At 32.0% G+C, this 72089-nt stretch overlaps 2 protein-coding genes and 1 long non-coding RNA gene across 4 annotated transcripts; all 3 read left to right on the forward strand.

The window, feature by feature from the left end:
* The first annotated feature begins 19493 nt into the window (after positions 1 to 19493).
* On the forward strand, positions 19494 to 21599 carry LOC139886067 (D-amino-acid transaminase, chloroplastic-like). Its single transcript, XM_071869809.1, has 5 exons — positions 19494 to 19666; positions 19770 to 19825; positions 19971 to 20146; positions 20570 to 21243; positions 21339 to 21599. Exons 1-5 carry the CDS (start codon positions 19651 to 19653, stop codon positions 21434 to 21436), a joined length of 1020 nt encoding a protein of 339 aa, XP_071725910.1. The 5' UTR covers positions 19494 to 19650; the 3' UTR covers positions 21437 to 21599.
* Positions 21600 to 42598: 20999 nt separating this feature from the next.
* On the forward strand, positions 42599 to 45118 carry LOC139886068 (uncharacterized). 2 transcript variants are annotated; one of them, XR_011772252.1, is made up of 3 exons: positions 42599 to 43008; positions 43092 to 44344; positions 44452 to 45118. It is a non-coding gene; the product is annotated as an uncharacterized lncRNA (long non-coding RNA). The 2 variants fall into 2 exon arrangements; XR_011772251.1 differs by having other exon boundaries at positions 42600 to 42982.
* A 1885-nt stretch (positions 45119 to 47003) lies between these two features.
* Positions 47004 to 51338, forward strand: LOC139886069 (uncharacterized). The gene is made up of 7 exons (XM_071869811.1): positions 47004 to 47112; positions 47323 to 47390; positions 47859 to 48392; positions 48468 to 48673; positions 48763 to 48852; positions 48947 to 49102; positions 50894 to 51338. Exons 3-7 carry the CDS (start codon positions 47885 to 47887, stop codon positions 51032 to 51034), a joined length of 1101 nt encoding a protein of 366 aa, XP_071725912.1. The 5' UTR covers positions 47004 to 47112; positions 47323 to 47390; positions 47859 to 47884; the 3' UTR covers positions 51035 to 51338.
* Positions 51339 to 72089: the final 20751 nt, after the last annotated feature.

Below are 72089 nucleotides of genomic sequence, written 5' to 3' on the forward strand. Positions count from 1 at the left end.
ATGGACACAAGTGATCAAAAATAAATTCTATGTTGAGTTGTACCATGGCATATCTCTTTATACTTGGTAGCTAATATTTACATGAGGAATGTAAACGCGAATCCTGTTGATAGATCTATCGGGCCTGACAACCCCAACCGGGCTGGACGACCAGTTTTCAACGGTTGCACGGTACTTCGTTTCTGTATACTACACTTGGTACGGTGTAGTGATTATTTAAGAATATGCTGCGATGATTTAAATGTTAAGTATGGTTACCAAGTGCTCAACTACTTTTACATACACTTGCGAGTGTATTATGTTTAAATATATGAAATCTTGTGGTCCATAGTTATTACGCTGCTAGCATCAAACCTATATATCTCACCAACTTTATGTTGACGTTTTAAAGCATGTTATTCTCAGGTACAAATTAAGTATTCCGCTGTGCATTTGCTCATGTTAAGGACATTACTTGGAGTCGATCATCGCAATGGGACCAAATTTTGATGACTTCGTCCAGAAGGATTAGGACGGGTTGTTAAAGTTGGTATCAGAGCAGTGGTCTTAGCGAACCAGGTCTTGCATTAGTGTGTCTGACTAGTAGCTGTTAGGATACATTAATGAGTCTGGACTTTGACCGTGTCTACATGTCAAAAGTTTTGCTTATCATTTCTAGTCGGAAATCATCTGCTTATCGTCCTTAGGGAATTGCATGCTTATCATTCTTAAGTCTAGACACGTCTTACTGCATTTAGTGCATCGATAGTGTATGGACAAAATTCATATCTTAGCGCATATGTAGACTTGCCTGACATATGCCGTAGGTTCCTCTGTAGTCTACGAAATCTTTAGTATTATATATATAGATATTCTATATAGCTAGAATATCATCTGATATCCGTAGATCATCCCACATCGAAGATCCTTTCCATCCACCAAATTGTCCTCTTGGCGATGAACCTGAAGCACTTACCGGCGAACCTGTTTGAGAAACCGTTTCCTCCCTCATCTCCAGAGTATCTCGTTACGACTATATACTATCTCATATTCTAAATCTTATCTATCTGATCGTCCGCACCACCGATCATCCCGGTATAAGAGAAGAAGTTAACGAACACCGCGCTCGCGTGACGGCTTTGGAGAATATGGTGCGAAGGTTACAAACACCAGCAGCATAATCCGTACCACCATCATCAACGCCGACAGTACCCTTATCACCCTCAACCACAACCGCGTCATGAACCTCAACATCACAAACTGTACCTCAGATATCAACCTCACACGCTTCAATATCACCATCTGTACTTCGAGTATGATCTTCGTTCTACATATCATTCTACATCGATTATCTTCGCTTTACGTATCGTTCTACCTCATTTATCTTCGTTCGACATGGCGATTATGTAATCTCTAATGTTTTAGAGATTATGTAATCTAGTATTAGCAATAAATCAAATGAGTTTAACATCTTATTGACTCATTAAATCCATGATTACATCTGGAAAAAATATATATGCAAGTATATTTTCATAAAGATTGTAATTAAAAATTCTTTAGTTAATGATGAAAATATTTTAACGGGTAGGTAGTACCCGAGGAATATTTAGATTTTACATTAATAAGTTATACTGTACATTCTTCGAATCTGATTCAACGGTCATTTGCTACCCTACCGATATACGTATCCGTTCACCGCAGAACAACCATTTTCATTCAAATTTCATATTTTGATTTTGATCTATCAAAATCCAACAAGTGGCATAATGAAGAAAACATTGGACAAAATAAAAAGTGTTAGAAACAAAAAATTAATTATAAAGAAATTTTGTTAAGAATCCACGCTAACTGTTCCTAGCTAACTGTTCCCAGCTAACTGTTAATTCCGTATTACATTTTATCGCAAGTTAATTATCGCAATTTTATTTCTGTTATTTACTTTTACGCACTTTAAATCGGGACACATGTACACAATACGTCGGATTAATTCTGAGACAATACGTTGTACATGGGTCATGATATATATTTATTTATTTTACGCACTATAAATAACGGGACACGTATGCAAGGTTTTGACTTATCATATCGACCTATCTATATATATATTTCGGAACAACCATAGACACTCTATATGTGAAGGTGGGAGTTGGCTATACAGGGTTGGAGTTGATTCCAAAATATATATATGGTTTGAGTTGTGATCAACACTGAGACCGGTACACGGGTTACGATACGTATTAATTAATTCGAATATTATATATTAAATTATATATGAATATATTGGACTATTGGACTATTGGACTATTGGACTGCTAACTTTGGACAATTAAAATGAATTAAAATATTGATTATAACATATGAAACTAAATAATTCTTCAAGTTTGCCACTTGATTTCATCTTAAACCTTATTTGTACCTCGACAGTTACAATTCGCGTTCAAATCTTTTCATGATTCTTGAAAACACCTCGACCGAGAAGTTGAACCAACCGCACTTCATCTACGGAAGAAAAGATTTATGCACCTGAAAAACTCTCAAACACAAATTCATAGTTTAACACGTACCCGTGTTGAATCCATTGCCATTTATTAGCAAAAACAACCTTACGGTTCCTTTTCAAAGTAGTAAATTTTGTCACAGCTTCAACAGAACAACTTCGACCTTTCATTCGAATAAAGCCTTAATATAACTTTGATATATACGATTGGCTTTCCTCATTGTTGTCGGGGAACCTTTCATATTCTATCATGTTATCATCAGCGTTTAATCATCTAAAAATACAATTCTCCTGAAACCACCTCGGTTTGATAACTGATGACTCAGATCCGTTAACTTTAAAAATGCTGACGAAGCAGCTTGCTGAAGATAGTCTTAATGGCCAAAAGTTGATAATGGAGTATTGGAAATGCTCAATAGAAAAATTTAGTACTGAAAAGCGAATTATGCGAAACTATGAAGGAAGCCGTGAACAAATCACAAAGAATAAGTTTGACTTCAAAGAATCCAAATGATTCAGTGCCTGCTGAAACCGTTAGAAAGAACCCTACTCCTTATTCTAAACCTTTCCAGATGATATTCTTCATCATCATCTTATCTTAGATATTATAAGATATCTTCATATCTTCCGTTATACATATTCTCCATATTTCTGGAGATATTTTCACAACTATTCCTATCTGCGATCATTTATCTCTCCGTAATATCTGCGTTACAACATAAAAGAAACTGTGTTAGATTCTAAATTCTGAAACCTTCAAGTTTAAAATATGAATGTTTTGAAGTAGTGTTGGGAACTGATGCATGAATTAGTATAATATAATGACACTTGATCAACGTCATTATATTACTGTGAGTCATGTTGAGTTTCTAATGGAATGTGATGATTCACAGTACCATCATCATGTGCCATGTTACACGACTCTTACATTCTATTCAAATTCTAAAAATATCAAGAAAAATATTCTCTTGATGATTCGGTCTTTTTCAGGATATTCTGACAAATCAAAATCGTGCCATTACCATTTCTATCTTAGAGCATTAGCTATGTTCATTCCAAATCTCATACCTACGAATTCCGGACCATTACTCGCTTGACTCGAAATCGGGAAGAGAAGACGAAAGCATGAAGCTCCGAAAAATAATAAAGGATATAAAACCCAACAACCACCCAGAAGTTATAAACCGTATATATCGATGCAGATAACTATATAAATACACGGGAGAACTAGAAACACTATAAACCCAAGAGTATAGTAAAAGTAAATACATTCTTCCGGCGGTAGATGAAAGAGAAGAATAACATATGTGAAAATTAAGAGTATATCAAGGATCAGAATGGGATGGAGCATATTGGCGAATGTATTAAAGTAGTAATTAAGGAGAAAAAGTAGAAGATGTGAGTTGTGGAAAATAAGGAAACGGAGGGGTGGATTTATAGTGAAATATCCGACAAAGAAATCGAAACAGATTGCCACATTAAATCAAAGAAGATCCTGATCGCCGAAGAAACCAAATCTTATTACGTAAGATTTTCTTTAAATCCCTTAAATCCCGAAAGTCAATAGTATCTACGTCATCAGTTGAAACGAATATATTTATTTACTCATTTCACTCTTTTGTGATAGCTTCATTCGTGCGCTTCACATGATCGAATCGTTTTATCTATATCTCTCAATAATGATAAAACTCCATTATTACCTCATATACGTCATGAAAACATCCTTATTGTTATCCATGATGACCTCTGTTAAATTTCGGGGACGAAATTTCTTTAACGGGTAGGTACTGTAATGACCCGGAAATTCCGACCAAATTTGAACTATAATCTTTATATTATCCGACACGATAAGCAAAAATCTATAATATTGAGTCTAGAAAGTTTGAAATTTATATTCAGTTAATCAGTTACCCTTTGACCATGCCTGATGATTCACGAATATTATTTGTAAATAGACATGTATATATGTGAGTATATATAATATTCTCAATTAATAAATTTATACTTTAATCAATTAGAATTAAAACTGTAAAATAACAAATAAAATAAGTAAGTTATTATTAAAATGATTATAGATACATAATGTCGTATTGAATCTATATAGATATATATATATATGTAAAGATTTCTATTAATAACTATTATATTGTAACATTTATAAAAGTTATAAAGGTTAAATATTCAATATATAATATAAATAAGATATAATTAATAAAATGTAGTGTTAAAATATTAAATTTAAATGTAAGTTAAAATATAGTTAATATATTATTATTAGTATCATTAAAAGTATAACATAAAATTTATTATATGTAATTCGTTATATTAATTATTAATATCCTTATTATTATTATTATTATTATTTTTAATTAATAGTGTTAACATATTATTATTATCAATATCATTATCAGTAATTATTACTATTATTATTATTATTATTATTATTATTATTATTATTATTATTATGAATATTACTTATTAACATCAATTATAAAATTTAGGAATTTCATTGATAAAAAAAAACTAAGTAATTTAGTCTAAAAATATTTTTAACATAATATTATATCTAATGTAATTATAAATTAATAATATTAATTATGATTTATAAATACACATAAATTATATAAATCAAACTCAATTTGTATCTGTTTCTTTCACACTGTTTAACTCGTGATGCAAGACTCCAAAAATTCGACCCTACAATCAGAAATTTACTTCCGTATATAGATATCAAATGTGTTGAATGAAAGGAGATATTTTTTTTTCTTTTCTTTTCTTGCGATACCTCTGTTCTAACTATTATCATTCAAGAACTCGAATTTAAAGGGTATTTCAAAAACTAAAAACGTATATGTGTTAAGAATCCTCCATTAAAACTGTATGTAAAATCTGGAATTCCAATTCGTCTTCTTGATTGAAAATTTTTGAGTCAAGGTTTTGGGTTTCTAAAAGTCAACTAAGGTTCTATAATCAAATTCGTGTCTTCTGTTGTGTTTTCGCTCAAATTGATGACTCCAATAGATTTTATGAGTAATTGGAAACTTATCTTGTGTTGTAACCTTTTTACAAAATGTTTTTAAAATCAAAGTTCAATATATATTTTTTAAAGGAAACCGCGACCTGCAACAGAGGGGATATTCGTATAATTTGGTGGTTTAAATCCCTATTGGTCACTTCTGTATTAGGATTAAATACTAAAACTTAATCAGTGATTCGTTGCTAATATATTTTGACCTCTGATCAATTTAATTTGTTGAAGAAGAAGAAGATGAACTAGAACAGAAAATGAATTTGAGTTATATATATATCGGTTCTATAATAATTCAGAAAAAGGGCAACAGCCCAACTGGTATTGTGTGTTTCGGGTTAAACGAGGGGTCGGGGGTTCGAGTCCCGTTCGCAGCTATTCTTTTTACTCAAGGATTTTAAGGGGTATACTTTATTATTTTATTTCTAATATTATTATTATTATTATTATTATTATTATTATTATTATTATTATTATTATTATTATTATTATTATTAATATTTGCTAGTATTAAGTATTACTATTATTATTACAAGTAACATTTTAAATAAGATTATCAAAGTTTTCATTTTAAACTATCCCTTTTACCAAAAATTAACATTTTTATTAAAGTTATTATTATTATTATTATTATTATTATTATTATTATTATTATTATTATTATTATTATTATTATTATCATTATTATTAACATTAGTAGTATCATTATTATCATTATCACATTTTTTTTAATATTATCATTATTAATAAAAATATTATTATTATTAGTAAATCATTATTTTCAAGATCATCATTTTAACAAATAAATGTTTTGTACATTAAATATACTTATTCCATATACTAGAATTTTATTAAGATTTCATATAATTATATATCAAAAATATTAACATTTACTATATAAATACTTACATATAACAAACTAATGTTATTTCTTAAAAATATTACTAATCGTATATATACATAAATATAGATATATTAACATAACTAAATGTATAGATACTGACCATTTTAAATATATATACAAAGTAAATATATGATATATAATATACTATAAATATATGTTTAAATGGAATTTAGTATAAATTATATATAACTACAACTATATAAATAAATGAAATTATGTAAACTCTATCATGTTTTAATAGATATATAATTGATATAGGTTTGTGAATCCGAGGCCAACCTTATACTTGATCAATGATGTTATATGTATTTTTACTACAAAATACAGTATGGTGAGTATATAGTCCCTTTTGAACTTTAAATATTTTGGGATGAGAATACATGCATTTTATGATTTACGTTATGGACACAAGTGATCAAAAATAAATTCTATGTTGAGTTGTACCATGGCATATCTCTTTATACTTGGTAGCTAATATTTACATGAGGAATGTAAACGCGAATCCTGTTGATAGATCTATCGGGCCTGACAACCCCAACCGGGCTGGACGACCAGTTTTCAACGGTTGCACGGTACTTCGTTTCTGTATACTACACTTGGTACGGTGTAGTGATTATTTAAGAATATGCTGCGATGATTTAAATGTTAAGTATGGTTACCAAGTGCTCAACTACTTTTACATACACTTGCGAGTGTATTATGTTTAAATATATGAAATCTTGTGGTCCATAGTTATTATGCTGCTAGCATCAAACCTATATATCTCACCAACTTTATGTTGACGTTTTAAAGCATGTTATTCTCAGGTACGAATTAAGTCTTCCGCTGTGCATTTGCTCATGTTAAGGACATTACTTGGAGTCGATCATCGCAATGGGACCAAATGTATGATTGTGAGTGTTTAGTGAAAGGAATGTTAAAGGGTTTGTGCTGATGTGGCGCTGATGTGGAGGAGAGAAGTTCAGTGAAAGAATAGAACGATTGTGTGTGGCCTAAGGATGGACGAAGACGTGTGTGAAGTGGGACCATGTCTAGTAGATATTAAATGAAGTCTTCCAATTTAGAAAATATATTGGAGTGTTTTAGTCATAGACACCAAAGTAAACTAGTAAGAGTATGTTTACTTACCACTTAGTGGTTTGTTTCTTTACAGCTCTTAATTCACAAAGTAAGTTTGTTGTTTTTTTATTACTTAATTAGCTACTTAATTTGAAAATTGGTCTATTTTCAGGAGACATGGAATTAGACACCCCTCCAGAATAAGAGACATATGAACACAGAGACAAATGTAGAAAAGATTAAACATTCCCTTAGACCCCTTAACATCCGCCAGATTAATACAAACAAGCTCCATTAGACCTAAATATACATAAACAATGAATATAATGCATGTTAATGACACTATCATGAGAAGTGGTATCAAAATCTATCATATCCTACCCTATTATCCTATTAATATTATTAGTATTAATATTTAATTTAATATTAATATTACATTAATATTATTATTATTATTATTATTATTATTAATAAGAAATACAAAAACAAAAAAACACGCTAGAAGTCATCGATGTGGGTTTATGATGCCATAAGACCATGGTTTTCACGACGTTTCTGGCCCTGCTCACCGTGATCGGTCGCCACAAAGGCCCTACAAACGCCACGAGTGGAGCTTTAATGGGCGTTTATTTAGCGGCGTTTGTCTTCAAAAAAACTTTGAAAATTGAAGTGTAGCAGGTGAGGTGGCGCGATGTGGTTGGTCAAAAAAAGAAGCCATTGGAGATTAGCATCCAGAAGAAAAAAAAATAATTTAATTAATTTATTTAACTATTTTTCATCTATCTATATATATCAACATATTCATTTACAAACTCACAAACTCATCTTCATCTTCTTTATTTTCCTCTCCAAGATTATCTTTTTTTCTCAAATGACAAATCCTAACAATAACCCACACTCAAATCGTAATGATAATTATAACCATTATTTCGATTTACCAAATTCGTTTACCGATTTACTGTATTATGGTGGATCTTCTTCCATCCCGAACACTTATGGTGGTTCTTCTACATCTTTACCAAACCCATATGGTGCATCTTCTTCCAACCCGAACGCTACACCATATCCAAACTTTCAAAATTACTATCCGCATCAACAATTGACCATGGAGCAACAACAACAATTGATACAACAACAAGCACTTCAACTACAATGCTTTAACTTACAACATCATCTTTTACAAACGGGTCAACAAAATTTGTAAAATTCGGGTCAGACACAAATGCAACCGGAAAGGCAATCGCAATCACAATCACAACCGCCATCCCAAGTACCCGACACGCTTGCTAGAAAGAAACGAAGCCACAAAAAAATCGGTGGTATGATCTGTTATATGTTTATTTATTTATATATATATATGTTGTTGGTATATATGTTTTGTTATATAGATTATTTATATTTATATATATTTAAGGCATATTGATATTTATTTTTATATATATTACTGTATCACTTACATAGATTTGTATATATAGATTATTTATATATATTTAAGGTATACAGATATTTATATTTAGATATGTTATCATTTAATATGTTTATGTTTATTTTTTTTTATATATGTACGTTAGATTTATATTTAATTATTATTTATATATATGTAAGTGATATAGATATGTATGTATTGCGTGCGTGTGTGTGTGTGTGTATATATATATATATATATATATATATATATATATATATATATATATAAATATGTATGTATTAAATATATATTTTATTAATGTATATGATATGTTTTGTATAGGTTCATTGAAAAAGGAAATATACAAAAAAAAAAAAAAAAAAAAAAAGGATGTGGGATCCCGAAGAGGAAGAGCGGCTAGCACAATGTTGGATTGACTCGTCTGAAGAATAAAGAAAAGGAAATTCACAGAAGTTGTCGACATCGTGCGATACGATGTACAATAAGTTTAACAACAACAAACATGGGTGATTTCGGGGAGATAATCAATTGTCATCAAAATGACGTCGTATAAGTAAGATTTGCAAGGAATTTAATGACGTGTACGAGGAAACGCAACGCAATTGGGGTAGTGGTCGGAATGATCGTGACACGATGAAAACCGCGTTGCTTAATTATAAAAGAAAAACGTTTAAAGATTTTACGATGACACGCAATTGGGATGTTTTGAAAAAGCATCCAAGTGGTATGCACCATCACCGGTCGGGGGAGATGACGATGATGCCGATGATGAAGGTTTTGATGATAGTTTTTTTAATGACCCGTCCTAATCCATCTGGACGAATACATTACATTTGGTTACATCGTGAGGTACTTGACCTCTATACGATACATTTTACAAACACTGCATTCGTTTTTAAAAGACAAACTTTCATTACATCGAAAGTTGACGGCATGCATACCATTTCATTATATATCCAACTATAGTTGACTTAATAATAATCTTATTGAACTCAATGACTCAAATGCAACGTCTTTTGAAATATGCCATGAATGACTCCAAGTAATATCTCTAATATGAGCAAATGCACAGCGGAAGATTTCTTTCATACCTGAGAATAAACATGCTTTCAAGTGTCAACCAAAAGGTTGGTGAGTTCATAGGTTTGTCATAAAAATCACTTCCATAATTTTAATAGACCACGATTTCTTATTTCAATTTCTTATAAACATAATCTCATATCAGGCATTTCTCAAACTGCATAGAGATAAAAATCATTCATATGGTGAACACCTGGTAACCGACCTTAACAAGATGCATATAGAATATCCCCTATCATTCCGGGACTCCCTTTGGACATGATGAATTAGAAGTACTAAAGCATCTGGTACTTTGGATGGGGCTTGTTGGGCCCAATAGATCTATCTTTAGGATTCGCGTCAATTAGGGTGTCTGTTCCCTAATTCTTAGATTACCAGACTAAAAAGGGGCATATTCGGTTTAATAATCCAGCCATAGAATGTAGTTTTAAGTAATTGTATCTATTTCGTCAAACATTTATAAAGCAGCGCATGTATTCTCAGTCCTAAAAATATATATTGCAAAAACATTTAAAATGGGAGCAAATGAAACTCACTATACGATATTTTGTAGTAAAAATATGCATACGACTAAACTGCACAATGCAGGGTTGGCTTCGGATTCACGAACCTATATCAGTTTTATATATATTAAAACAGATAATGGCATTCATACTAGGTTTATATATATTAATTATTTAATATGTTACTTATTTAAAATATTAATGTGTTTATTATTTTCAATGTTATATATATCTATATATGTTATTTTTATATTAAAATAGTAAATTAGATATACTTATGATATATGTAATAAATATATTTCTATATAAATGTCTTTTGTTTGTAAAAATAATAATTATACTAATACTAAAATAATTTTTAGTAATAATAATAATAATAATAATAATAATGTTAATGAAATAATAATAATGATAATAATAATAATAATAATAATAATGTTAAAAATAATAATAAAAGTAATGTTAATACTAATAATAATACTAATGATACTTTTAATAACAATAATAATCACAATAATAACAATAATAATAATAATAATAATAATAATAATAATAATAATAATAATAATAATAATAATAATAATAATAATAATAATAATAATAATAATAATACTAACTAATAATAATGATGATAGAAATAAAATAAAAGTGTATACCCTCTCCAAGCTTTTTCTAAAAAGAAATGCCCCAGACGAGACTCGAACCCGCGACCTCTCGAAACCCCTAAACACCCTTAAACCACTCGTCCATTCCATTTTACTTGATGTAATCTCAGACGCAAAATTTATATACACCGTACTTGATTCTATGTCCATCCTGCCATTAGCCCAACATCATATTCGGCCCAACTTCCTAACTCTCGGCCCACAACAGAAAACAACACCTCGGCCCAAGTTGAAAAACAGAAGAAAAAAAATAGCAGCCCAACATCTAAATTAAATCGGTTTTCTCTTTCTTTTTTTTATCAGATCGAGACAATAACATCATCTTCCCCTCACCATGCCGTCATCATACTTTAATCATCATTATCATCAAAGATCAATATCAATATCAATATTAACTTGCATCATCTCTAATCATCATCCTATCGTCATTAAACATCACGGCTCACATAAAAATCACGATTATCCTCTCATCCTTACTAATCGTGATCTTCTTCGCTTATCAACACTATTATTCACATCCCCATTTATCATCGTACATCATCAACATCATTTATTATTTATCTTCATGATAAAGAAACAGAATAATGGAGCAGCAGGAGCTGCAACATCACGAACTCGTTTCATCTTTGTTTTCACAACAGACGAATTGGTTTGGTTAAAAAACAATAAACACCATAGCAGCTTTATATTACAATGATTTAATGGTGTCGTTTGTGATATAGTTAAAAAATAAATAAAAGTAGTAGCTGCAGCACAATAAGAGTCGTAGTTGGTTTACGATGGTGTTGGGTGGCGACAGAAACGGGAAACATTAGCAGGTAGCAGTTTAGTTAATGTAGAAGATGGTGTGAATAGGTTTGATCAATGGTGGGTTGTGGTTTTCGAATAGGAACAAAAACAACAGTGGCGATGATGACAAGTTGGTGTTGGAAAAACATGATCAAAAGGGAAAACAAAATAACAATGATGGTGATTAAGTTGAAGAAGAAGGGTATCGGTTGAAGTGGTGGTGATCATATGAAGGTGACAGTGTTTGTAGGTGTTCATGGGTGTGGTTAAACAAGGATTTTCTTGTGGGTTGGGGTTAAGATCAATCAAGAGTGTAAGGTTCATAGCATTAGCAGAAAACAAGCGGGTGAGTGGTTGTTGTGTTTGATGGTGATCATTAGCGGGTTATGGGTTGAACAAGAAACAATGAGGAATAGCAATGAACCATGGGCTCCGGTTTGTAGATGGTGTTGGTCTTGTGGGTTATCATTGAACCGAGTAGAATAGAAATAATAATCTAAAAGATGAGTACGAGTTGATTTGAAATATCAACTAGAAAACAGTAAAAGGAATCGGTGTTTTGTGATCAAGTTGATGATGATTAAGTGAATTGTCTATATGCAGTGCATATGTGTGTGTAATTCGTAAGCATATGTATATTATATCTTTATATAGATAACGTGAAGACTTAATGACACAACACAGTAAACTTACAATTAATTCAACAATCAAATAGTAAAGCAGCCTAAGTTTTGTACAATTGTGCCGACAGTTTTCACGGGCTGTGTATCGTGCGAAATCAGTGGCGGATAAAAGTGTTCAGAAAAATTCCATATTTTTAAATTATCTATATTTATTTATTTTGGTCATTATGGTATAAAATTCGATCATTAACTATTAAATAAAAAAATTACAACAACTGTCCCTCTCATTTCTGGATAAAATATAAAAAATATTGAAATTTATTAATTGGCTTCTAAATATATTTTTAATAATCCTAAAATTTATATATCTCATTTTCGAATCACCGTTTAATTTAAAATCACATAAGTTCGTTTATAACTTGTTTATTATCAATCGAATGATAATTGAGTGTTACTATCATTTTCCAAATAAATTCGAAACTATATATATATATATATATATATATATACTTTATTTATATATATATAGATACTTTTTAAATAATAAACATTATAATATCCTATTTTTATTTTACTTTCCATAAATAAATTTTAGTAACAACAACATACAATATTTAAAATTATGTTTCCAATTATTATATATATATATATATATATATATATATATATATATATATATATATATATATATATATATATATATATATATATATATATATACACCTATCAAGTTACAATTAATTGTTCGTGAATCGTCGGAACTGGTCGAAGGTCAAATGATTTCATAAAATAATTCAAAAATTTGAAATTCAATATAATAAACCTTGCTTATTATGTCGAAATCATATAAAGATTAAGTTTAAATTTGGTCAAAAATTTTCGGGTTGTCACAGTTTTAATGTTGATCTTTCTTCTGACGCACGCCCGATCGAAAAAGAGGTGTTTGGACCCGACCCCTTGAAAAGACCACAAGGAAGAGACAAAGCAAAAAAGGTCGCGAGAAGATCTATTTCGTCCGATGCGGGAACGGCGTCTCGTTCAACAAACTCTTCAAAGTCCACCAAAAGTTTAGTTATGAAGGACGAAGAAGCAAGTCTATCTCCCGCGGCGTTTAGAGATGCAGCTTACCTTTAACGAGCGCAAGGGATCGAAATTCTAAACACAGATACCGATCGTTTAAAAAAGAAAGACAAAAAATGGTTGGAAAGCTTCAAATTATATACCTATATCTAAAAGGCAAAGGCCAAATGAATAGTACTATTCCTTTTTCACTTTTCGCAAACTTAACCCCCCCCCCCCCCAACTTTTATTAAAATACAAATCACACTCCCACTTTATGGCAAAAGCCAAATGAATAGTACTATTCCTTTTTCCACTTTTCACAAACTTAACCCCCCAACTTTTATTAAAATACAAATCGCACCCCCACTTTATACTCTTATTAAAATACAAATCACACCCCCACTTTATACGTATATTTTTTCCCAACTTTTATTAAAATACAAATCGCACCCCTACTTTATACTCTTATTAAAATACAAATCGCACCCCCACTTTATACGTATATTTTTTCCCAAATTTCACAAACTTAACCTCCTAACTTTTATTAAAATACAAATCGAACCCCCACTTTACTAACTTTTTTTTTTGCTAATATTCAATTTTCACAAATTTAACCCCCTAACTTTTATTAAAATAGAAATCGAACTCCCATTTTATACGTATATTTTTTTCAAATTTCACAAACTTAACCCCCTAACTTTTATTAAAATACAAATCGAACCCCCACTTTACTAACTTTTATTTTTTTTAAAATAAAATCCGAACGCTAAAAAAGCAACTTTCACAAAAGGAACAACCCTTCAATGTGATGTTGAAAAAAATTCTAGGCCAAATGAATAGTACTATTCCTTTTTTCACTTTTCGCAAACTTAACCCCCCAACTTTTATTAAAATACAAATCGCACCCCCACTTTATACTCTTATTAAAATACAAATCGCACCCCCACTTTATACGTATATTTTTTCCCAACTTTTATTAAAATACAAATATCACCCCCACTTTATACTCTTATTAAAATACAAATCGCACCCCCACTTTATACTCTTATTAAAATACAAATCGCACCCCCACTTTATACGTATATTTTTTTTCAAATTTCACAAACTTAACCCCCTAACTTTTATTAAAATACAAATCGAACCCCCACTTTACTAACTTTTTTTTTTACTAATATTCAATTTCACAAACTTAACCCCCTAACTTTTATTAAAATAGAAATCGAACTCCCACTTTATACATATATTTTTTTCAAATTTCACAAACTTAACCCCCTAACTTTTATTAAAATACAAATCGAACCCCCACTTTACTGACTTTTTTTTTTAAATAAAACCCGAACGCTAAAAGAAGCAACTTTCACAAAAGGAACAACCCTTCAATGTTAGATGTCGAAAAAAATTCTTTTTTACAAAATAGATCAAGACTTTTTTTTAACTCGCATTCAAAACGGAGCCCCCGACGCGAAGCGAGGGCTCCACAACTAGTTTGGGTTCGTAAGAAGTTTAAAGATATAATTCAAATTTCGTCTTTCAAAGATGAAGATGAAAACGATGACAACAACTATGACGATTAAGCGACTACTTTATGTTTTATTCAATTTTATAACTTATTAATTTTATGTAATGTTTAAGTTTATGCACTTTTTTCTTTTATGTTTAATGTTATTTTTAGTTTTATTTGATATTATGTAATTTTAATTTTAATTATTAGCACTTTTTTATATTGTTTTTTATTTAAAAAACAAATAAAAATAAGTAAAGTAAAACAAAAAATCAAAATTAAATGACACGTCATTATCATCCTTTGACAAAATCCCTCTATTACAACTCTCTTTATTCCTGCCATGGTCTAGTCAACGTCTTCTCTCAAAGAGTACACCATATCCATTTCACATTACAATCACCATTATCTATGACCTAATATATTACTCTAATAGACGGCAACTTTGTCTTTTTATGCGACAACTAGGAGCTTATGGCCTCATACAACTTATATACGTGGCCAATGATTCTATAAAATGACCTGAATTGAACTTTTAGGTATATGTTCAACATATATGACGAATGTTTTTAACTAGCGGACAAATTGTGGGAGTCACTATAGAAAATAATTTTTGCTCGACAATATAAAAAACGGGTTTGCTTGACAACTTTTAAATATTGTATTAGTAGTATAAATTACCTTCCACATTGCCACGAGAAGTTGTTTGTAGAAATACACGATTTCTGTAATATACATTATATACTTTTTCGGTAGTTTATAATAACAATGACTCAAATAAAAAAACTGATAGAATTTTTAAATGAAAAGTAGAATAATAAAAAGTCAATATATTTTCAAAAAGTTTAATAAAATTGTAAAAAGGTGCCTCATTATCACATTTTTTTATTATAAAATTTAAGGCAAAAGCAAACGATAACGTGTATTTGAAACCCGAAACTATTAGGCCGGGTTTGGTGGATTTGCGGGTTTTTGGTCGGGTGTGTAAATGATTTTAAAATTTTCTCCGCTTTTGGATTTGGGAATGATTTTAGATACAGCCCCGTTTATCTGTCCCGTATACCTGACTCGTTTACTCAGACCCACGGAATTTTAATAATGGTAACAGTAAATTTTAGTATTCTATTACTCCATTATTGTATGAAACTTGATAATATTGTGTGGTTTATTTGTTTATTTATAACTTATGATGGTGGTTAGTATGAAATTTTTTTGTTTTTTAACGGAAAAAAAATAATTAAATAAAAACGTTCCCTAGCAAGGCGCTAATGGAAAAAAATGAACATACAAAGTTACAAAGGCATAGAAAGCCATAAGTTCCAATTTGAAACTAAATGTCTTCTATGTTTAATCTAACGAAAAACAAGTAATCTAAATACATCAAATATACTACTTCTAGAACAAAAAGAATCATTAAATACGATGCCGTTTCTGAATCTCCAAATCGCCCAAAGTAACGTGCAAATCGCCCAATGTTCTTGATTCCATTGACAATTTGAAGGGCTCAGTATTGGATCGGGGATATTCGGATCACGCTCATATTCTTCTTTTTCAAGACAAGGTTGACTTTGGCCCGACTTATTTTAAGATTTTTGATTCGTGGTTCGATCGACCGGATTTTGATTCTTTTGTTCGAAGGAACAAGCTGTTTTTGGAACGTGACGAGCTGATTAAAATAGAAGCTACGGATTCTTTACAAAAAGCTCGGATTAAATGGGACGTGGAGGGCGATGAAAATTCCAAATTGTTCCACTGTTCGCTTAAACATAAACGTAATTATCAAAATTTTCAAGGTTTAATGGTGGACGGGTTGTGGATCACTGATCCGAATGCTACTAAGCACTAGTTTTTCGATTACTATAAGGCTAAGTTTGATAAGCACCAAAATGAAATCTTTTTTGTTTATTGAATGGAATTAGGTTATCTATAACGATGATGATATTTAGTTAAAAAATTTACACAAATTTACCATATAAACTGATACAGTCTACGAGAAACAATACTACAAACAAGTTTAGAATTTACGAGATAGACTACAAATGATAGAAGAACATAAAGCATACATTCAGACAATACATGATTTAATAGTATGAGATGGACTACACAAACTGATGCGATGTTTACTTTAATGTTTACTACGGAGTATGAAATATGAAATTTGTTAAATGGGGATTCCTGTTTACTCATGAGGAACCCCGATATCCGATGGTTAGCAAGTAGAGACCCGCTGAGTATGAATCCGAGTTTGGGACATAGTTTCTTAATCGAGTTTGGGTATGTGATTATCAATACCCGGCCCAAACCCGACCCGAGATCCCTAACATTACCAATGTGTTTACAAAATATAGAATTTCAAAATGAAAGAGCTAAGGGTTTGGCGGTATTGAAGTCACACTTACAATCTTGAGGTTGAGGGTTCGAGTCCCGTTTAGGACATTTTGTGGTGTACATATTCGTGTTAGTATTAGGTAAGTGTGTAAGTTTGCCTTAAAAAAAAGATATATAGAATTCCAAAAAAAAAAAAAAACATTTGTTACAGTAGATTATTGCCAAGTAGATAACTAATTCTAATTACCTACACTAAAAGTTCATTTGTTATAAGATGTTTGTGACAGAATTTGCAATATCAATATGAAAATACCAATAACAGATTACTCAATACATTCAGCTACGAGCAGTGTTGTAAAAAACTCGATTACTCGCCGATTAATCTCCGATTAATCATTTTTATGAGCAATCCTTTTCGATTTCTAAAAATCCATTTAAATAAACGGCCAACGTCAATTGATGGGTTAAATTCGAATTTGGTAATCAAAGTCGGTCAAAGTAAAAAATGGTTAACATTTTAACATGAATTTAAACCAGAACTTTATAGTTTTGGAGCAAAATGAACAATTTTAGACAATTATATTAAAGTTTATTTTTATATTTATGATTTTTTTCTCTATTTACACATATAATTTTTAAAATTTAATATTTAAATGTATACAGTACAATCCGATTAATCCCCAATTAATCCCCGAATCGCCGATTAATCCTTTCAAACTCACGACCGATTAATCCCCGAATAGCGAATTTTGCATTCTCGGATTCGTGTTTCGTAGTGTTTTTTCAGTTTTGAGATTTGTTTCTCGTTGGTTTGTTCGACTCTACGTTGAACATGTTGAGTTCTTTCTAGTTTATTCTTGTCCCAACTTATCTCGATTTTTGTTACGGTTTAGTCAAGATGAGACGCGGTATAGATAGTTTGTATATTCTCCGTTTTCTAGGTACGAACCTCATCGGGGTTATGTCTTGTATCTTTTGTTGAAGACGTTTTATATTTTTGAAAACGTTTACATTTGAGTTCTCGGTTTCGTGTTTCGTACTGTTTTTTCAGTTTTGAGATTTGTTTCTTGTTGGATTGTACGACTGTACGTTGAACATGTTCAGTTCTTTCTGGTTAATTCTTGTCCCAAATTATCTTGGTTTTTGTTAAGTTAAGATGAGACGCGGTATAGATAGTTTGTATATTTTCCGTTTTTTAGGTACGAACTTCATCGAGATTCTCTCTTATATCTTTTCTTATATCTTTTGTTGAAGACGTTTTATATTCGAAAACGTTCGCTATATATATATATATATATATATATATATATATATATATATATATATATATATATATATATATATATATATATATATATATATATATATATATATATATATATATATATATATATATATATATATGTTTCGTTATGTTAAAATGTTAGTGCACAACTCAAGTGGCGCAAGTTGCTCAACTTGCTCAATTTGATATTCGAACTTTATTGCTCAAGTTGCTCAACTTGTTCAAGTGGGTTTAGGCCATTATTGACCAAATTAATGGTTAAGGTGTTTAGTGACCAACTTGACATTATCTTTTATAGCATACTTGCATAATCAAGTTGTCTTTTATTTTGTTTTATTAGGCCTAGTTGTTGGTGTGTTCACATATATACTAGTTGTCATATTGGTGTGTTCACATGTATACTAGTTATCATATTAGTGTGTTTACATGTATGGTAGTTGTCATCTAGCTTTACAAGTGGGTCTAGTTGTTGATATGTTATGATTATGTTTTGCTTTAATCTTCTATATAAGGATTTGATTGTAACCATTTGAAATAAATCCAACACATTTAATTTTTCATATTTTTGTTCATATTATTTTCTTAACATTTTATTCATAGCAAATAACTTGTTGTTTTACGTAATATTTGCCAAAAAAAAAAAAAAAGACGATAGAAAAAGTTTTTTGAATTGAAAGAAGTCTGAGATAATAGAAAATACTATCACCAAGAATCAAACAAAGGTTCAGCCACCTGCTTTTGTTTTTACCTTTAAACCCTTCTTTCTTGAATCAAAAACCACCATTTTCATGTAAAACAAACATTGATTCCATTAAAGTACTTTTTTTCTTCTTTACTATACCCTTAATCATGATAAACATCCCACTATATAAATATACCCTTTCCTAATTTCCCACTCACTCAATCACATTTCTTCAAATGGCTGCTAATTCAGGTAAATTAGGTTTTTCAATCTTTTTCCTTTTACAAAATTTGTTATCATACAATAACTTTAGTTTATGATTAAGTGTTTGATACAATTGTTGATTTGATCACAGTTGAGATTGATAATGTGGAAGAATCAAAAGTTCATGTTTTCTCGTCATCATCAGAGGTATAACTAACTATTTCACAAATATTTGACCAAATATTGGCCTACTGGAAAACAAACTTTACACCTTTTTGCCAATTATGAATCTATAAGCTGAACAAATTAAAAAAGCATTTATGTTAGTATTTGTTCTTTATTTTGTGATTAGTTGCTTGAGAAGTTGCATGAGAAGTGGAGTTCAATTGAGAAACAACCATATCCAGCAATGTATTCAAGTGTTTATGGTGGGATTATTCTTGACCCTGCAATGATGGTTATCCCAATTGATGATCATATGGTGCATCGAGGCCACGGTGTCTTTGATACTGCCATCATTCTTGATGGGTAAGTTTTCGATTTCACCCATATTGTGAATTTGTGATCAAGATTAACCCTGGATAGCCCTGTAGCATACATTTGACTTTTGAAGTCAAACTATAACTTCATGTTTTCAGCTAGTGTTTGACTTTGCGTTTTGAATCTGATTATTTGATTATTGCGTTTTGAATCTGATTATTTGATTATTGCGTTTTGATGTCGCGGTCTTGACTTCTAATGTAATTATCAGAGTGAAACTGATTTTGATTATCCATGGGTCATATAATTATCAAGACTTATTCCATATCACATACACAGCACGCGACATATATAATACCTATGTTTGTCAGTTTTATAGCATTTTATAAGAAGATTGATTTCAAGATTTTATTCAAAAGTTTAAAGATTTCAACTTTATTAACTTTTAAGTTGGATATGTGTATTTCACAGATACATCTATGAACTAGATGGTCATCTCGACCGATTCCTTCTATCAGCATCACGAGCAAAGATCGAATCTCCGTTTCCAAAATCGACTCTGCAATCCATTATTATCCAGCTGGCAGCAGCATCAAACTGCAAGAAAGGAACTTTAAGATATTGGTTAACTGCAGGACCTGGTGATTTCCTACTTACTCCTTCAAAGGGGTCGAAATCTGCATTCTATGCAATTGTTATAGACGAAGATTTTTCACAGTGTAAACATGGTGTAAAAGTGATAACTTCTACAATCCCTATGAAAGTACCTCTTTTCGCTACAAGCAAAAATGTCAATTATCTTCCAAATGTGTTGTCGAAATTGGAAGCTGAAGAAAAAGGTGCGTTTGCATCCATTTGGGTAGATGATGATGGCTTTGTAGCCGAGGGTCCGAATGTGAATGTAGGTTTTGTGACACGTGATAAAGAGCTTATTTTGCCTTTCTTTGACAAGATTTTAAGTGGGTGTACTGCAAAACGACTTCTTGAATTAGCTCCAAAGTTGGTTGAAAATGGGCAGTTGAAAAGTGTAAAAGTTGGGAATATAACTGTTGAGGATGCTAAACAGGCTGATGAGATGATGTATATTGGAAGTACGCTTCCAGTTCTGCCAATTATCGAGTGGGATGACAAGCCTATTGGCGATGGTAAATAGCTAAATCTTTACTGGTCTTGATTGTTTTTTTTATCGATATGTAATGTTTTATTTTTTTTCTTAATCAGATGATGTTGGTTTTTATAGGTAAAGTTGGGGAGCTGACTATGGCGTTGTCGGACTTGGTTTGGGATGATATGGTGGCTGGACCGGAGACACATAGGTTAAAGGTTCCTTATGTGTAAAAACATCTGAATCTAAGTGTTCTAATGTGTGCTGTAAGCCTTTGGTTCTGATGTATGAAATGGAAATATGGATTTGAATAAAATTTTCAGTTTCAGTTTGAAAGGTTTTATGGTGACGTGCAACTATATTTTAAATGATGCTATTCTTTTACCTGTTTGTTTATATCACCTTACAATAACTATGATATACTGATACTAACAATGGGCAATTTCATCAAAAAATGGAATATCGATTTTTTTTTTTCTTTTATCCATAGAGGACTTTGATTTCAATTTGATGCTGCTTAGAAGGGTATTTCATTGAATAATGTTTGCAGTACAGTCAAAAATCAACATGCGACATTTTTATTTACAGTAATTTTTTGTTGACTTGTATATTTCACGTGTCAATGCTACGCCGGTGGAAACAGGCACTCTCGGTGGTCCTCTCCCATTCTTCTTGTTCCTTGGTCTCGCGTGAATACATATATCATAATAATCCTGAATTTGATATATACAAAGGTGATTTTATGGTAAAGCTTATTGTTAACATAAAGACACCATCATATTCAAGTTCAATAAATAAGAACAAAACAGTAAAATAAACTTACATTTTCAAACGAGTGATTGAATCTCTTTCCTTTAGCAGTCTTCTTTCACGTCTTCCACAATAATTTAAAACCACAAAACGAAATCTTTGTTACTGTTAGGTATAAAGATATTAAGTTGAAGATATCATTTGCATTTAAACATAACAATTACGAAGTATTATCTAGAGCTAGGTTTATTAACGTACCGAGTGGTGAAATTGAGGTGAACATCTGCATTTTATGCAGTTGTTAATCTGTTATAGACGAAGATTTCTGCGTAAACATGGTGTAAAAGTGATAACTTCTACAATCCCTATGAAAGTACCTCTTTTTGCTACAAGCAAAAATGTCAATTGCCTTTCAAATGTGCTGTCGAAATTAAAAGATGAAGAAAAAGGTGCATTTGCATCCATTTGGATAGATGATAACGAGTTTGTAGCCGAGGATTAAAGTTGGGGAGCTGACTATGGCGTTATCGGACTTGGTTTCGGATGATATGGTGGTGGCTGGACCGGAGACACATAGGCTAAAAGTTCCTAATGTGTAAAAACAGGAAGTTTATTGGTATAAATTGGTGTGGTAGACTTTGATTCTGATGTATGAATGAAATGGGATTTATAAATTCAGTATGAGTTTGCCCACATGCAGGATAGAACAAACTGAAAAACAAAATGAACAACAAAAAAACAATTAAAAATATTGCCACCATGCAGGATCGAACTACAGACCTCCAGTTTACAAGACTGGCGCTCTACCACTGAGGTATACAGGCTATAGAATTCTACGTCTGATATATGTCTAAAATCAAATCTCTCTATCTGTATCTCTATATCTCTATCTCTAAATTCTCTATTCTATTCTATTCTATTCTATTCTATGCATATATTATAACAAAAACAATATTAGCAAAACAGTCTATTTAAAGTTGACGTGTTAAAAAAATAACCCTTAGATTTGAAAGTAAGAATGACTAAAAACCCTTAGATCAAATTAAACAATAATATTAGCTAATATATCTCTTAAACACAAACGTTTCAATACAAAAGTACTAAATTTATATTGTAGACTCATTGAATAAATTTTCAAAAAAAATTTTTAACTTCATATAATTACTGCTTGAAAATTTAGAAATATTTTTAATCCGATCAAAAGCACAATCTGTATTTTTGTAAGATTAAATATTTTAAATATTTTTATAGGACTCTCCAAAATATAGCATACTCATCCAACAATTAAATTTTAAATAATTCATTTATAATATTAATACCTAGATTTGAAAATTTAGAATAATAAACACGAGCATTAACGGTAACTATTTAAGACGAAAAAGCCCATCACATGTTTGGCACATATTTCACTTAACTGGATGGTATTAACATTTATTAAATCTGTGGGACTATAAGTGTAGAATGATAAAACTTGAGACCAATCATGATCGATTTAAATTTCAGGTCTCGTCTTAATGTTTGATACAAATTTTGGAGATCAACCATCATATTTTTTCTAAATTAAATTTAAATTTATGATTGAGTTTGACCCAAAAAAATGGTTGTGTTTTTATGTTTTCAGCAAAAAAAAAGAAAAAACTCAAATGCACCTTTAAACTAAATAATTCCTCCATTCATTTTTATTCTTTTTCTTGTATATTCTATTTTCTTCTTCTCTTCTCAATTTGCAGCAACCTTCATCTTCGTCTATTTTTTCTTTAGAAAAAAAACAAAGGTGATAATTAGACAAAAAAAAAAGAAGCAACAAACTCGTGGACCAATCACAAGCGACCTCGCCACATCTAACGTCAATTTTTTCTGTCAGGCGGTTAACTAACCCCAGCTCCGCGTCACCGGTGATGTCGCGTTACCGGCGTCAGCCGGCGTTACAGTGGCCAAATCACCGTCACTGAAGCCTGGTGAAGCCGCGTTAGGAGTGGTCTAACGACAAATACTATTGTTAAAATTTAACCAGGGGCGAATTTGAGGGCGTGCAACACGTACGCTAATACATAACCCATAATTTAAAGGGGCCAATAATTCAACAATAAGTAGTACTTATGAAAAATATTTTTATGACTGATGCTGGTACTTAACATAATTTTTAAAATCTACTGAACTTATTTTTATATATATTTAAAACTTTTATACTCCCTCCGTCTCATATTAATAGTCCACCTTTCCTTTTTCGTCCGTCCCAAATTAATAGTTCACTTTCATAAATGGAAAAGAATAATTGGTTAAAGTACTTTTATACCTTGCTTTATTTAAGTAAGACAAACGTATAAGTAAAAAGTAATGGGTAAAACTGAAAAGTGTGGAAAAAGTATATAAAAAGTACATGTGACAGTCACTTTTTCTTAAATTGTGTGTTTTTTGTCTGTGGACTATTAAATTGGGAGGAAGGGAGTATACAAAAGACCTATTTTTTTTTTATTAATTCAACATGACCCCTATGAAACCTCTAAATATAAGCGATGTCATGTATTTCACATGAGGATTTTTAACATTTTCTTCTTTTATGAATCCGTGCCATTTAGTTCATGTAAAAAAAATATACTGTTAAAATAGGTCACATTTGCACTAAAGATATATTTTACGCACTGAATATAACGTTGGAGGTTTGTTTTTCTCTTTTGTTATGTCTAAAATTAATGGGCCACATCTACCCCACGGGTCCATTGGGACGTGACATACGCCTGACCTTTTTCATCATTTAAATTTCTAGCCCAACAGTCAATTTCATGCTTTTTCTTTGTTTGCAAAAGAAGTATAAAGAAGAAAGAATTTGACGTTTCCTTTTCAATAATGTATCACGTTTGTTAAGTTTATTCAACTTTCATTTTATCAAAATGGATGATCGATGATGATTGATGATTTTTTAAAGCTTTCCATTTAATCAAACTTTCTATGTTTCAAAATGATTATGTCAAGAAAATATGTACTACCTTCGTCTCTAAATTATTGTCCAGTATTCCATTTTGGGATGTCCCAAATTAATTGTCTACTTCCATAAATAGAAAGGAAAGGAGATATTTCATTGGTGGATCTGGAGAGAGAAGATATTTCATTGGTGGAGAAATAAAGTTAGTGGGATTTTCTAAAACTGTGTGTTTTTTGTCTGGGGACAATTAATCTGGGACGGAGGGAGTAACTTGTAACTATAATTTTTTTTACACGGATAGTCTCTATAAAATGTACAATATATATATATATGAACTTTCTGTTAATGTTGATAGTCCTTATGCTTTTTAATATGTAAAGTGAGTAGTGTCTTTAACTAACGCCGTTAATTAATTTCATTTAAGGACCCTCAATGTAATTTTTTCTCAACTCTGCAAAGTTATTTAATAATTCCTTTTAATAATGCACTTAAATAATTAAATTAAATTATTCAATTTAAATTTTGAAAATGAAACGTTTTTAATTTAAATAAATTTAAAGGTCGAGGAAACAAAATATATTTATGGTTATTCAACAAAATAATTAGCGATTGTTAGTAAGAGAACTACTCGTGTAGTATGTTCAAACTACAAGTTGTGCACTTAACAAAACTATAAACACAATTAATCTGATACAAATCACTTATTTAAATTATTTAGACTTTTTTACTCCTTTGATTCTTCGATTATATATCATATTGTAATTAGCGTCCCTCAACTTTTTTTAGCTTTTGAAATCCTTTTATTTTCAAAAAATTTCAATCAGCAGTCTAACTTTCGTTAAAAAGGTTCGTTAAATCATGACATGTGCACTGCATGAGAGTAAATTTGTCATTACACATTCTTTTCCTCCACTCTTTTTTTTTTCTTACCTACCTTTTCATTCATCCCAATATTATTAACCCTAATACCTAACAAATCCAAATACAAATCCACATTCAAACACAAATCCAAATCATATACAAATCAAGATCTTGAAACTCAAACTATGACCACAAATTTATTAGCAGCAGCAAGATTTTCGTCATTATTTCAAATGTTAAGAAATGGACTTATCTTGTTGGATGGATATATAAGTAAAGCTTCTCTTAACCAAGAAAATAAATGAGCCACAATTCAAAAGTCAATATGTTTTTTGTTAATCTTTCTAGATCTTGTAAAATGTCCAACCCGTTATTATACAAAGGGAGATGATATTTTCAACATAGATTTGGATAGATTCACTTAACTTTACTAACTTACCCTTAATGATGCTTTTGCAGAAATCTCTTACTAGTATGTACTGGAGTGTATTTCTGAAACATTGCACATAAATGCGTTGGATCTATCAAAATAAGAAAAGGAAATATCATCTCCCAATATATAAAAGAACCAAATATAAAACTCATCATATTATCTTTATTCGGCAAAAAAAATGAAAAACGTAACTAAAACAAAAATATATATTGTAATCCAGATATGATACAAGTGCGGATCCTGCTTTTTTTCTTCTTCTTCCTGAAAGGCACTTCTTTGTTCTTTGTTTCCTTTTGTTGTTCACTCAACACCACCTTAAGAATCTGAATAGCAGCAGCAATCGATCTCATTCACCTTAATAGCAGAATCATTGTTGGCTTAAATCTGTTTCTTTGTTCCCTTTTGAATATGATTTTTTGATCTTCGTCACTAGCAAAGGTTGATGAGTTGGAACCTGAATCGGAGTGAAGAACTTGGAACCATTGAAGAACAGAGGTTTGCGAGTCTATTAAGATTCCGAATTGAAGTGAAGAATTGCAAATGCGAAGTAGATTTGTGCTGAAACAAGATAGCGACAGTGTTTGTGACAACGACTTGTTGATCCGACTTAAAAATCAATACGACTCAAATGAACCAAGATCTGAAACGATTACATACAAGAGTTAAGTCTCCTTAGTGGTTTCACCCATATATGTTTGGGGGGGGGGGGGGGGGGAAGAACTGAAATTATATTAAAATCATTCAAACTCATACAAACTGAAAGAAATAAAACATTAGCCTTGACATGAGATCCATGTGTGAAGCAAAAATGATTCACAAAAGATGAATGTGAACGCCTAATGAAAACCTTGGAATTGAACGCCTGTAGAAGTGAAGCCCGATACGAAAATTCTCCCTTTGAAGATCACAATAATAATTACAACCCAAATAGCCCAAATTACCATCATCACTTTTAATTAATTTGATAAAAAGGTGAAGAGAAACAGGCAAAAATAAGTGAATAACCACCATTGCTTGTGCTTGCACTTTTTCTAGTAGAAACTTACTGAAAAATTATGAAAAATATCATTGTCAAGGGGCACCCTGCTGATCTACCTCATAGTACTAAAAAAATCAAACTCTATAACTCCACTTTTGATTCCAAGTGACTAAGGAGAATATGAAGATGATGAAATGAACATACACTTGTGAAATACCGATGAACCTGCAAAAAGACCTTCTTTTTTTCCATAGTCTCTTGAATCACTCATGCTTTCGGATTCTTGCTAGACAACTTTTCCGCCGCCATTTTTTCCATTAAAGTACTAAAGTTTCGGAGTTCTTCTTTATAGGTGATTTTTTTTTAAACCTCTGTATCGCTCACGATATTTTCTGTGATGTTGGCTGCCTTTAAACCCTTATCATCTAAAGTTCTGATTTCACTATGTGTATCGAAAATAGGAGATTTGTACTGATATCGGCTAATAAGTCACGTTTTTACCCACGATATTGTGATGACCCGGAAATTTCTGACCAAATTTAAACTTAATCTTTGTATGATTAACATTTTCGACACGATAAGCAAAGTCTGTAAAAACTGAATCTCAAAATTTTTGAACTACTTTTATATATTTAAATACCTTTCGGTTATTTTCGACGATTCGCGAACAATTATATGTAAATAGATACATATATACTATAACTTGAAAAGGTAACAATGTATTAATTATTTGATACCGTACATTAAACTTATTGGTTTAAATATCTATTTGAATATATATGATAAGTTGAAATATTTATTATTAAAATTTATTTATAAATAACTTCCAATGTGTATTTAAAAACTGATTTATATATATTAAAAAGATATATACATATATATAATTTCAAGTTATTTAGTAAACGATAGTAACATTTCAAATTGCTACAGTACCCAAAATGCTACAGTGTTTTTGAAAATCACTATTTGCTACAGTGAAATTGACTTTGCTACAGTGAATTGCTACAGTAAAAATTGACTTTGCTACAGTAACTTTGCTACAGTGGTACAGTACTTTGCTACAGTGGTATATTTTATGGATGATTTAAGACTATATTTTGACAAAGGTACGATTCACGAAACGTAAAGTACAAGTTTTCTCAGCGTACGAAAGGGCGTTCGAAAAACCGGAACCAGGACATAAGTCGAGTGACAACGTACGACTTATCGGAACAAAAATTACAAGTCAACTATGCACGTGAATTTAATATAATATATAATTAATTAATTTAAATTATATATATTATATTTATATTTATTTTATATTATGTCGACAAGCTAGGAGCCAAAACAATGTGAGCTGTCCCTGGTCCTCATGCGAGTCGCATGGCCAGAAGGCCATTTCCATGCGAGTCGCATGACTCCAGATTTCAGGCCAAGTGCTATAAATTCTCGAGTTTTGGCCAGATAAATCACACACACACATATATTATTTTTACTCCGTATTTATTTATTTTATTATTATTATTATTATTATTATTATTATTATTAATAATAATAAGATTATTATTAATCTTATTATTTTTATTATTAGTGTTATTATTTTTGCGATACAAAAATAATAATGTACATAAAATATTACGACGGAGTGCTGTCCAAGTAATTTTTCAAAACGAGTTTTCGAGCAAGCTAGAGCTAAGGAAATTATGGGTTATTGCCAAGGAGGTTATGGGTAATGTTCGGGGGTATTTTTTGTGAATCAAACCTCGTTTTTATCATCTCCGATGCGTCTACGTGCTTTCCTGCAATATTGTATATCAATATTAAACAGTGAGTTCATTTGATCCCTTTTTACATATATTTTTGGGCTGAGAATACATGCAAATGCTTTATTAACCGATATACAATATTTATATGCGTGAGTTTCATTACTCCCTTTTTATATATATTTTTGGGACTGAGAATACATGCGCAGTTTTATAAACTGTTTTACTAAATGGATACAAATACTAAAACTGATTTTGTGTGAGTTTCATTACTCCCTTTTTATATATATTTTTGGGACTGAGAATACATGCGCAGTTTTATAAACTGTTTTACTAAATGGATACAAATACTAAAACTGATTTTGTGTGAGTTTCATAAGATCCCTTTTACTCTCTACATTTTTGGGCTGAGAATACATGCAAATGCTTTATTAATCGATATACATTATTTATATGCATGAGTTTCATTTGCTCCCTTTTTAATTGCTTTTGCAATCTATATTTTTGGGCTGAGAATACATGCACTTTATTTTAAACGCAATGGATACAAGTACATACTAAATTCTACACCGAGTTTGAACCGAAAATCCCTTAGCTTTGGTAACTAGTAACTGCCAGTTATAAGAACTGGTGGGCGCGAGTAGTAGTATATGGATCCATAGGGCTTGATATCCCCGTCCGAGCTAGAGCACTAGCCTTTTAACGGACGTTTGCTATTTGAGAAGCGTACACGTTGGTTTGCGTGTATTATTAAGATGATTATACAAAGGGTACAAATTATATATACGTTAAAGTTTAGTTACCAGGGTGCTCAATTTCGTAGAATATTTTGATAAACGTTTCTGAATGAAACAACTGAAATCTTGTGATCCACTTTTATATAATCTATTGATAAACGTTTCTGGATGAAACAACTGAAATCTTGTGATCCACCTTTATATACAGATTATACGAAACATTAAAACTATGAACTCACCAACCTTTGTGTTGACACTTGTTAGCATGTTTATTCTCAGGTTCCCTAGAAGTCTTCCGCTGTTTGCTTACATGATATACAAGCTATGTGCATGGAGTCTTGCATGCTTTATTCAAGAAAACGTTGCATTCACAAAACCATCATCATGTATCTATTTTGACTGCATTGTCAACGGAAGTATTATTATTGTAAACTATTATTTACGGTGATTGTCTATATGTAGAAATCATCAGATGTCGAAAACCTTGGAATTAAATATTCATTTATGGTATGCCTTTTCAAAAGAATGCAATGTTTACAAAACGTATCATATAGAGGTCAAATACCTCGCAATGAAATCAATGAATGACGTGTTCGTCCATATGGATTTGGAGCGATCGTCACAGATATTAGCCATATTTATGATAAAAGTAATTGGCTTTATCATCTAAGTAAGCATTTATTTGCTTCATTTGGTAGATTATGTCATTACGAAGGCTATGTTTCAAGAATCACTAAAAACGGATGAACACGAGGAAAAACGAGCAAAACTGGCTAAGACGATTAACTCGAGTTTAAATAACTTATTTTATAATTTTTGGAAAAGTTTATTTACTTAATCTCAAGTTGTAGGATATTTAATTACGAACGCGTGGGCTCAAGAATCATCAGAAATGGAGTTAAAACGAAGATTCTAGAGCGAAAACGGTGCAAGAAAAGTTACGATCCAACAAATGGCTTGCCAAACGGCGTGCCATAAGGAAAAAACGGTCTGCCAGCAAACGGACACCAAAAACGGCTTGCCAGTGCAAACGGGCTTGCCAAACGATTTGCCAGTCGTTTGCAGGCAAAACTCAAGTCTATTTAAAGGGTCTTTGTCATCCATTTCAACACACACCTTTCTTACTTCTCTCTCTAAAACATCTCTCTATTGTCACTCTCTAGTGATCAGTAGGAGATTAGTTCTCTCTCTACTTTATCTCTCTTGATTCTAGAGAGAGAAAAGTACAGAGATTAGAAAAATAATTATCTCTCTGTTGTTGCTCTCTAGTGATCAATAGGAGATTAGTATGTAGTTAATAGTAGAAGCTTTCAAGCATTGTAACGCTATGGATATTATGAAGAAATACAAGTGTTATTATGCCGACATTATTCGGTAAAATCTAGCCTTCCTTTTATTAATTTATTATAATATTCATGTTCGATGTTTGTGATTTATTAATCTTAGAAATGCTTGTATTCATGATGTGTGAGTAATTGCTTGATTGTTTGCCATAATTTAATAATGTTAGTAAGGGATGATTATCGTTTCGTACTCGCTTTCTGTCTATGATATTAAACCTCGTTATTATCATCCTTCAACCAATAAACGTGATTAAAATCTTTTATAAAGTCGACAATTATAAGGTAATTAATTATCTGTGTTTATACATTGGTCAAGGTATGAACCCATCGAAAATACTATAAAGTATGTGGGGAATTACCATAGGACCAGATCAAGACATTGGTCAAGAGTATAAGACTCGAGGAAATACTGTTGCAACATTAGAGTATAGTGTTGATATACTATAGGATCACTTGAGCATTTTCAAGCTTAGAAGTTATGAAATCACTATAAGTGTAGTACGTGGTGGATAACTAAGGGATTTATTGGGTAGATTTAAGTAAGGGCTGGTTTAAATCATAAATAGGAATTTAACGCCCTACAATACAAACTAAGCTTATAAATCTTTAAGGATGACTGCGAACTATCAGAGGTTCTAATTTGTCTACAAACCTTTAGATTTTACCAAACTATTGACAGAAAGAAATTCGAAACACAATCATAACCACTTACTTGGGTGATACACTAAGGTGTTAAGAAAGGTTGAATATTATATATATATATATATATATATATATATATATATATATATATATATATATATATATATATATATATATATATGGCTATACTACTCTATTCGTGCGCCCAAGGTATGCATTGCATCCAAGATGGACTGCTTATATTCTTAAACCGGATAAAGCGTCGGGAGTTGAGCATAGTCCATCCGATCAGAATCACGATAGCCTAGTTCCTTGTGACATGCTAATCGAGAAATCAATTAGTAGGGAATCTAGTGTTTATACCAAGGTATATCTATCCAATGAGTGTCTTGCAATCATCCCGACACTACATTATCTTAAATCATGGTGAACCACGTCTTCTCTGTCCTTAGCTGTTGCATGCTAGCTAGCTTATTTTAATTATATTACTTTAATATTTTAATTACAATTATATAAACTATTCAACCCAACTATAGTCTTTACATAATTTGATATTCCGGATAAAAGTGGTGTCTAGAATAAACTGGCTGGACTTGGTTGTTGGATTTTTCGAACAGTCGCAAATTTATTGGGACGAAAAGGATCCTGTCTCTCCACACAAGGTGTACCTGGCCACTAGTCTTGGATACTAAATTGTGTACGAACCCAATCTTAATTACTAAATTATCCGAATAAGCTCCGTTTCAAATTCGACCGCTCAAGGAACGACCCTAGGTCATATTTGCCCTTGCTAACCCATAGGAATGAATAATAGATTTAGGCCCAGCATATATAAATTAAACAATTAAGTTCTTCTATTGATATCCTGAATTGACGTTTTGTGACCTAATGACACCGTATTAATAAATCGTCCGATTCGCGCATATAATGTACCCTTCTTTTTCGGTCTGCACTTGCACGCTTTGTACAGTTGTTCAAATTTGATTTAGGCGGAATACCTTATCATTAACAAGTTTTGATTTACCTCCTCTCTTACAAATGATATCGTAGTAGCTTCGACACTCTTTATCAATGCATCGGTTTTTCTTTTTCTCAACAATGGGTGATGTATTTTTTGAATTAATTGTTTTTTGTGAGTTTGAAGTAGAGTATTTTTTTTTTGTTGACTAGTGTAGTGACCCGAACTTTTCCATGTTTATATATATTAATTGAGATTGATATTTACATGATTAAATGTTTCCAACATGTTAAGCAATCAAACTTGTTAAGACTTGATTAATTGAAATATGTTTCATATAGACAATTGACCACCCAAGTTGACCGGTGATTCACGAACGTTAAAACTTGTAAAAACTATATGATGACATATATATGGATATATATATATATAGTTAACATGATACTATGATAAGTAAACATATCATTAAGTATATTAACAATGAACTACATATGTAAAAACAAGACTACTAACTTAATGATTTTTAAACGAGACATATATGTAACGATTATCGTTGTAAAGACATTTAATGTATATATATCATATTAAGAGATATTCATACATGATAATATCATGATAATATAATAATTTAAAATCTCATTTGATATTATAAACATTGGGTTAACAACATTTAACAAGATCGTTAACCTAAAGGTTTCAAAACAACACTTACATGTAACGACTAACGATGACTTAACGACTCAGTTAAAATGTATATACATGTAGTGTTTTAATATGTATTTATATACTTTTGAAAGACTTCAATACACTTATCAAGTTCCAATTCTTAAATTCTTAATGATATTTACAGCTCTGTTCTTACTTCATTTTATAAAAAAATTCGATTTCATATGAATTTTCAAAATTCTTAAATTAGAGTTTTTAGGAATCCTTTACTCAAACTATCTGCAAAACAGCAAGTTCCAATTCACCTTAACGAATCTTAATTTTCGAGTCAAAGTTATATTTTCAAAAAGTCAAACACTTGTTCTTCGATCAAATTGAAGGTTTAAAGGTAATTTCTGTCAAAATTGATAATTCCATAAGTTTCTATACTTGATTTAAAACGTATTTTATATTATAATCATAAGCTAAAAACACTTGTAAATCGAAAATCAAATTTTTTTTCAAGTCACGAACAGCAGTAGGTAGGTCTGCTACATTTATTTTTATTTTTTTTAAACAAAGAATCCAGGTCATCTGTAATTCGATTTGCAAGTTTTAAACAAAACTATAAATTCGTTATATTAGTTTTTGGTTAGATTTTGGGTCGTTTTGATTTAGAGAATAAGAAGAAGTAGAAACAGAAAAAGAAAAGGGTTATATGTATTTTGTTTGGGTTTTAATCAGAAAAACGGAAGTAGAGGAGTGGTGTGGGGTGTTAATGAGTGAGCGGGAGGTCATGGGTTTGAGCGTGGTCTGGTGCAAATTTTTTTAGAAAATGCTTTTAAGAGCTATACACTTTTATTTTCATTATTATTATTATTATTATTATTATTATTATTTATTATTATTATTATCACTATTATCATTTATTATTATTATTGTTGTTAGTATCATTATTATTAGTAATATTATTCAATGTTATTATTATCATTATTTTAATTATTATTATTAACCTAATTATTATTAATATTATAACTATTATAACTATAAATATAATAAGTATTATTATTATTATTATTATTATTATTATTATTATTATTATTATTATTATTATTATTATTATTATTATTATTATTAAGATTGTTGTTATTATTAATATATAATCATTTATATTATTATTATTATTATTGTATCTTCAGCAATTTTATTAAAAGTATTATTATTAAAATTTGAGAATTCCCATTATTATTATTATTATTATTAACATTAGTATTGTTATTATTAAAAATTATTACCAATATTATCATTAGTAGAAAAACTAATATTTTTATCATTATTATTTAGATATCATTATTATTATTTCTAACATTAATATTACTATTTTTAACATTATTATGATTGTTATCATTTTTACTATTAGTATTATTATTAGTATTATTATTATTACAAAATAATACAACTGTTTATTCATTATCATTATTAATATTATTTTATCAAATAAATACTTATATATAGAATATATATATAAAAAAGTATATATATAAATATATAACAATTGAAATAATATATATAAACTTGTTCGATTACGAGTATATGTGTTAATATATATTCTTGATATAGGTTCGTGAATCCGAGGTCAACTCTGTACTTGTTCAGTGCCATCATACTCATATTTACTACAAACTATCATATCGTATTGTGAGTTTTCATAGTTCCCTTTATATATATATTTTTGGGCTGAGAATACATGCGCAACTTTTATAACTGTTTTACACGTTAGACACAAGTACTCAAACTTTTATGCTATATACGTGCTTTGTCATGCTAAATCTCTGCCGTAATATCGTTAATTGCTGAGGTATAAGATGCAAGCTTAATTATTGTGAGTAGCGCTACTGAGAGTGACGTCTCTAACTATTTGACTGATGGTCTTTGGTTACATAATAATGATTCAACGACACTGACAGTACAAGGTGTCACAGGGTAACTTTTGTTTAGTCGCGATATTACAAACAACAACTCTTTCGATTGATATATTTGGTATTAATCAACTTTAAACTAAAATCTTGTGGTATAATGCTATACTGAACTATTGATTTATGATAAACCTATTAACTCACTCAACATCGTGTTGACTTTTTAAGCATGTTTATTCTCAGGTACTTAAATATTGCTTTCGCTGTATATCTGCTGCTTTGATGATGATTTCTTGCCATGCTTGGAGTCTTCATGCATTACTTACCAATTTATTTAAAAACATTTAATGCTCTAAATACAATGTAATCTACTTATCTTCCGCTGCAAAACTCAATAAAACGTCTCAAATAGAGTCGTTCTCGTTTATACAACTGTGATTTGATATAATTAGTCACAAATACCCCAGACCCTATTTGGGGGTGTGACAATATGGTACTTTTTGAGAAAGGAAAACGTTTTTAACATTCAGGACATTATCATTAACCGAAAAGGGTTCATTTGGCTCATGTTTTCAAGACTTGGGAGAGGACTAATATAAACCACTTTATTAGCGTACTTGAGTTTTTGTATAGAAACAACTTTGTGAACATTTTATAAAGAAAGGTGTAAGTCTACCTTTACTGCTTTCTTCTTATTAGCAGAAGTAGGAATATGACTTGTCTCAGCATCCCCAACATCATTAGAGAAAGCAATTCCAAAAGTCCTTTTGCCAACGGCTATTTCACCTTCATCAAATTCATCCCCATTTTTAAAAACATCCACCGAAGTTTTGATCACCGGCGAACTCGGTACCGGTGACAAACAATTATCTTCTTAGTTGAGCTCAGGGTTTTGTTCATCGTCGTTTTGTTCAACATCACCAGAAATAAAAACATGACATCTACTTATTTGTAAAAGAGAATTGTATTCATCTATGGACTCATTAGAAATTGCTTCAATTGTTTCATTTTTGTTGAATTCGTGAACCCAAACTCTACATTTTTGCGTATCTATATGATTGATGGAATTTAAAAAAATAATCAACTCACCCTTCTCTAGTTGTTGTAAACATATGTTTTAGATTCTGCTCATAATAATAAGTTAATTTTTATACTACGTGAGAAATATTCATTTAAATTCTTAATTTTTCTTAAGATCTGTACAATCATATGTGATTGTCCCGCATTTTTAATCCTAGCCATTGATTATATTGATTCAAGGGCTGAGATTTATCCTATGGTTTTTAAGCAAAATTAAGGATGCAAATGAATATTTCTCTCCACTCCGTTTAAGTTATGAGCAGCTGAGCACTAGATTATGATTTTGTGTAACACCTCGTCAGAATCCTCTAATGGTGTATTAACCTCCGGTCCCACAGTTAACAGCCACGCCCTCTATATGAGACATTTGTCGAAAAGCATTCACATTTAATTTAATAAAAACGTTGACATTAAATGTAAAGTAAAACCAAAGTAGTTACTGTGATGACCCGAAAATTTTGACTAAATTTAAACTTAATCTTTGTATGATTAACATTTCCGACACGATAAGCAAAGTCTGTAAAACTGAATCTCAAAATTTTTGAATTACTTTTATATATTTAATTACCCTTCGGTTGTTTTCGACGATTCGCGAACAATTATATGTAAATAGATACATATATACTATAACATGAAAAGGTAACAATGTATTAATTATTTGATACCGTATATTAAACTTATTAGTTTAAATATCTATTTGAATATATATGATAAGTTGAAATATTTATTATTAAAATTTATTTATAAATAACTTCCAATGTGTATTTAAAAACTGATTTATGTATATTAAAAAGATATATACATATATATAATAAACGATAGTAACATTCGTTTATTGATTCAATTGATATTTAGATAAGTTAACTAAAGCGTTTAAGATGAACCAGTTTAACACTAATTTGTTACAGTGTTTTCAAATTGCCACATTACCCAAAATGCTACAGTGTTTTTGAAAATCACTATTTGCTACAGTGAAATTGACTTTGCTACAGTGAATTGCTACAGTAAAAATTGACTTTGCTACAGTAACTTTGCTACAGTGGTATATTTTATGGATGATTTAAGACTATATTTTGACAAAGGTACGATTCACGAAACGTAAAGTACAAGTTTTCTCAGCGTACGAAAGGGCGTTCGAAAAACCGGAACCGGGACATAAGTCGAGTGACAACGTACGACTTATCGGAACAAAAATTACAAGTCAACTATGCACGTGAATTTAATATAATATATAATTAATTAATTTAAATTATATATATTATATTTATATTTTATTATGTCGACAAATGTTAGGACAAAAACAACGTGAGCTGTCCCTGGTCCTCATGCGAGTCGCATGGCCAGAAGGCCATTTCCATGCGAGTCGCATGACTCCAGATTTCAGGCCAAGTGCTATAAATTCTCGAGTTTTGGCCAGATAAATCACACACACACATATATTATTTTTACTCCGTATTTATTTATTTTATTATTATTATTATTATTATTATTATTATTATTATTATTATTATTATTATTATTATTATTATTATTATTATTATTAATAATAATAAGATTATTATTAATCTTATTATTTTTATTATTAGTGTTATTATTTTTGCGATACAAAAATAATAATGTACATAAAATATTACGACGGAGTGCTGTCCAAGTAATTTTTCCAAAACGAGTTTCCGAGAAAGCTAGAGCTAAGGAAAATATGGGTTATTGCCAAGGAGGTTATGGGTAATATTCGGGGGTATTTTTGTGAATCAAACCTCGTGCTTATTATATCCAATGCGTCTACGTGCTTTCCTGCAATATTGTATATCAATATAAAACAGTGAGTTCATTTGATTCCCCTTTACTCTTTACATTTTTGGGACTGAGAATACATGCGCTGTTTTATGAAATGAATACAAAAAACTAAAACTGATTTGTGTGAGTTTATAGTATCCCTTTTTAAATACTTTAAATATTTTTGGACTGAGAATACATGCAACTGCTTTATTAACCGATATACAATATTTATATGCGTGAGTTTCATTACTCCCTTTTTATATATATTTTTGGGACTGAGAATACATGCGCAGTTTTATAAACTGTTTTACTAAATGGATACAAATACTAAAACTGTTTTTGTGTGAGTTTCATAAGATCCCTTTTACTCTCTACATTTTTGGGCTGAGAATACATGCAAATGCTTTATTAACCGATATACAATTTTTATATGCGTGAGTTTCATTACTCCCTTTTTTATATATATTTTTGGGACTGAGAATACATGCGCAGTTTTATAAACTGTTTTACTAAATGGATACAAATACTAAAACTGATTTTGTGTGAGTTTCATAAGATCCCTTTTACTCTCTACATTTTTGGGCTGAGAATACATGCAAATGCTTTATTAACCGATATACAATATTTATATGCGTGAGTTTCATTTGCTCCCTTTTTAATTGCTTTTGCAATATATATTTTTGGGCTGAGAATACATGCACTTTATTTTAAACACAATGGATACAAGTACATACTAAATTCTACACTGAGTTTGAACCGAAAATCCCTTAGCTTTGGTAACTAGTAACTGCCAGTTATAAGAACTGGTGGGCGCGAGTAGTAGTATATGGATCCATAGGGCTTGACATCCCCGTCCGAGCTAGAGCGCTAGCCTTTTAACGGACGTATGCTATTTGAGAAGCGTACACGTTAGTTTGCGTGTATTATTAAGATGATTATACAAAGGGTACAAATTATATATACGTTAAAGTTTAGTTACCAGGGTGCTCAATTTCGTAGAATATTTTGATAAACGTTTCTGGATGAAACAACTAAAATCTTGTGATCCACTTTTATATAATCTATTGATAAACGTTTCTGGATGAAACAACTGAAATCTTGTGATCCACTTTTATATACAGATTATGCGAAACACTAAAACTATGAACTCACCAACCTTTGTGTTTACACTTGTTAGCATGTTTATTCTCAGGTTCCCTAGAAGTCTTCCGCTGTTTGCTTACATGATATACAAGCTATGTGCATGGAGTCTTGCATGCTTTATTCAAGAAAACGTTGCATTCACAAAACCATCATCATGTATCTATTTTGACTGCATTGTCAACGGAAGTATTATTATTGTAAACTATTATTTACGGTGATTGTCTATATGTAGAAATCATCAGATGTCGAAAACCTTGGAATTAAATATTCATTTATGGTATGCCTTTTCAAAAGAATGCAATGTTTACAAAACGTATCATATAGAGGTCAAATACCTCGCAATGAAATCAATGAATGACGTGTTCGTCCATATGGATTTGGAGCGATCGTCACAGTTTAATACCAGCGACAAAAGTAAATAAGCAACGCCATTATTTAAAGTAAACAGTTTCAAGATGCGAATGTAATTAGTCTTTGAAATAAAGAATGTTGGACTCCATCCAGTGCATGCAAGCAATCATCAAACACAGCGGAAGCTATACCTTTAGAGACCTGAGATAAAACATGCAAACATTCAACAAAATTGTTGAGTGAATCTACAGGTTTAGTAAATCGTTTATCGTATGTTAGACCACGAGATTTTGTACAAAGCACTGTAAAATTTAGACATTTGTTATGAGCACTTGAATATAAAGCTTTAACTCGCGAATATCTAAGCGCTACGCGAATTATCCTTTACCCTATTATAATATAAGTAATAAGCACCCGTTCGTTGGGTGAGGCTGTCAAACCTAACGGATCCGTCCTTATGATTCGAGCTTACGTATGTAATTAAAATATTCAAGCTAAGTGTTTTTTGATCAAACTCATATGTATATTAGTTTAAGTACTTATGTCTAATTCGTAAAACATTTTAAAACAGCATCTTATCTCATCCCAAAAAAAAAGTGTATGGGACTGTAGACTCACCTTGAGTGCACTTGATAATTTTGCACAAGCAACGAGTTGTCGGTTTACTAGGATCGAGTAATGTAACCTAGATATATCAATATGTGGTTACATAAGTCTATATCAATATAGAAGTTGATCCATAGTATAGTTGTCCTATTGCTCAGACCGACGCGATTGTATAGTAAAAGTCAACACAAAGTCAACTAGTTCATGCAAGTCAAACAAAATTCAAACTTGGTCAAGTTGGTCAACATAAGTCAACTACATCAGTAGGTTATGTCAATAATGTCACAATGTCAAACCAAGGTCAATTTGTAAGTTTCAAACATTAGTTTAGCATTTTCACGTTTTCTAGTTCGGTTGTCGTAAGTGTTCACGGAAGTCATGCAAACAAACAAACATTATTTACAAATGATAAATCATGAAAATGACTAATTTAGCCTTACATGCAATGTACATGTCATGATTTAACAGACTTTTTAACGGAAGTTAGACGAAGGGATTTTGATTTCAAATTTTTAAAAATTAAAGAATTCTAAAAGGTAAAAAAACTGAAGGGACACTGATTACAATATAGAGTATAAACGAATAACCAACAGAGCAAAAAAAGTCAACTATTTGTGTTTCATATACTCTATCTTTATTTTTTTTACTTTATCTTTTGACACTAATCTTTTAGTGAAATATCATTGTCCCTTGTTATCAAATACTTTTTTTTTTGTCGTGCTAATCGATTTTTAATCACGTTCTTTAGTGTTGTTTGTTGACCTGTTATGGTTTGCGTCAAATATCATTCAATTCTTCGAATCCTATGTTATTGACTTAATATATAACTTAAAATCACTTTAATATGGATTTGGCTTTACAATGCGTTAAATAAAATATAATGAAGAGCATTAAATCATTTATAATTTGAATGGTGCAAAAGTTCTAACTGAACCTCGTTATGAATGACAGCAAAATTCTGATATTCATTTTAAGCTGACACTCTAATTGATAAAAGAAAATATCAGATTAAAGTTCCTACATGAATAAATAAAATTTATAATTGTTATTGATATAGTTTAAAAAGTATATTAAAAGAAAATGAAAGTTGTTAATAGTTAATGAGACAATTAAAACATAAATTTTTATTTTATTCAACACGTCACTTGTCATTTAAAGATTATTTAATTTTATTCAGCATGATAGTGTCTGTTACAAATCATGAATTTCTTAACCTATATTTAGCAAAGGGCACTATCGTAATTGTAAACCATAAATCAAAAATCAAAAAGTATGGGCGTTATTCATTCATCATAAGGAAAAAATTGATCCAATACGATTTCTCTAAACGAATACAAACATTGCTGTTGCAGTTCGTGTCACGATCGCCAATACGTTGAATTACAGGGGTACCTACCATCTATTCTTAGAGCATATTCCGTTTACACCGCTTTAGTGAAAAACAATATCTAGAAACAATAAACCAAATAATGACTTTTATCTCATTTTTTCATTAAAAAAAAGCTTTTATCTAACATTAGTTACTCTCATACATACAGATAGACCATAAGCCATCTAGTCACTTTTATCTTCCTTTTTAACATTTTTTTATTAGAGTTGTCATTAATACACATAAACGTGTTATAAATAACATTAATTGTAATTATAAATTTTTGAGTAAACTCATACCAAATAAAGCTTGAGGTTAGTGAAAAAGATAGGTTATATTCTCGTAAGTTACTAAAAATTTGTATACGAAATGCACTCTTAAGATCTTATAAGATACAAAAAAATGCTACTAATCTACCATAAGTTTGTCATCCTAAAATATGATATCCGTAGTTACAAACTTACAAGGAGGATAACACGCCTTACGTTTTGACCATTATTTGGTAATAATTAATAAAGGGAGTTGATTTTTCTACATTTAAATTATTTCATTCATTATTCATTATAAACGGTATATTACTCCGTGATATGTGTACTGTAAAATTAAATAATGGCATGTATTTAATAGATGTAGTTTGATTTTTTTTTTTTTTTTTTAGTAATAATACATTTAAATGTTACAAAAATAGAAATTTTGAAATTTTAATTTACAAAAATAGTAAAGCTGAAGTTTGGAACTCCGGTTTGTCACTTTTTACCCGAAACCGGAGTTTGAAACTCCGGTTTGCGTACCGATGGTTTGTTTTCAATGATTATAGTTGCAGAAATCTGAGAAGAGATGACGCAAACCGGAGTTCCAAACTCCGATTTCGAGTAAAAAGTGACAAACTGGAGTTCCAAACTCCGATTTTACTATTTTTGTAAAACAAATTTTAACATTTCTATTTTTGTAACTTTTAAATGTATTATTATTATTTAAAAAAAAAGTAAAAGTTTGATGGTGAATCTTCTATATTACTAATCCGGTAACATAAATCAACGTGTCGCAACCACATTCATCCTTATCAAATCTTTTTTTCTCCTAATTTTGAATTAAAAAATCAATAATTATGTGAGTCTGACGCGTGTCCTATTAATCCCTTAAACTGATCCGTCCCTTTTCTAATCTATCTGTACACCCATTTTTTCTCTCTCTTGAAAATATAAAAAAAAACCCTAAAAACTCTATGATCGATTGATGCATATGTTACCCGATTAAGTTAACAACACCACCAACAATAAATTCGTCGCTAAATTCTGAACATGATGGTACAAATTTCGTAGAGAAATCATTCTTCCATGTTATTAAAAATCGATTATATATTTGGGGTGAATGTTAGGGTTTGAGTGTCATTCAGAATTCAGATAGATTGGAATCCGATTGGACTCCAAAGAAGTGCACCATCGCCTGAATCCGATGATATAATCCATTTATTATCTCGCTTAGGGTTTTGAAACACGCTCACGCTCTCCATTACAGAGTATTATCGATCATCCTAAATAAATCGTATATCAATTGCATATCACTTGTGAATCAGTTTTTGATTTACGGTTTCAAATTTCTAAGTATAGCTTTTAATTTGTTTACAGCAATGATGGATACAAGCTTTAAGGCAACGATTATAGATCCTTTTTGCTTGATATTACAATATATAAATGATGTGACAAAGGAGAAAAATGACAGTAAGGTGAAAGGGTTTTTACTTCATGAATCTTCTGGTGCCCTCAACTTTTAACTCAGGGTATTTTATCATGTTGAAAGGGCTTTTACTTCATGAATCTTCATATAGCTGATTATTTCGACCCATTTACTTGTGAATGGGTCAATTTGGGTCATTTGTAATCTCTATTGTTTTTGTTATCTTATCTGAATAATTAATTAACCTGCAAAAAGGTGTTATGGGATCAAGTAGTGATAATTCGATTAACACAATCCAACCATTCTTGAAGCAGAGTGAGATGATATGGGCACAAACTTACATCAACAATCCAAAGGAGATTACATGTCATGAGATGATATGGTAGGTGCTGAGGTATGTTGTTCTTTCTTTCTATTTTTTTTTTTTATTTAAATTTCCAATGTTTTACTGTCATGTTTTATGTACCTTAATCATCCATTTAGTTATTATAATGTTTCATTCGTATATATCATACCAGTAGTCTTTGATTATGAACTTATTACCATTTTAATGTCATTATGAAATCATGATTACATGTTATCTAACTAACCTTCCATTAATTTATACCGGGATCAAAGTTGTGGGAAGTGTGAAGCAATACATGTTTGAAGATTTTGCAGTCTTAAATGAGGGTATCATCAAATTTAATTTCGCTTTCTAAACAATCGTATCATCAACTTTAGTTTTTTTTTTAATAGATAGATACGTGTATTGGGATCATCAGGTACTCAAACTTCAATTGTTTATTCCGATTCTAATGAAAAATAACTTTTTATTTGAATTTTTAATTGAACATCTTTGTTGATACATATTTATTGATACGAGGTAGGAAAGTGATTGTATATCTATTGATATTAAGTTTGTTGTTTTATGTATGCGCTCTGTTTAAAACCGTATTTCAAGTCCATTCGAATTCTATAGTTTGCACTTTGCTATTGTGTTTCTGAGTGTTACAGAGCGTGGGTGGTTTAGTACGCAGTCTTTAGATAATAGTCTGTGTTAGATGTTAATGCGGTTTCGTCTTCGTCAACGGGTCATGAATATGCTGATATTGTCCAAGGATTTCGATATGGTGTTGTTTTCTCATCCGTATCTGCGTTTCCAGTGTATGGTTCCGTCGGACGAATCATCGACGTCAATGCTTTAATAAGCATTAACATTCTGGTATTCTTGTGAATTTAATTCCCTATATAGTGTGCTTATTTGGCGACTTATTTTTGCGTTTATTATTGAGGCGCTTGTATGATATGAGCCAAACATATCTTATGCAGTTTCAGCACAAAGAAAACCAGGAATCTTTCCTTGATGTGTTATCCATCTGCGGTTATTAATCCTCATCTGAATTAGTGTAACATCCTAAATTTTCAGGGTAAATATATGGTTGTTGGTTTGAATGTTAAATTGTAGCTTTCGAAATAAAATTGCAGGTGTTGTATATTAAAAATGTCTTAATTGCTCATTTTGACTCCTTGACACGTTTGAACTATATAGTGTCAAAACGGGTATTTGTTGGTTTGAACACGTGTATAATGTCGTGTCACATGTATAATGCCATGTGCTTCAGCTGTTGCATCTGATCACAACTTACCGTTAGAACATTTGCATCGATGATATGATGAATGAATCTTAGCCACAGACCCACTCATGTCAGTACAAATTTGTAAGGTAATATGATCCATTATGTTTGTGTGTGTTAATTTTTGAGAGACCAATATTACTATTTGTTGCTTTCGCAACGAGGTGGGAGAGACACAATTTTCGAGTTCATTTAGGTTTGAACTAATAATCTTCTGCTAAATGCATCTATCAAATAACTTATATGGAACTAAATTTATACATTAGTTGGTGCCAAGATGGACAGGTCAGCCCACTTTGGTATGGACGGGTCAAAACAGTCCTACCTACACGGGGTGACGTTATTGTTGTTCGAACACTTTTGGTCCAAATATTTTAGACTTTTTATTTAATTTTTTTTTATTCTCTTGTATGATTATGGACCATGGATCAGATATAGGATGGTGTAATTACAGCTGCTTTATTAAGTTTTCAACTCTTTTTGGTTGTGTGCAGTTCATACTGTATTTATCAAACTTATATGTTTAGTGCTCTCTAGGGTCTGGCTGCTATGTATTCATTTGGATACAAGTTATCTTTACACGTTCTTGCTTTCCTTTGGTTATTATTACATTTTTATAAGTTTTGATCATATTTAAACATGTTAATGATGACATCTTTAATTTGCGATAACTTATTATATTAAATTGCGATAACTTATTATATACAGAGTGTGCAAAGCTTTATTGCCAGGAGATGATGAAAAATTGTACTTGGAATAAATTATGTATGAGGTTTTATACTTCAAAATTGTACTTGGGTGAAACTTGAGGTATTCAAAGATCTATTTTATATGTTTTTTATTTTATTTTATTACATATATATATCTGCTGATCTTTTGACTTACACAAGATGTGAAAATTAGGCGGGTCGACATGAATGGCCGAGATGAATTGGTCATGTTATGGTAAGGGACTAAGGGTCAAGTCTTCGGGCCACATGTTTCGGTACTCTTAATCTTTTTGTAAACAAGAATTGTCTAAGATGTGATTACAGAATCTAAGATATCCCAAATTTGGATTTTGGGAAATAAATGATTTAAAACGTTTTATACTTCGAAAATGAATGATCTGATCTTATTTTCAAAAGTAACTGGGTTTTTCTTTTTAGCTTGATTTTTAAATGTGTTTTGTTCTTTTTTTTCTCTTTTACTTCTGTTTGAGATTTTAGTTGTACATATATTCATTTTTCCTTACAAAGCAACATCAAGAAATGAATGAATATTAGAAGTAACTGACATCCGTGATATGGGTTTTTGGTTTTTCAATAGATGTGGTTACGTCGTTGTACTTTTATTTGTGTTTGCCTGTTTGGTAAGTTAGTGAGACCGTCTTAGGTTGATTGATGCTTTGTACTCTCATTCATTGTACAAATTTCGACGGAGTTAGTTCCGTGGTTTGTAATCGGTTAACCATGTACTTTACATTTGATTAGTATTTGTATTACTTATGTTTGTCACGGAAAAAATGGAAAATATAATGCCTTGATCAGAACGGGGTAATTTTATTAATGATTGGTTTCATCATTGTAAGTGTATAATACAAGTATTTGGTACTAATATTAACACATTCAAATACTATATTTTTGAACTGTCGTGCAACGCACGGGCTCTTACGATTAATTCGTTTCAAAGCAATCTATGAATATAAAAGTGTTGACATTTCATATAATACTAATCTACCATGAGATAGGCGGCACCATATTTGACATGCATATTCATGAATTTGCGAAGCTTATTTCTACCACTTCCGTGCAATTTGAGTTGTGTATTGGATAAATGTATTAAAAATACAAATATGTTTCAAATTGTGTAATAGTACTAATGAAGAAATTAGACGCATTTCTTGATTGGAACACAAATATTCTTTGATGACAACTAACGTTTTCAATTCTTATGATTTATATACTTATGATATTGACATCATTATTCTGTAACATGATATAATCTTTGATAAATTAAATTTACTTAACTGAGGAATAGCCGTTAATACATTTGTAAATTATTAGATAATGTTTTCGGATGAATCCCCGTGCAACGCACGGGTTCATAAATCTAGTATATATCATTACCCATTAATAAACTGCAATATTTAAGGTTATTATATTTTAGGAAATTGAGGATAAAAAAAAAAACAAATATATAGTTAACGGTAAAACAGGAGAAACAAGAAAATGTGTTTTTCTTGTATTTTCATTTACTTACCATTCAAATCAAATCAAATTATTATATTAAATTAAATTTATATCTTCCTGAAAAGAAAACAAAAACAAATTCAGATCCATTATCCCTCTTCAACCCCACAATCAACCCTCATTAGGTGCGCCTTTCTTCAATCATTTTTTGTACTTTTAACCGATTCTTGTTTTTTAATGATTTGTTTTAAGAATTTAAGGTTGTTTGGTGATTTATTTAACAGATACATGCATTATAGATTTTTTATAATTGCTTAAAATGAAATGCTATTTCATAATTCATTTGTTTATTGTTTGATGATCATAATAATAATTCTTCTGGAATGCAACATTAGGGCTTTTTTTGGTTGAAGGGGCACAAATTAACTCAATTTAAGTTCTGCTGTCCGTTGATGATAAGAAGGTACACATATTTTGATGTTTCATCTCTGCTCTTTTATAAAATAATTTTAAAATTTAATTTTATAAAAGGGATTTTGGTTATTAGGATTCATCAATTATACTTTAGATGTGGAAAATAGGAAATGTAACTACACATAAAAAGCAGAACTTTTAGCTTCATGTCCAGTTTTTTGTGGTTGTTTAGTTATTTTTTAAAAAAAAATTTAAGGTACCTATGTAAATGTATAATCTTTAAATATGTTGAATTGTTCATCTTTCTTGTTATATATTATATTATATATATTATTAATATCAACCATGGAAAGATGCACACAATTGTGTTTCTGGGTTGTGTGATGGTTTGTGTCTTGTTAATTAAAAACTTTAAGCTTCAAAGATAATTCGAAATTAAAATCCAGAAATGGAAGTACTCATGATTGAATTTTTGTTGCATCAATGTCACATTTTTTTTAATTGGATTGTTTCACAGGCGTTACGTGCAACTTATCGTTCAAAATGAGGCAACGGAACATGGTGTACACCGGTCCTATGATCGATACTGAAATAGAACATGCTCATATTCAACCTGAACCTTGTTTAATTCCTTACGGACATATCCCTTCCGGATTCACGATCATGGCCGCTCCACCTGGGCCCAGAGTAGTCCCATTAGGGACTATTAATCAGTTGCCATTTCCTAACCACCCAGTCATAGATGGACCCCACGTTGAGTTCAAACAAAAGATCACTGAAGGTTTTCATATCAACCTTCAGTACTCCTACCCTGCACCTGGCTCAAGTCCTTTTGTAATTCCGGACTACAGAGGGTTCGAGGTTGTCCCATTGGTCATGGGACCCGTGCACCACAGAGGGTCGAGAAACCGTATCGCGAGTCCCACCGATATTGCCCCTGGCGTACAGTTCGTCCCAATGAACCATTTGGGTCAACCTTTGCCTGTAGTACCTGGCCCTTGGTTAGACAATCAGTTTTGTGGCAGTGCTCCTGCAATACCTTATATGCAAGGTAATTAGTTAATTAATTAGTTTTTTTTTTCTGTCGTATTACCTTATAAAACTCTGCTGCTCATTCGAATTTCAGGATATGCGAATGGGAATCCAATCACTTTTGTGCATCAGCCACCACCACAAATGGCACCACTACGACCACAGCCACCTGCGCCTAGGTTTATGCGACCCGCACAACCGATGGGTGTCGGGGTTTACCAGCCTCATGGTCAAGAACTGATGATCGAGTCAACTTCAAGGCAACATAGTCATCCTCATTTAAGAGTTCTCCCAGAAGATGTATTATTATACTTTTCTATATTTTGCAAATCTTACTTATATGTATGTATGACGTGTTATCTCATTAATTAGTGTACGTACATATATAGGGTGTTGCAATGCTTGGTTTTGGTAATTATGGACATAGGGTCGATAATCACAGGGATATGCGGTTGGATATTGATCACATGTCATATGAGGTAAGTCATAGAAAAGACTTGACGTTATTTTCCGTTTTGATCAATTTTGTGAAATAATTCTAATAAATTATAGAGATATTTATATTCTTTACAGGAGCTTCTTGCGTTAGGTGAACAGATTGGTAATGCTGGGTCAGGTTTAGCTGACGATTTCATTGTATGTCATCTTAAAACAAGAACGTTCAGCTCTTGTCAACCAGAGGGCGTGTTGTATGCTGATCAAGGACTTAATATATGCACAATTTGTCAGGTACGGCTTTCATACCAACAGTTTATAGATAGATATAGTCATCGACTCGCATCATTTTGTATATGGAAATGATATTTTGAGTTATCATTAACTGTTCTAATAGACTTTGCTTAATAATATCCGGTAGTAAAATATATCTACTTATTTTCCCGTTAATAAAATTTGAAACCGTTTAATCCGAATTAGAACCGAATCTAAACCAGTTAAAGCCAAAACGAATTTGAAAAAACATACCCGGCTTGATAAAAACCGTAACCAAATATGATAATCAAATTTTGGTTCGGTTTTCAGTTTTAAAATTTTCGAATTTGGTCAAACCGAATTTAGAACCGTTTTCAACTAAATAATAATATTTTATAAATCTATCAATATATACTTGTGATTTTCAGAATTCGAATAATTGAATAGTTTAGCGTTTGAACTTTTAAAATTTTTAACATTTAAAGATTTAGTTTGGACTTCGAAATTTACGTACATTTATATATTCATACTACGTGAACTCGAATTTGGTTAATAAATAACACTTATTTAGTGGTTATATTTAAGTAGTTTGAATAATATAATCATGCAGATTTTGTTCTTTGTATGTTAAATGGTGTTTTTAGTAAAACTTTAATTATGTTTGTCGGTTTTAACCGAAATCGAACAGTATGTTAAAGGGAGGTGATCCTCACACACTACTTTTTGATCCATGTACACCTAATTACCTATTAAACCCTTTATTATAATTAAATAATAATATAAGTTTAACTCTCCATGGGTATAATTGTGATTTTATGAGGCAAGAGTGTACATGAATCAAAAAGTGGTGTGTGAGGATCACAACCCTACGTTAAAGGGTATTTTTAATGAAATTTTAATTATGTTTTCTTTTTCGGTTTTAACCGAAATCGAACAAAAAACCGTATTTAATTTTTTTGTTCGGTTTCATTTGACATTTTAATTCGATTTTCGGTTCTCTTTTAGTTTTACTTTCATAATTTCAAAAACAGAACAAATCAAACCGACAAAACCGACACACAGCTCTAAAAACCTCTATTTTTTCCATTACACGGTCTTTTGTGACCGTTTTATCAATTAGTTCTCTAAGTAATAAAAATTTGTCAAAAACTAAAATGCCAGATTCTGGGGAGGAGCTAGGATTTAACGTTTAGGTCGCTATTTTTTCTTACAAATTTTAACGATAAATATTTAAGTCAGAGCATTGAAAAATTCATATCCTAAAATTGGTCGAAACAAACAAAAGATTGAAATAACTTATATATATGTTATGCAACATATAATTAAGCACTACAATCAAGCAAAATTTAGGAGGAACATTTTTTTTTTTTTTTTTTTTAAAAGCATTTAGGAGGAACTTGATACTTTTAATAACCTAGTCGAGTGTAAATGTCAAATGTATATTTACTAAAAGTAAACTTCAATAGTAGTTTGAGAAAATGACCTAGTTGGTGTTAAAAGGAATTAGGCGCAAGCACAAAAGAGAAATGAAATTTTTATTTGATTGTCTTGTTATAAATGGATGTACAATGTTAAGGGAGGCTCATTAGAAAACATATATTTTTTTACTTGATCAAGTGTTATATAATTCGTGAATTTTGAGAGGGTTGAGGGGCGGCTAGACACCCACTAGTACCCCCTTAACTCCGCCATTGGCCAGATTAGCTAACTGTTACAACTTCAAGCAGTAAAAATACGTCCAAACACATTTTTATTCCCCATCTGTATTTTATCATAGCTAACTACTTATGAAGACTCGTATATGATTCATCAGTGATTTGGGTTTGACAGATGGACTACAGTGATCAAGAAAAGATTGGCATGTTGGACTGCAGCCATGAGTACCATGTAGATTGCATACACAAGTGGCTAGTCGAAAAAAACAATTGCCCAGTTTGCAAATGCACTGGGCTCGCTACACATATAAAATAATCGGGAAGCCTTGAACAACACTAGGCATGTTCACAAAACTGCTAAATATGGTAAATATCAAAAGTTATAACAAGGCTGGTGATGTTTATGTATATATAAACTACATTAGGTATTTAGACTTGTTTTCTTTGTTTTGTTGTTCTATGAGATGCAAGTGTCAATAACTGTATTAAACACTTGTTTTTGTTGACATTAACGTCTCGTGCGCTCTGGAAACCTTTTGTACATACCGTTTTTCGGTGTATGAACTCCGGGTTTTGTAATGTTAATACTAGGGCTTGAACATTCATTAATTCTCTTGCCTTTGATATATTCGAGTAATGGTTGTTATTGTTAAGTCATACTTTAGGAACTTTGTATGCTTTCTTTACCACTTGTACCAGTGACTAATTTTATGCGTGTACATAATTCGTGTTTCACTTGTACGAGTGACTATTTTTTGAAGGTTCATCAACAACATATGATTCTAAGCTAGTATCGTTTATGGCCAGTTGACTCGTTTAGTGTGTGTGTTTGGATAACTTGTTTATAAGAGGTTAAACATATTTTTTCATAAACTCCGGTTTCTAGTATTAGTATTGTTTGATGGACAAAATTTTAAACGTTTATTGTAAATATAAGCTCTCGAAAAAAAATTGAGGTGACTTATGAAAGTAAGATAAGAGCTTAGGAAATTAGAAAATACTTGGGTACCTTAACAATATAATATTATGTATGATATGTGTACATGTTTAGTTATTCCTTTATATATAAGCTTCAACATCAACTACTTTTTACCAAACGCTTGCAAAATAGATAAACACTATTACTCTACTTAAAAGTTTTTGGCTCTAACTATAGACTCGAGTCTCCAACTACAAACTTTAGCTTCAATTGCAAGCTAGTTTTATCTTAACATGGTTCATCTGCGATGACTCTGCGGCAAACCGGTAGTTATCCTGAGATTAGTCAGCTCGCAAATCGAGTTGAAAACTCAGGTATACCCAAAAAAAAAAAAAAAAAAGTTATCTTAACACACCCATTAACCATTTTCACTATAATAAAATTTCCGACTTTACTCGCTTGTTAAAACTAAAACTTCATTCAGAAAAGCTCATTTACTTTCTAACTGACCTCATAACTTAAGCCCATAAAGCCCATCAAGAGGTCTTAAATATCAATGTTACTAAGTACTACGGATTCTTAATGTGAAAATATATAGATCGTCATATACCTTATTATATGACTCCGTCATATAATATAATAAAAATTAAATTAAAAAAGTGCATAACAATAGAATCAATTCCGTGAACTCACATGGCCCAATAATCATACTATACCTTGGTTACCAAGAAAAGTCTTCTTGGATCAGGAACTTAATTAATCAGTAGGTTTTTTTTATTGAGATAACATGATAACCATGATTCTGATTCATGCTAACTATTTATTTATTACCATTAAACTCATAGAACAACTGTCATTGCATGTGTACAAATGTACAATCATTGAACTAGGGATTGGCTTTTCAATAATTATAACAAGTTTTAGGGTCAGCCGGGTGCTACGGCGGCGAATCCCTTAATATTTTTATATATAACATAGTCAGTTTTTAATTGTACATAACCTATGTTTTGAATTAAATAATTAAACGTTAATAACCCTAATAAAATAAAAGAGAAAATATGTTTCAAATTAATAATTAAAATCAACAAATATTTTTGTTATTTAATAGTGTAGTAAAGTGTGAGAGTAAAAAGTAGACTTTAAATAAAATATATATAAAAAGTGGTTAAAAAGATATAAAATAAGTCATATAAATATTGTAGGAAAAGTTAGATTCAAAAAAGAATTCAAAAATAAAAGAATGAAAGTTGAAAGACTGAACTAAAAATAAAAAATATTAAGAGAGAAATTATGAAAATTATAAAAGAAGAGGATAATATGGGTAAATAGTACGGAGTATTAAAGAAAGAAAAAGGGGGAAAAATGGTGGATGGACCCAGGAATTGAACCAGCAATTGAGCCCGCGACCCTTTAATAAACATCAAATAAATTGATTTAATGCTTGCACTTGTTTAACTGATACTCCATATTTAATATTTAACGTTTAAAAATATCGATTTTCAAAATTGCAAAATCAATTGAAGTTTACTGTTCATTTAATTTCCAAATGAATATATATAGAATATTTCTCCATTCATTCTCATATATATATATATATATATATATATATATATATATATATATATATATATATATATATATATATATATATATATATATATATATATATATATATATATTAAAAAAACTAGTATTGTAACATCTTGAAAATACGGATTTTGTCTGATAAATATGAAAAAGATTAATAATATGTATACATAGACGCATGTATACGTATATATTGAACGGTAGTATTTATTAACTGCAGATAATGCTATAGAAGAAAGAACACGATATTAATTGAAAAAAAGTGCAAGACTATTTCCAAAACAAACACCCTATTTGATCAAACATTTTCGTGAATTTAATATATTTTTAAACTAAAAAAATTTATGAAAATTCCTATACTAATTAAATACACTACATGTTAACGATATGTAGTTATAACAAATTCATTTAACGATATGTAGTTATAACAAATTCATTTAAATTCATTTAAATTTTGTAAATTAACTAAGTCATTGTATGTGGAATTCAAAATTAAATTCTGCCTTGATTGAGCATGGCTTTAAACAAAGTGTTTGTGATTATTCATTGTTTGTTAAAAGTGATGGGGATATTCTTATTATTCTCCTTGTATATGTTGATGATATTGTCATTACTGGAAACAACTTGACTGAAATAGAAAAGTTTAAAATTTTTCTCAAAACAAAGTTTATGATTAAAGATATTGGAAAATTAAAATACTTTCTTGGTATTGAAATTTTACAAAGTAAAAAAGGAATTTGTATGAATCAAAGAAAATATTGTTTGGAATTATTAAATGATTATGGTATGCTTGGTTGTAAACCTATAGGTACACCTATTGAACAAAATATGAATGTTGCATGTGAACCAAGTATTAAAGATGGATTACTTAAGAATATTACTGAGTATCAGAAATTGGTAGGAAGGTTGATTTATTTAACTCTTACTAGACCAGATATTTCATTTGCTGTTCAAGTATTGAGTCAATACATGCATGCACCTTTGCTCTCTCATTTTAATCTTGCTTTTAGAGTTTTAAGATATCTCAAAAAGGCTCCAGGCCAAGGAATCCAATTTGTTAAAATTGATTCATTTAAAATGCATGCTTATTGTGATTCAGATTATGCAAAGTGTAAACTTGATAGAAAATCTGTGTCTGGTTACTTAGTATATTTCTGTAACTCTTTAGTATCTTGAAAAAGTAAAAAACAAGCAACAGTTTCAAGGTCCTCAGCAGAAGCTGAGTATAGGGCAATGGCTTCTGTTGCTTGTGAAATTATTTGGGTAAAAGATTTGCTTAAAGATCTTAACATTGATGTTGAATTGCCTGTAAGTTTGTTCTGTGATAATAGTTGTAAGTTTGTTCTGTGATAATAGTTCTGCATTACAGCTTGCAGCTAACCCTGTTTTCCATGAAAGGACAAAACATTTTAAAGTAGATGTTCATTTCATAAGGCAAAAAATAGCTGCAGGTATTATTGAAACAAAAAAGATTAATTCTGCAGATCAACTTGCAGACATTCTCACCAAAGGGTTAAGTGTTGGTCAGCATGAACAACTGATTGGTCAGTTGGGATTGTTAGACTTGTTTCAAAATAAGTTTGAGGGGGAATATTGAAGTTATTAAAAACAAACTTATTTTGAAACACAAATTTATTTAAAAGTACTCTTACTTGTGGTGTTTTCTAGAATCTATTTGCAGGTGTTAAACTGCTCTTAATGGAAGTTAGCATTGAAGCAGCATGGCTTGATTTGGAGTGCACATTATGGAGTTCCAGTGTAGATTGCTGATCACTCAAGAATGGAGTTTTAATTTATTCATATCTATGATCTGCATAAGCATTTAATTTATTCTTCAAAAGTCCAAGTTGCTGTATAGTTCAAGTCCATTTCTTATTGGGCCCATTTGCAAGGAAAAGAAGGCTGGTTAATTAAGAGCCTGTTTAGTGAAGCTCAACACAAAAGCTCTCAAGGGATTCCAGCTATAAATACCCTATTACTGCTAGGGTTAATGAGTCGATCAGTTTTCTCATTCTATATCACTTTCATCAAATTAGGGTTTTCTCTCCAGATTCATAATTAGAAATTTTCCTCTCTGAGTGATTTTAGATAATCAATTCACATCTTGTGATTGATATCTGTAAGATTGTTTCCTGCATAAACATTAGATGTGTTTGTGTGGTTGATTGTGTTAGTTTCACGAATCTGGAATTGTAAATTGTTGTAATCTTTTGGTGTGATAAAGTTTTTGATATGGTTTGTTGATTGTTTCTGCAAATTTAACATTTGTCAATGTTCATTAATTAAAGCATGTTTAATCAACTTCATGATGTCGATAACGCCTCTATAATTTAGTAGATAGAATACATATCAATATATCATCTTCACTTCTAGGCTGGATTTTGATCCTTAACTTGGCTTCATCACTCCATTAAATATGTAGTCCTCAATAGTCTTTCTTAGGGCGTGTTTGGCGCAAGAGCTTATGGGAGCTTATGAGAGCTTATGGGAGTTTGAGCTTATGATTTTAATAAGCTCCAAGTAATAAGCTTTGTTTGGTAGACATAAAAAGTAGAGCTTATGAAAATCATAAGCTCTGGAAAAATAAGCTACTTCTAGTAGCTTATGAAAAAAAGTAGAGCTTATGAACTGAAAAATAAGCTCCAACTAGTTTACCAAATACTTATAAAAAATAATAAGCTCCAGCTACCATAAGCTTCAGCTCCAGCTCTAGCCCATAAGCTCCAGCTCCAGCTCCAGCTAATTTCATCCAAACACACCCTTAATACAAAGTTTATGTACGGTAATATATCGATAATTGAAATAGTTGCAAATAATCTTACTAAGTGTGTTTGGCGCAAGAGCTTATGGGAGCTTATGAGAGCTTATGGGAGCTTGAGCTTATGATTTTAATAAGTTCCAAGTAATAAGCTTTGTTTGGTAGACATAAAAAGTAGAGCTTATGAAAATCATAAACTCTAGAAAAAGAAGCTACTTTTAGTAGCTTATGAAAAAAAGTATAGCTTATGAACTGGAAAATAAGCTCCAGCTAGTTTACCAAACACTTATAAAAAATAATAAGCTCCAGCTACCATAAGCTCCAGCTCCAGCTCTAGCCCATAAGCTCCAGCTCCAACTATAAGCTCCAGCTCCAGCTAGTTTCATCCAAACACACCCTAAAAGTTAAAAAAACAATGACACATCATATATATATATGGACGCGCGTAACTATATAAATTTGAACTTAGAAATGATTCACTTATTTGATTATTAAATTGATTGTGTCACACTCTATGCTAGCTTAATTTTTATTTTAGATATATTTGATTATGTCTATGTTTTTATTATATTTTATAAAATTGGAATGAAATAATCCATGTAATGAAATCAAGCTATATATAATGTATTAAAAGGGAAGAAAAATACATTAGATCTGGGTTATGGCTTTTCACTAATCATTGTTATTGTCTGCTAAGTACTTGAGTTAACAAAATTAAAATACAAAAATACAAAAACTAAAGCAACATAAGTACGCTCCAAAAAAGAAAAACATTCTGAGAGAAGCTAAATTAGTAATAAAATCGAAAAGACAATATGCCCTCCATGTGAGTTGATTCTGAGACAAAACAAAGAGGGTGTGGGGTGTCTTTAATCACATGGGTTTAGGGATAGTTTCGTCATTTCTCCACAATCACCCATGGCTTTTATTTAGTATCATCATGTTGCCATGGTATAATACTTATACTTTTTCCTACTTATAGGCCGGAGGTTCTCTCGGAAGCAATCTCTTTATCCGTCGAATAGAGAGAGGGATGACTTTCTCTACTTTTGAGAGTGTTTCACTCTGGGTGGAGAAATGACTTGTCTTTATTCTCGGATAGTGGAAGGATTGTCTACATCTCACCTCCCCATACACCACTCATGCGGTATTGGGTTTTGTTGTTGTTGTTCATGTTAGAGCAAATATTATACCAATTATAACGCGGTTCGGATTTTCTGCCCGAAAACACTTGTGTGCGTGGCAAATGAGAGTATTCGATGCCAACAACTTGCCTTTAAAAAAAAAAATTATTTCACTTTAAAAAATAGTAAGTTCTTGAATTTTGACAAGATATTAGAGTGATGTTATAAATCTTAAAAAATCTGCCCAAAATGATTTTATATTTATATTGCTTATATGGATAAAGATAAAGATATTTCTTTAGTTTTATTTATGGTTAAAACATAAGTATTATTTTATCAGTGGTACCAACATATATGACATTAACCAGTGCACATGCAATTGAATTCTTTTCTCAGGGCACACATATGGAAACAGAGGCCCATATTCTGGAGTACGGGCCCATTCAACCGTCAAGTGTACCGTACAAATTTTATGCACGTAACTAGTATACTAGTACCACTCTTGCCTTATTTTTAATCTAGTCGTTTTTAATATAATAATAACTGATCCGAAATGTCTCGTATCAATGTATCATATTTGGTGAGTTTGATGGTTACCCACATTCGCACTTTATAAAGCATTTTAATTGCAATGGAGGTATCATCGATATGTTTCATAAGCTAAAATGACTAAAAAATGCCAAATGATATACGGAGTAACAAAGATATATTAAATGAATGTTGTGTGATCACATTAAAATTACCCTAGTAACTTGATAAAAATCACTTCACCCATCTTGATGTACCATAATGTATGCGTAAAGTATATTATCGTACCTTAAATGCTAAAATTATTATTTTTAATTTGATAATGTTTTAATGTTACGGAGTATGTTAAGATTGTATAATATAACGACATACGAGAATGAAAGATAGAATATAGACATGTTATCTGTTAAAAGAGGGACGAGATAACATATTTTTAGTATATTAACAGTAAATAACCATTAGTTATCGCCTTATCGGTATAAAAAAGACAAGTTAACCTAAATCATGTACTAAGGGTTCGTTTATTAAATCTAAACGAAGGGTTTGTTAGATAATGGGGTCTTTACTTTGACTCTTTGAGTGATGAAGATTGTGAGGCTGAGGTGAGCGGGTCTTCAAATGCTCATGTGGGTTCTTTTCTTGAAGGGGTGCTTGATCTTCCCCCGGTGGTTTGTAAACTCAATGAATCATCCTCGACTGGTTTGCCCAAATCTTATTCCTAGATTGGGTTTGTTTTGTCATGGTTTGTGTGGTTTCTTGTCTACTGTTTTGGGTGTAATTCTGTTGTTGGCTTAGTTTTTTCTTCATTTGATTGGGTAGATAGTTATTGGCTCTTTTTGTTCGGTCTATGTTGGTTTGGGTTGCCTTTGTTTTTTAGATAATCGTTTTTGTGTTCGAACGTCAGTTTAGGTTTTGTTTGTGTTTTCTATCACTACTATAAAAAAAGACCTTTGGAACCGGGTTTAGAAGAGGTTCCTATCGGTAGGGGTTCCTAAAGTAAAGAACCAGTTATAAAACAGGTTTCTTTGCCTAACTTTAGAAACCTGTTTTTTCCTAAAAACCGGTTCCTTTGCTTGATTAAAGAGAGGTGTTTTTATTAAAAAACCGGTTTCTATGTGCTTTTTAAAAAAAAAAAAAAAAATATTGATAATTAATTTTCTAGTAGTTGTGTAACAAAAACAATTTCTTGCGACAAACTAACAAACGTTGAGAACGAAATTATATTGAAGTTTAATGATTAACATATACATATACCAACGAAGTTGCATATATTAATAATCTTGATAAGATATATGAACTCAAGATACAAAGAGATGTGGATGTGAAACACACAATTGTAAACTAGTACTCGTATTCAAAAAGAAAGTGCTTGATGGATCTTAAACACACAAGTAAACAACTACAGCTACTATTCAAATTTATTTCAACTTTCAAATCTTCCTTTACGTTGATTGAAGGCTTTTTGATTAATGTGAGGTGCAATATCACCTACACCACAAGTCAGGAAATATTTAACAATCACAATTAAATAAGTAAACAGAGTGGTGTTGCATGTAATAAATATCAAAGAAGACTTTCACGAGGATTTCTAAAAATTATTCACAGATAGTCAAAAAAAAATTTCTTGTGAAGAGGTGGAAGTAAGTAGATGGAGAAGGTGGAGGGTAGTAAGGATTTACTTGTTAGTCCAAATATTATACTACTACAAACACTGATTTAAATTTTCATTTCCCGCTTTTATCACCCTAAAAAAGTGCAAAAAATGGAACCGGTTTTAACTAAGAAATAGGTCCAAAAGTTCGATACCGGTTTTAATAATAAAGGGGTTCTTAAAGTGGGAGTAAGGGGACCTCTTTTTTAGGAAAAAGAGGTTTCAAAGGTTAGGAGCGGTTTTTTTTTGTTAAAAAGAGGTTTCTAAAGTGGACCAAAGAAACCTGTTTTTAAGTTACTTTACAAAACCGGTCTCTTATGATTTTTGAAACCACTTTTTATAGACTTTCCAAAAAACAGGTTATAATTAGAGGTTTCTTTGCTCATTTTTGTAGTAGTGTATATGTGAGGCTTAATTTACAGGTTCCACTTGTATCTTTTGATAGGTCCATTTATCGGTTGATGAAAGTTCTTTTATTTTAATAATATGTTTTTCTTCGCTGAAAAAAAACATATTATATGTTTTTTTTTATCAAAAAAAATGTACCAAGTACCTAGTGCGGGTTCAAATTCAAATGTAATTCATCGAAATTTTTTAACATGGCTCACTTTCAAATATGGTTCACTATTAAACACTATTTAAATTTAATAGAGCAAAATAATCGTACGTTATTGCGAAAAATAATTTTGCTGATATAAATATATATTAAATTTTGTATATTATTTATAGAAAGAAACGTTGTAATACTAGAAAATATGAAAATCATGTTGATTACTATACTATTCGGTAAGTGATGTGATAGACAAATAGGATATACAGTAATAATTACTCCGTATGACACATTTAGCTTTTTTTTTTTTTTAACGGCCAAAAAAACTAAACTGTATATATTAAACACTCCCTAGCAAGTCGCTAAGGGAGAAAATTACACGGTCATAGAGCACCATAAATTCTAATTTGAAACTAAATGACTTCTATTTTTAATCGAACGATAAGAAAACAATCTAATTACATCAAATAAGCTACTTTTCTTACAAAACGACTCATTAAAAATGACTCCGTTCCTGAACCGCCATAAAGCCCATAATGATGTAGCCACCACCGCAACAATTCGATTCTTAGATGTAGCGACCCGACAAAATCGTCATTGACGGCGCCGTCTACTTAGGTCCCGTTACGTGGTCATAAGTCTTTAAAACAACGTTTGACCAAAATATGTCGCATTCATTTCAATTATAAAGATGTTTCAAAGTTTACAAAGTAGTTCGACGACCAAACATGTTACAACGTTTTAAGTACAATTGAAACCTATGCGACACAAATTAAGTTATGTCAAAAGACGCTCCACGTATGCATGTATACTCGACATCCAAGCAAGTATCAAAAATAATGTGCGGAAGCATGTATCACCTAGCGTTCAAGGACCTGAGAAAACATATAGAAAACTGTCAACGAAAAACGTTGGTGAAATCATAGGTGTATTAGTAACGTTGTTTTTGAACCACAAGATTTAATATAGTTGATTATCCAAATCGTTTGTATTCCAAAAGTATGTTCGCGAGCACCCAATTATCAAGACTTAACTGTTTTGTACCCTGTTACGTAGTGTTAGAACATACACTATACTCGAAAATATATTTCATCCGCTAACGGTAGCGAACCGTCCGAATGAGGGCTCGTCAAGCCCAATGTGATCACATAACATAAGTTCACGTTTACATCCTGCAAGTGTAACTAATGATAATTGAATTGAGACTTTCTGTTCTAACTCGCTGTGGAATGTTTGTTTTCGTACTTGTGTTCAAAGCATAAAAGTATGATACGTATATGTTTCTCATCCCATAGTTTAAAAGTAAAAGTTGTTGAAAAGGTGGGACTATGATCTCACCTTGGTTGCACGAATAGTAAATTGTACTTCACAAAGTAACGTGTGCAAGAACGAATGCTAGTCTTGACCTAATCAAATAGGTTCGTATCAATATCGGTAAACACGGTTGGTCAAAGTGTTCAATTAGTCCTATGGCTCATTACGACTCGATTATAAAGCATGTGAATCAAGTTGTCAAGTTTCATGTAAGAATTAAGTATGCAAGAAGATTAGAATGGTTTAAACAAGTATTGGTTAAGTTTTGACAAAAGTCAACTTTGGTCAAGTCAAAGTCAACGAAAAAGTCAACACATTCGAGTCGAGTCCCGAACTATTTTTCTAAGGTTTTTAATCATATATAAGCATGTTAGAACAAGTTACATGTGAATCGGAGATGCGTAGCATAGCAAACATTTTTCGTAAAATTGTAAAATTGTAAAGTTGGTCAGTCCCTGGCCACGCCTAATGTCGCGCCGCGACCAAGGAGTGCCGCACCGCGGCAATCAACGTGAACTGGTACCTGGCCAGTTTCAATTGTCCAAGTCTCAACTAAACTTCAATTAAGCACAACTCGCAAACCGTAAACACTTAAAATGTATACCATACATCGTTGGAAAGGTAATTTGACGAGGAATGCAACTAAACACATTTTATCACCCAAAATCATCATTTACAACAATCAATTTCCAAATTGAATGATCAATTAATGCTCATCATAAATGCTTCAAGTTCATAAATGCATATTGATGATTCGGGAATTAAATGCACACATATGATACGCTGTTTCGTAGGTAATTACGCATACCATACAACTAAACACTTACAAACAATATTGAAAAACATTCAATGCATCGAAAGTTCATTTTACTTCTATAAAACTCTAACCCAAAATCACAAATTTAACAATTATGTTTATAAAGCTATTCCATGTCAACCTACATACCAAATTGAAGCTAGTGATGCTAGTAACACATTTAATACATGCACTTTTAACATCTAACAACATTTAGGCAACCAAATCTCAAGATCAAGCACACCCATTTCAAGTTCATGCTAGTTACTCCAAACAACAAGATCGAGCATATAAATCACATATTCATGTTAGACTTGAGCCATAGACACTAATTAACACTTTTATAAGTTAAAAACATCATGAACACAAAATCTAGTGTTTTTAAAAAGTTACCCAAATGCAATGAAGTTGGTATGGAATCGAAGAGGAAGTTGCAAGGATTCCAAATATGTAATTTGTTTTGATGAACACTTGCTAGATCGAAAACGGATGATGATTCTTTGTTTGGGTGCTTGAGAGAAAAAGAATGGAAGTAGTAAAGAGATGAGGAGGTGAATGAATGGAGGAGATGGGGGTTTGACTCTTTGACTAAGTCACCTCTTTGCCCATTTGACAACATTAGTCCCTCAAGTTTGATTCGGGTGCGTAAAGCATCTAAACGAGATATTTTAAGAACGCGTATTAACGGAAGATGTTATAATTACATAACGGACTTTACTATAGTATAACGGAAAGTAAATGGAAAAAGGCGGGATGTTACATTACCTACTCCTTAAAAGAAATTTCGTCCCAAAATTTAAGTAGGCGTAGTAGTCGTAGTTTCTTCCTCGGGATTTTGCGTTTCCAAATCCACGAATAAATGAGGGTATTTCTTTTGCATTTGATCTTGCCTTTCCCAAGTAAACTCGGGTCCTCTTTTGGCGTTCCAACGGACCTTGACAATCGGAATTCGGCTTTGTTTTAGCGTTTTAACGGAGTGATCCACGATTTCAACCGGTTCCTCCACAAAATGAAGTTTGTCATCAATAGTAAGCTCCTCGAGAGGGATGACGTCATCGGGTTCGGCGAGGCACTTTTTCAAGTTCGATACATGGAAAGTAGGATGAACGGAGCTTAATTGAGGCGGAAGATCTAAACGATAAGCAACGGTTTCAACACGCTCCAAAATTTCAAAAGGATCAATATACCGCGGATTTAGCTTCCCGCGTTTCCCGAAACGGATTACACCTTTCCAAGGTGCGACTTTTAACATTACGCGATCACCGGCTTAGAATTCGAGGTCGTTGTGTCTAGTGTCAGTATAGCTCTTTTGACGACTTCGGGCCGTCCTAAGCCTATCTCGGATTTGAACGATCTTCTCGGTTGTTTCATAAATGAGTTCGGGTCCGGTGATTTGTGTGTCGCCTACTTCGGCCCAACAAAGAGGAGAACGTCATTTTCGGCCATATAAAGCTTCGAAAGATGCGGCGTTGATACTCGCGTGGTAACTATTGTTGTAAGAGAATTCGGCGAGAGGCAAGTGCTTGTCCCAAGCTTTTCCGAAATTGATAACGCAAGCTCGTAGCATGTCTTCCAAAGTTTGAATTGTGCGTTCGATTTGTCCGTCGGTTTGTGGATGATACGCGGTGCTCATGTCTAAACGCGTTCCCAACGCTTCTTGTAAGGTACGCCAAAATCTAGAAACAAAACGGCCATCTCGGTCCGAAATAATCGATAAAGGTACACCGTGATGGGATACAATCTCTTTAATGTAAAGTTGTGCAAGTTTCTCCATTGTGTCGGTTTCCTTCATGGCTAGAAAGTGCGCGGATTTGGTGAGACGGTCAACAATAACCCAAATAGTATCATAACCGCCCACCGTCTTTGGTAGTTTGGTGATAAAATCCATCGTTATCCTTTCCCACTTCCATTGCAGGATTTTGGGTTGTTGAAGTAGTCCGGACGGTCTTTGATGTTCGGCTTTGACTTTGGAGCAAGTTAGGCACCTTCCAACATAAGTAGCAACGTCCCTTTTAATGTTCGGCCACTAATATTGTTCTTTGAGGTTGTGGTACATCTTATTGGTACCGGGGTGAATCGAATATCTTGACTTATGGGCTTCGTCTAAAATAAGGCTTCGTAAGTCCCCATAACTAGGCACCCAAATTCTTCCGGCGAAATATCGGAGTCCGGTCTCTTTAACTTCGAATCGTGAGGTGAGGATGTTCAAGCGTTCATGAGATATGTTCTCATCCTTAAGAGCTTCATCTTGGGCTACCCGAATTTGGTTATTGAGATTGGTGTGGATGGTGATGTTTAAGGCTCGGACACGAAAAGGCACCGCTCTTTCCTTTCGACTTAAGGCATCGGCTACTACATTTGCCTTTCTGGGATGATAATGAAGCTCACAATCGTAATCGTTTAAGGTTTCAATCCACCGTCGTTGTCTCATGCTTAGTTGCTTTTGATCGAAGATGTGTTGAAGGCTTTTGTGATCGGTGAAGATAGTACTCTTGGTCCCATAAAGATAGTGTCTCCACATTTTGAGTGCAAGGACAACGGCTTCGAGTTCGAGATCATGTGTCGTGTAGTTCCGTTCATGAATTTTTAGTTGTCGGGAGGCATAAGTAATGACTTTCTTTCATTGCATTAATACACACCCAAAACCATGTTTCGAGGCATCATAATATACAACAAAATCATCATTGCCTTCGGGAAGTGACAAGATAGGGGCGGTGGTTAGCTTTGTCTTCAAGATTTGAAACGCAGATTCTTGTTCGGTTGCCCAAATGGATTTTTTTCCCTTGTGAGTTAACGCGGTTAGAGGACGTGCAACCAAAGAAAAGTTTTCGATGAATCCACGATAGTACCCGGCGAGACCCAAGAATTGACGAATGTGAGTAGGAGTAGTAGGAGTTTCCCATTTGCTAATGGCTTCGATTTTTGATGGATTGACCTTAATGCCTTGGTCGCTTACGACATGATCGAGAAATTGAACTTCTGATAATGCTAAAAAAGAACACATATTTCATAGCATTATCCTTCAAGAAAGACAAGCTTTTAGTTGCAATTGTTCTATTTGCAAGTGATATTCGTTTAAATAATAAAAGGTGAAGACAAAAGACATATTCGACGATTTGAAGATGCAAACGACCAAAAAGCTAAAAAGTACACAGTACAATCCAAGTGGTTCAATTTATTGATGAGAAACGTCTCAAAATTACAAGAGTACAAGCCGCAAAACGTAAAGTACAAGATATTAAATCATACGAAAGGACGTTCGAAAATCCGAAACCGGGACATGAACCAACTATCAACGCGCGATGCAACGGAGCTAAAATTACAAGTCAACAATGCACAAGAATATAATATAATATATAATTAATTATATAAAATTATATATATTATATTATATATTAAATAAATACGCGCAGCCCACGTTTTGAAATCATGTGTGAGCAGGAAAAGGCTGCCATGCGATCGCATGGCCTGGAGGCTTTAAACCCATGTGATCGCATGGTTCACTGTAGCTGGCCACTTCTATAAATTGAAGCGTTTTTCGGACGAAATAATGACACCATATCATACTTCAATCTTACTCTCTCAATATATATTTATATTTATTTTATAATTATAATTTTAATATTAAGTTAATAATAATAAGGGTATAGTGGCGAATGTTTTAAGTTTGTAAGTCGAAATTCTGTCCGTGTAACACTACGCGATTAATATTCATTGTAAGTTATGTTCAACCTTTTTAAATTAATGTCTCGTAGCTAAGTTATTATTATGCTTATTTAAATCGAAGTAATCGTGATGTTGGGCTAACTATTAAAGACTGGGTTATTGGGCTTTGTACCATAATTGGGGTTTGGACAAAAGATCGACACTTGTGGAAATTAGACTATGGGCTATTAATGGGCTTTATATTAACTACACGATACCTCGTTAATTTAATATAAAGGTTACAATTTGACGTATCTATATATAACCACATATGCTTAATCGGGTACGGTGGGCGGGATATTTATAAATACGAATTATTGTTCATTTGACCGAACACGGAGATGGATTAATAGTCAATGGAGTCATTAAAACAGGGGTGGATTACATTCAAGGGTAATTGGTGAAATTTTTAACAAAGTATTAAAACCTTGGATTACACGCAGTCGATAACCTGGTGTAATCATTAAACAAAGTATTAAGACCTTGTTACAGTTCGAATCCCCATTTAGTTGGAATATTTGACTTCGGGTATAAGGTTAATTTGACGAATACTCTCGCACTTTATAATTATGATCGATGGACTATTATGGACAAAACTAGATGGACATATCGAATAATCCAGGACAAAGGACAATTAACCCATGGTAATAAATTAAAATCAACATGTCAAACATCATGATTACGGAAGTTTAAATAAGCATAATTCCTTTATTTCATATTTCATCGTACTTTTATTTATCGTCATTTTATTTATCGTACTTTAATTTATTGCACTTTTAATTATCGTCATTTACTTTACGATTTAAATTAAGTCATTTGTATATTTAATATTTTACATTAGATTTTAATTGCGACTTAAGACATAAAATCGACAAACCGGTCATTAAACGGTAAAATCCCCTTTTTATAATAATAATACTACTTATATATATATATATATATATATATATATATATATATATATATATATATATATATATATATATATATATATATATATATATATATATATATATATATATATATATATATATATTTACAAATATAGTTTAAAATATATTATAGCGTTAAATTTAGTTGTATCCATATGGAACGAACCGGACTTACTAAAACTACACTACTCTGCGATTAGGTACACTGCCTATAAGTGTTGTAGCAATGTTTTGGTATATCCCATTCAATAAATAAATAAATAACTTGTGTAAAATTGTATCGTATTTAATAGTATTTCATTGTAAAATATAATCTATTTCGTACTACACCTCGCACACATCAACTTCTTTCAATCAAAATTCACACTTGGAGAATTTGGCATAGAGTCGTTCTTGTCTCAAGAGTTTGAGCACAAGTCGAAGGTGTTGTTCGTGCTCTTCTTCACTTTTAGAATAGACCAAGATATCATCGATGAATACAATAACGAACTTGTCGAGATACAGTTTGCATGCGCGGTTCATAAGATCCATGAACACCGCTGGTGCGTTAGTTAGACCAAATGGCATGACAAGGAATTCGTAACTACCATAGCGAGTCTGAAAAGTGGTTTTGGAGACATCTTCCCCCTTAACCCTTAGTTGATGATAACCCGAGCGGAAATCGATTTTTGAATATACACGGGATCCTTATAGTTGATCAAAGAGGTCATCGATGAGCGGAAGAGGATATCGGTTCTTGACCGTCAATTTGTTTAGTTCAAGATAATCGATGCACATTCGTAGGGATCCATCTTTCTTCTTAACGAATAAAATCGGAGCGCCCCATGGTGAATGGCTAGGTTGGATGAAACCACAGTCAAGTAGTTCTTGGATATAACTTTGCAATTCTTGCATTTCGGATGGAGCAAGCCTATACGGTGCACGCGCTACGGGTGTGGCTCCTGGAATAAGATCGATTTGGAATTCAACCAGTCGATGAGGTGGAAGACCCGGCAATTCGTCGGGAAATACATCGGAATATTCACTAACAATCGGCACATCGTCGATGAGCTTCTCATCGGTCTTGAATTTCTTAACGTGGGCTAGAATCGCGAAACAACCTTTACGAAGGTATTTTTCAACTTTAAGGAACGAGACGAGGTTGAGTCCGGTGCAACTCTTATCGCCATAGACAATCAAGGGTTCACCATTCTCGATAGGAATTTGAATCGCTTTAAGATCACAAAGGATGTGAAATTTCGTTTTGGCTAACCAATCCATACCAATGATTACATCGAAGCTCCCTAGTTCTATATGTATCAAGTCAATTTCAAACTCTTTACCCATTAAATTTAACGTACACCCGCGGTTAAATTTGTCGGCACTCAATAGTTTCTCGTTGGTCATTTCAATGGTATAAGTAGTATCTAGTAGAAGTGGTGGAGTGCTAAAAGAATGAGTCAAAGTCTTGGATACAAAACTCTTGTCGGCACCCGAATCGAATAAACAAGAGACATAAGAATTGTTGAGAAGAAACATACCCGTGACTAGTTCATTGTCATCTCGGGCTTCCTCGGTGTTGATGTTGAAAGCTTGGCCGCGTGCATTGGGGTTAGCTTTCTTCTTTGGGCATGCATTTCTAAAATGACCCGGTTGGCCACATTCAAAGCAAACGCCCAATTTTGGTGCATTGGGCCCCTTTTGAGCGACGGGGGCGGTACTTCTACAATCGTTGGCCACATGACCACTTCTTTGGCACCGGTGGCAAAACGGTTTGTCACATTCACCAAAGTGATGCTTGTGGCATTTGTTGCAAAAAGGTTTATTTCCGACATAACTTTTCTTGCCGTCGGAGGTGAAAGGCTTTTTGGTGAAGTTGTTGTTGTAGTTGTTTGATAGAGTGGCTTTCCATTTTCTTTTGTTGCCACGCGACTTATCCTCGGCCTTAGGTGCCGGTACTACAATTTCATCTACCGTCTCTATCAATTGACGGGTCATCTTCAAAGCTTCTTGTAGGTTAGCGGGTTTGGATGACATTACCCCATGTTTGATGCTCTTAGGGAGGCCATCCATGCAAAGTTCAACCCTTAGCGACTCGGGGTTCACGAGGTTTGGGCACATTAAAGATAGCTCGGTGAACTGTTGATTATAAGCCTTGAGGTCGTTTTCGACCGCTTTTAAAGTTCTTAGCTCTTGTTCGAGCTTGCGAGTCTCTTCACGCGAAAAGTATTCGATGATCATCTTTTATTTCATATCTGGCCAAGAGAGAGCGTGGGCTTCATCGGTACCCACCGATTGTACATACGTGTTCCACCACGTGAGAGCGACACCGGCGAAAGTGTGGGTGGAATATTTGACCTTGACTTGGTCCCGGCAACCGCTTATGCTAAAGACGGCTTCCGTTTGCGCAAACCATCGAGTGAGAGCAACCGATCCTCCGATCCCATTGAAAGTATGAGGTTTGCACCCCATGAAAGCTTTGTAGGAGCATCCCTCGTTTGAGTTACCGGCTCCATTGTTGTTGTTGTTGTGGTTGTTGTTATTGTTGTTGTTGTTGTTGGATGAGTGTTCGGCCATGGCCGCATCTCCGGCGGTGGCTATCATTCGTTGAAGAGCTTGTTCGGGAGTTTCATTGCGTGGTACACGACGAGGAGGCATTGTTCCTTAAATTCTTTATGTCATAATGTCGAAATGTCCATATGAGTCACCGTAATATAATCCCGGCAATTATATTACCCTAATTCATATGTGCATTCGATATTATTTCATATAGTCAAGGTGGCGTGCCAATCAAATTAAAACCACGGAAGATTAAGATAGAATAAAAGTTCGAGTATAAATGCACAAGAAGTCAAGTAATTTCTACTTCAAGTCTATATGCCGGTTGTAGTCTAGACTCACTAATGTACCCTATGACTCGGGGTTGACACCAATGAACTCTAAATCCCTACAACCAACGCTCTGATACCATCTGTAGAGACCCGACAAAATCGTCATTGACGGCGCCGTCTACTTAGGTTCCGTTACGTGGTCATAAGTCTTTAAAACAACGTTTGACCAAAATATGTCGCATTCATTTCAATTTTAAAGATGTTTCAAAGTTTACAAAGTAGTTTGACGACCAAACATGTTACAACGTTTTAAGTACAATTGAAACCTATGCGACACAAATTAAGTTATGTCAAAAGACGCTCCACGTATGCATGTATACTCGACATTCAAGCAAGTATCAAAAATAATGTGCGAAAGCATGTATCACCTAGCGTTCAAGGACCTGAGAAAACATATAGAAAACTGTCAACGAAAAATGTTGGTGAAATCATAGGTGTATTAGTAACGTTGTTTTTGAACCACAAGATTTAATATAGTTGATTATCTAAATCGTTTGTATTCCAAAAGTATGTTCGCGAGCACCCAATTATCAAGACTTAACTGTTTTGTACCCTGCTACGTAGTGTTAGAACATACACTATACTCGAAAATATATTTCATCCGCTAACAGTAGCGAACCGTCCGAATGAGGGCTCGTCAAGCCCAATGTGATCACATAACATAAGTTCACGTTTACACCCTGCAAGTGTAACTAATGATAATTGAATTGAGGCTTTCTGTTCTAACTCGCCGTGGAATGTTTGTTTTCGTACTTGTGTTCAAAGCATAAAAGTATGATACGTATATATTTCTCATCCCATAGTTTAAAAGTAAAAATTATTGAAAAGGTGGGACTATAATCTCACCTTGGTTGCACGAATAGTAAATTGTACTTCACAAAGTAACGTGTGCAAGAACGAATGCTAGTCTTGACCAAAACAAATAGGCTCGTATCAATATCGGTAAACACGGTTGGTCAAAGTTTTCAATTATTCCTATGGCTCATTCGACTCGATTATAAAGCATGTGAATCAAGTTGTCAAGTTTCATGTAAGAATTAAGTATGCAAGAAGATTAGAATGGTTTAAACAAGTATTGGTTAAGTTTGGACAAAAGTCAACTTTGGTCAATTCAAAGTCAACGAAAAAGTCAACACGTTCGGGTCGGGTCCCGAACTATTTTCTGAGGTTTTTAATCATATATAAGCATGTTAGAACAAGTTACATGTGAATAGGAGGTGTGTAGCATAGCAAACATTTTTCGTAAAATTGTAAAGTTGGTCAGTCCCTGGCCACGCCTAATGTCGAGCCGTGACCAAGGAGTGCCGCGCCGCGGCAATCAACATGAACTGGTACCTGGCCAGTTTCAATTGTTCAAGTCTCAACTAAACTTCAATTAAGCACAACTCGCAAACCGTAAACACTTAAAACGTATACCATACATCATTGGAAAGGTAATTTGACGAGGAATGCAACTAAACATATTTCATCATCCAAAATCATCATTTACAACAATCAATTTTCAAATTGAATGATCAATTAATGCTCATCATAAATGCTTCAAGTTCATAAATGCATATTGATGATTCGAGAATTAAATGCACACATATGATACGCTGTTTCGTAGGTAATTACGCATACAATACAACTAAACACTTACAAACAATATTGCAAAGCATTCAATGCATCGAAAGTTCATTTTACTTCTATCAAACCCTAACCCAAAATCACAAATTTAACAATTATGTTTATGAAGCTATTCCATGTCAACCTACATACCAAATTGAAGCTAGTGATGCTAGTAACACATTTAATACATGCACTTTTAACATCTAACAACATTTAGGCAACCAAATCTCAAGATCAAGCACACCCATTTCAAGTTCATGCTAGTTACTCCAAACAATAAGATCGAGCATATAAATCACATATTCATGTTAGACTTGAGCCATAGACACTAATTAACACTTTTATAAGTTAAAAACATCATGAACACAAAATCTAGTGTTTTTAGAAAGTTACCCAAATGCAATGAAGTTGGTATGGAATCGAAGAGGAAGTTGCAAGGATTCCAAATATGTAATTTGTTTTGATGAACACTTGCTAGATCAAAAATGGATGATGATTCTTTGTTTGGGTGCTTGAGAGAAAAAGAATGGAAGTAGTAAAGAGATGAGGAGGTGAATGAATGGAGGAGATGTGGGTTTAACTCTTTGACTAAGTCACCTCTTTACCCATTTGACAACATTAGTCCCTCAAGTTTGATTCGGGTGCGTGAAGTACCTAAACGAGATATTTTAAGAACGCGTATTAACGGAAGATGTTATAATTACATAGCGGACTTTAAAATAGTATAACGGAAGGTAAACGGAAAAAGACGGGATGTTACATTAGACAAGGAAGATAAGTGAGTGCCTTCGATCCAACTTAGAAAATTAGGCCATGAGTTGAACAATGGTAATGATCAATTTAACGAAATTCTAACCTTATGACATATCTTCTTAGCAAACTGACACTCGAAAAAAAGGTGATCCCTGGTCTCGATCCCGTTGTTACAAGTCGGGCAAACAATAGAACCGATCTCCACATTTAGCCTTATATCAACTTTTAGATGAACATCTATATGCATTAAGAATAATAAACGAGTACCTTGCATAT

This window comes from Rutidosis leptorrhynchoides, chromosome 1 (assembly GCF_046630445.1).
Source record: "Rutidosis leptorrhynchoides isolate AG116_Rl617_1_P2 chromosome 1, CSIRO_AGI_Rlap_v1, whole genome shotgun sequence".
Lineage (NCBI taxonomy): Eukaryota > Viridiplantae > Streptophyta > Magnoliopsida > Asterales > Asteraceae > Rutidosis > Rutidosis leptorrhynchoides.

Bases quoted from the DNA above. Each gene is read 5' to 3' on its own strand.
- LOC139886067 (XM_071869809.1), top strand. The intron at 19,826-19,970 runs GTATAACTAACT...TTTTGTGATTAG, and splicing joins TTTTCTCGTCATCATCAGAG to TTGCTTGAGAAGTTGCATGA. The intron at 21,244-21,338 runs GTAAATAGCTAA...TGGTTTTTATAG, and splicing joins TGACAAGCCTATTGGCGATG to GTAAAGTTGGGGAGCTGACT.
- LOC139886069 (XM_071869811.1), top strand. From the start codon at position 47,885: ATGAGGCAACGGAACATGGTGTACACCGGTCCTATGATCGATACTGAA. The intron at 48,393-48,467 runs GTAATTAGTTAA...TTCGAATTTCAG, and splicing joins TGCAATACCTTATATGCAAG to GATATGCGAATGGGAATCCA. The intron at 48,853-48,946 runs GTAAGTCATAGA...TATTCTTTACAG, and splicing joins TTGATCACATGTCATATGAG to GAGCTTCTTGCGTTAGGTGA.